Source organism: Bufo gargarizans, chromosome 6, assembly GCF_014858855.1.
Source record: "Bufo gargarizans isolate SCDJY-AF-19 chromosome 6, ASM1485885v1, whole genome shotgun sequence".
In the NCBI taxonomy this organism is placed as follows: Eukaryota; Metazoa; Chordata; class Amphibia; order Anura; family Bufonidae; genus Bufo; species Bufo gargarizans.
Genome location: NC_058085.1, coordinates 153,344,349 through 153,416,437, shown reverse-complemented (window position 1 = coordinate 153,416,437; position 72,089 = coordinate 153,344,349). Strand labels below are relative to the sequence as shown.

The window sequence follows — 72,089 nt, the reverse complement described above, 5'->3', positions numbered from 1 at the left end:
TAGTACTGTTCTATTAGGGGCCAGCTGTTCTGTAAAAAACGGAATGCACATGGACGTCATCCGTATTTTTGCGGACCGCAAAATACTGAAAAACCCATACAGTGAGAAGGCCGCGGCACTACTGCCAGCGCTGCTGCCTTCTCCAACAGCTGATCGGCAGGGGTCCCGGGTGTCGGACCCCTGTCGATCAGATGCTGATGATCTATCCAGAGGATAGATCTTCAGTTTTAAAAAACTGCAGAACCCCTTTAACTGTTCATTTGCATATGAATTTAAAAGTACTTTTCTTTACAGTGATCAAGGGAACTATTTGTCCCTTGTGATAGCCAGGAGCCCTTTGGAGGATCCAAGGCTACCACATATATAAATCCTATGGATAACTGCCTTTCCCCAGTTTAAAAATAACAATAAACAATAAAAAATAAAAATTATAGGTATCACCACGTCCCAAAACACCCATACTATTAAAATATCAAAGTATTTTTCCCATATGGCCAATGGCGTAATGAAAAAATAAAATCAAAATGGCCAACTCTTTTTTAACGATTCACCTCCCTGTAAAAAAATGAATGATCATTGGTGTGATCAAAAAAAGTCATACTCACTCCAAAATGGCATCAATAAAAACTATGAATCAGCCCACAAAAAATTTGCCTTCACAGAGCTCTGTAGACATAAATATATAAAGTTACAGGGGTCAGAATTTGGCAATGCAAAGAGTAGTTTTTATTTTTTTAAGTATTAAAACACACCAAAAAATTGTGAAAATGTGGAGTCACTGTAATCATACTGACCCGCAGAATCAAGAGGACAGGTCATTTTTACCACATAGGGAAAGCCATACAAACAAAACTTATAAAACTATGGCCAAATTTATTTTTTATATTTTTTATTCTCCCATATTTGGTATTCCAGCTTCCCATTACATCATAGGCAACTTTAAATGGTTCCAATATGAATTACAACTAGTCCCTTAAAAAACAAGCCCTCGTATGGGACTTTTCACTCTAAATAGTATTTTCATCGAATACTGCCATTCCTCCTTGGATAGTTTTTTAGGTATATTTGAAGTTTTTTTCTTATCCCCATGCTTGAATCCTACTTCCTGGTTTTTCATGTGTCGGCTATCCCATCAGGCCTTAGGGCAGTGAGAAAAACTAAACATTAAAACAGATTTGCCACAACACAGGGTGCAAATGTAGGCTTATAACCTTAAAAGAAACATTTTTGATAGATGTTGGCATTTGGGAAAAGTGATGTAACAGAGATATCTTTTTATATCTCTATTAGTGGCCAACCCCTTTAAGATATATTTTTTCTGCTAAGGCCAGTCATAGGCTGCATCGGTCATGAGAACAATCAACGACAGCATGATCAATCCTTTTTCTCCAAACATTTGGCATTGAGGGAGACACTGGTTGACCCCCATACACAATTGACCCTCGTCTTCAATGTTCTACATAAGAACTTTAGGCATTATTATCAAAACTTATTAAAATGTTACACTTGGTATCATGCTCCATAACTCTTACATGTCCCACCCAGCAAAAGAATCAAACTCTTAATATCTAGTATTTGATAACATCATGATTAGATCCTCCAGTAGATTTAGACTCACTTTACTTAAACTGCACAATTACATGCAAGAGGTTTTTCTATAGCCCATGGTCCAGGAGAGACCATCTTGGACATGTGGGAGGCTCATTAATACAGAAGTCCATGCACAGCTGGCATACCTGGATTGAGGTATCAAGCATCAGAAATGTACCTGCTGTACACAATGGAAGGAATTTGGTGCTCCTTGTCCCACCTTCAGTTCTGTTATGACCTCTCCTCAGTTTCACATTGTCCAGAGAGAGACATTAAAAATTGAAGGTTCTATTAATGAGAAGCTAATTGTGGCTCTTGGACAAGGAGGGCTTGGGAGGAGGGAAGCCCTCTCTTATTATTTGAAAACAACAACTTAAAAGAAAGATGCAGGAGAAAATGAAGATCTATAAATATTGTAAAAGACGCAGAGGAAACAATGGAGGAGTTAATGATCCTCTGTTTTTGCAACATTAACCTCCTTCTTACTATGACTTGGTAGAGGAGTGGAGAAAATGAAAACACCACCATGAAATCAAGACAAGCTCTTCACTGTAGGATGCTGGGTTGTACGCTCTCAGTGCAAGGTCAACCTCAGAGCATGCTCTGTTATATATTGTCCCTGCAAAAATAAAGAGCAGTAGGTCCATACTATCTCACTTCACTGTGCAAAAATTTGGAATAGGAACATGAAGGGGACAGGAGAAATGTCTTAGTGAACACATTGAATTGGCATTATAAATAAAATGTAGGAATAAAATATAATGCAGAAGCAATGCTTGGTGGTTAAAGGGATTTTCCATGTTTTTTAAGTTTTGCACAGAGCAGAGGACTGCATAAAATAAAGAAATAAACAGCCACTGAAGAAGAGGTGTGTAAACCTCGAAACATGTATGGCAATTCGATTACAGTAACTACGGATGATAACCTGAAAGAAACAGCGCGCTGTAATTCGTAAAGAGGTGACGTATAGAAACCACGTGGGACGCCACGTGAGACGCCACCAGGTACGTGATCACCATCCGAAAATACGGATCACTACTCGAAAGTTCTGCTTGAATCTTAACAGGCTACTGAAGCCTACATCCATATCTAGTGGAAACTAGAACTAGTGGAAAAAGAAACTATCGCTGATTAAGCGTGCGGTCTGTCTTGCTGAATAAAAACCACTGGGAAGCGGTGAACACACGGTAAAGAGACTGCTTATTTCTGTCCATATGTTCGTTCACTCGCTTATACCTAGCTACAAGTGGTTATACATCTTAACAAAGAAAATATAAGAGGTTTCATATGCTACCATTGGGAACAGCACCTGGAAGACTTTTTTTTATAATTCCTTATTATCTTTTTTCCTTTTCATTCCCTGTGGTTTTCTTCAAATAGTCGATGCTCTCAACAATCGATCTTTTTGAGCATCTTAATGGATATTGTTCGACTACTATTCTCAAGAGTCGATTACAACATCGATTTATATTAGAAAATTATAGAATGATTTGATTTGTTTTTAAATGTTATGTTTTAAATGCCAATTTTAATGTTATGGTGATATGTTTATATAAACTTTTTTGATGCAACTCCCTATGACTTGATTGCCCGTTTTCTATATAAAGAAATAAACATAACTCAACATTTAAATGTGCCACTGCTCTGATGCCCACTTAGTTCTGCCATTCATTATTGATGTGACCGCTGCAGCCAGATACTGACCTCAGTGATCACATGTACATGACTGGCATGTAACTGCTGAAGACTGTGACTGCCAGCAGTGGTTATGGGCCATTCATTGTTCACCTGACCCAGCCAGGACCGAAGTGCTGGCAACCCCACCGATCAGCTGACTGAGGGGTTGCAGAGCTCTGGAACAAGCGCATCTCCGTATATTGAAAACAGCAAAGTTAAGTCAGCTCACTAGTCCAAATGTTCTTCAGCACACAAGATTATGATGCAGGGAGGGATCAGTAGCAGCGACAAACATAATTAAAAAATAGATGAAGCACTTAATAAAACTACAATATTTACCGTCACATCTAGAGAGGAGTGAATTTCATATTTTGAAATTCGTTCACGCTTTGTTTGGTGGTAAAACAGAATTGTGTTATGGATTCCGTTACCACAGACCATAATGCAATTCTACAATGGAATGCATAACGGAATGCCTTTAGACGGATCCGTTATGCAGGCCATAGACTTCTATTATAACGGAGGGAATAACGGAATGCCTCTAAAGGCATTCCGTTATGCATTCCGTCGTAGAATTGCGTTATGGTCCGTGGTAACGGAATCCATAAAGCAATTCTGCTTTTACCACCAAACGAAGCGTGAACGAATTTTATAAGCGGAAATTCGCTCATCTCTAGTCACATCTTTAAAAACACACAAGACACATTTGGAGGGAAAAAAATATATACATGTTCTTAGTTATGGCACCGCCACTGATCAGCTGCGGAGCTATTGAGCATGCACAGCTGTGTACATTGATTAGTGGCCGTGAATGATACTGCAGCTCTCGCCCAATCAAGTGACTGGAAGAGTGCATTCACACCCACTACACAATGTACAGAGCTCCATAGCACCGCGGCCCCTTCAATCAGCTGAAGAGTGAGGGTGCCTGGACTTGGACTCCCATCAATCTGATATTGATGATCTATCCTAAGTAGTCCCGGAAAACACCTTTAGCAGGGTCAGTAGAAAGTACTAACCGCTTGGCTACTACTCCTTTAAAGGGATATTCCCATCGAATAATGTTATGTCATGACATTACGATTGGTTGAAGTCCGACCTCTGGGACCCCTGCTAATCTCAAGAATTACGGGACTAGAATTATTCTCTACACAGTAGCACTTCCAGCCGCTCCGCTCCAACTTTGCAGCAAAGCTCTATTCAAGTCAGGGTATACCAGCGCTGCCGCTCCTTCATCCTGAGCATAGTGGATGTTCCACCAGTTGGACGCCCATATTCTGTAAGTTATGGTATATTCTAGCAATATACCATCACATAGAATTGTGAGAAATGTCTCTGAACTGTATGTTATGGAATTAAAAGTACAGGAACTCTCTCACATGTAGTGAACGGAGATGTGAATATCCCTCATCAGCTCACCAGGAACCTACAGGATGTGTTATGGGCATAGGGGCCACATATCAAATCCAGGACTATCTGACACAATAGAAAACGGATCCGTCCCCCATTGACTTTCAATGGAGTTCACGACGGATCCGTCTTGTCTATGTTAAAGATAATACAACTGGATCTGTTCATAACGGATGCAGATGGTTGTATTATCAGTAACAGAAGCGTTTTTGCTGAACCCTGCCGGATCCAGTAAAGACGCTAGTGTGAAAGTAGCCTAAAGCATTACAGACTTTGCTGCTACATTGGGGAAACAGTTAGACCTCCTATTCACCCCAGATTAGTGGATTCAAGGGCTACAACATTTTAGTGAGCAAGGTGATCAACTGCAATGGAGAGATAATCAATTAAGGGTACTTTCACACTTGCGTTGGTGGATTCCGGCAGGCAGTTCCGTCGCCGGAACTGCCTGCCGGATCCGGAAATCCGTATGCAAACAGATAGCATTTATTTCCGGATCCGGATCTGGCTGACAAATGCATTGAAACACCAGATCCGTCTCTCCGGTGTCACCCGTTAAAACGGATCCGGTATTCATTTTTTTCACATTTTTAAAGGTCTGCACACACGCAGAACAAGAAACCGGATCCGGTTTTCCGGAACACTTGGTACCGGATCCGACATTAATACACTTCAATGGAAATTAATGCTGGATCCAGCATTCCGGCAAGTGTTCCGTAATTTTGGCCGGAGAAAATACCGCAGCATGCGACACCCTGCACACTTCATATTATTGAACCCACATGCTGTTGTGCAACTTGCAGACATTGCAACGGATTACAGTTGCTAGTCAGAGATCCCAGTATTAGAGTCTGTAGCAAGAGAAGGAGGGACATTGCTGCAAACTACCTGCTTAGCTCATGCTTGGATATCTGGGTGGAATTTGCACTGTGTACAGATAATTGCTGGATGTACTACAACTCCTATTTGGTGCCAGTACAGATTTTTGCTAAGTTCAGTCTGGCCTAGTTACTGACTCTCCTAACACCACACACTGCCCATTGCACAATTTCAAGCCCTGTCTTGCACCCACATGGACATTTACTATGAAGGGCACCTGCAAACTACAACCAAACACGAGCCCTAGCTACAGGGAGTGCCCCAAGGGAATACTGCACTGAACTGACCCCCAGGAGTGGTGGCCTGAGGGAGTAACATGTCACACATTATGATCAGGACAACTACCACTCCCATCCTCTGCTCTGCCTCTTCAGGGGCCCACTGCACATACATCATTTTGATGCATTGTCCCACAAACCTCATGGTGCTAATATCAGTTACTTTGTTTCTACTGCTGACATCCACCGTCGGCATTAAAAGTCGCAAATGGAAGGACTTGTTAGAAGGCTATATAGCACTCCTTGATAAATGAAATGATAATTCCTACTCACTGGTAAGGGTGCTTTCACATCAGTGCTTTATATTTATGTTATTCTGCTCCGTTATAGGAGCAGAAGAACGAAAAAAAACGGAAGTGGACTTAACTGACAAGAACGAAACCTAACAGATCCAATTGATGATAATGTAAGCTGACCATCCTCTTTTATCCTGGACATGTCTTATTTTTGAGACCTAAAAAGAGGCTGAGGAGCGGTAAGTTAGCGCTGCTAGGGCTGTTATTACTCACCGCTCCCTTCAGCTCCAGGTGAGGAGGTGCGCTGTGTCTTGACAGCGTTCAGCATGAGGATGTAAAGGGATGTTATAGGGGGCCAAGACTTTGGGGTCTGCTCTAAAGTCTGCTTGATGGAGGAGAGGGTGATTGTGTTATAGGGGCCATTATTTTGGAGTCTGATGAGGTCTAATTGATGGAGGGAAGTGTTATAGGGGTCATTACTTTGGGGTCTGATCTTAGGTGTGATTGATAGGGAGGTGTTATAGGGGGCCATGACTTTGAGGTCTGATCTGACGTCTGATGGATGCAGGAAGTAGTGTTATAGGGGCCATGTCTTTGGGGTTTGATCTGAGGTATGATTGACAGAGGGGGGTGTTATATAGGGGCCATGACTTTGGGGTCTGATTTAAGGGATGGAGGTATGGGAATTATAGGAACTATGAATATGGGGTGTGATCTGAGGTCTGATTTAAGGAATGGAGGGGTAACCTAACCATACCTACCCCTACTGGTAGAAGTATTGTCCCAACAACCCCTCCCCCATTGGTAGAGGTATTAATCCCTGACTACCTCTCCCCTACTATTAGCTGTATTGTCCCCTGACTACCCTTCGCCTATGGTAGCTGTATAGTGCCCTGACTACCCCTCTCCCTACTGGTAAAGGTATTGTTCCCTGGCCATCCCTCCCCCACTGGCAGTAGCATTGTTCCTGGGTACTGACCACCCTTCCCCAATTGGCAATAAATCTCACCCCCGACCACTTCTTCTGTGCTGGCAGCAACACATTCTTCAATTACATTTCTTGCCTGTCTTACAGATTGGCAGGGTAGGACACAAGTAGCAAAGCCGGACTTAGAGGGAGATGCTTATTTGCAGTTCCCCTCCATACTTTCAAAGGGTCACAGACCTGTGATGACATCATCACAGGTCCTGCACCGTCCTAACTTTGAACCACACTGATTATCAGTGCAGTTCCTGTACTGTCTTAGGAAGTTCCTGTGATCACAGGTCCCTTCAGCTTTCCCAGTCTCAGAACTGCACTGATACTGCAGGGTTTGCACCATTAGTGCAGTTCCTGTCTTATCATGTCAGGCAACAGCCTGGCTAGAAGGGCTAGTTAAGAAGAGCCATAATCCTGGAAAACCCCTCTAAAACTCTGTTTACAATAGCATCATGATGTCAGTAGGGTTAAAGGGGTTCTCCACTTTATTCATATTGATGACATAGCCTCAGGATTGGTCATCAATATGAGATCGGAGGGGGACCGACTCTATGGGACGCTTAAATAGGAAGGAGCCGTCCGATAGATGAATGGGATGGGTTAGGTGTAATTACACTGCTCACCAATGCAATGTTGACAGTGAGCAGGCAAACAATGAGGAGAAGTTAGCCCTCTTCAAACATCTGATCGGCGGGGGTTCAAGGAGTCGGCCCACCTCCAATCTGATATTGATTACCTATCCTGAGGATAGATCATCAATATGAATAAAGCAGACAACCTCTTTAATGGAGCCATAACACCTTCAACAGATCTGTTCTGAAATGGTACTTAAAGGGAACCTGTCATCAACTTTATGCTGACCTCACTGAGGGCAGCATAAAATAGTGACAGAAATGCTGACTTCAGCGGTGTGTCATGGGCTAAAAGTAAGTGGTTGCCGAGAACCAGCATCATAATCATTGCAGCCCAGGCCTTGAAAAGAGTCAAATCTACCTGAGAAGGGTCATGGTTATTTATAATCTCCTGCACTCTCAGCCACCTGCTGATGATTGGCAGTTCTGTCCTAAAGGGAGAAAACTAGGTAGAAGACAGTCAGTCATCAGCAGGTAGGCAGGGAGAGGGAATTTATGAATAACCATGACTCTTCTCAGGTGGCCATGACTCTTTTCCAGGCCTAGTCTGCAATGAATGTGATGTTGGTTCTCGGCAACCACTTACTTTTAACTTATAAATGACAGACCGCTGAAATGAACTCACCTGTCACTAATTTATGCTGCCGTTAGTTTGGGCAGCATAAAGTTGATGACAGGTTCCCTTTAACCCTTAGACTCCCAGCAACGTACATGTACAGTGTTGGAAGGGTCTTTATATATGGCGCCCGCTCGCAAGTGCAGCGGGCACCATAGATGACAAGTCTCTGCTGTTTCAAACAGCTGAGGCCTGTGGCTAAAATCAGCGACTAGCAATAATGCAGATTGCAGGCATTTAATCCTCTAGATGCCAAGGTCAAGTGTGACCACAGCATCTAAATTCCGAAAAAATTACAATCTGTGAAGCCTGTCCTTCGTTTTATTGTGCTGAGTCTCTCAGAAGTATAGTATAAGCTAAAATAAGTTTTAGTGAATATTGTAGCCTCCTAGAGGGGCTAAAAAAAAAAGTTAAAAAGTTAAAAAGTGCTTTTAAAAAAATATAAAATCACCCTCCTCCTTCCCTAGAATAAAAAATAAATACATGAACAATAAAAAAAAACATCATGGGCATCGCTGCGTACAAAAATTCCTGTACTATTAAAATATTTAAAAAATTAGCATATGCGGCTAATAGCGTAACGGAATTCATCATTTTTTCATCGCTTCACTTACTCCAAAAACATTTAATAAAATGTGATCAAAAAGTCACACACATTCCAAAATGATATCAATAAAAACAACAGATCGCCCCACATAAAATTAGCCCCCGCACAGCTCGTTAAATATAACTACAAAAAAGTAATGGGTTTAGAATACAGCAATGTAAAAAAAATATTTTTTTCAAAGTTTACATTTTTTTTTGTATTAAAGCACAACCTATACATATGTGGTATAGTTGTAATTGTACTGAACCAGAGAATAAAGAGCACAGGTCAGTTTTGTCATATAGGCAACGCCGTAGGGATAAAACCCATAACACTGTGGCGGAATTGGGGTTTATTTTCCAATTCCACCCTATTTTTTCCTGCTTCCCACTACATTGTATGCAATATTAAATGGTGACATTAGAAAGTACAACTTGTCCTAAAAAAAAAAACAAGCCCTCATATGGCTATGCAAAGGGAAAAATAAAAAAGTTATGGCTCTGTGAAGACAGGGAAGTAAAATGAAAACGAAAAAACCTCAGCTGCGTGGTCTGCCTCTATTAGAGGTACGCCACTGACTTTCTGGATCTATTTTTTGAAGGCACTCCATGTATCCTACTTTCTGTCCTGGCTCTTTAACATCTTTGTAAAGACTTTTAACACATTAAACAGGCTTGCTTAAAGGGCATCTGTCAGCAGATGTGTACCTATGAAACTGTCTGACCTGCTGCATGTGCACTTGGCAGCTGAAGGCATCTGGTTTGGACCCATTTTCATATGTACCCGCATTGCTGAGAAAAAGAAGTTTTAATATATGCAAATCAGCCTCTAGAAGCAACAGGGGCATTGCCCTTATTCCTAGAGGCTCTGCTCTCTCTGCAACTGCCGTGCCCTCTGTACTTTGATTGACAAGGCCATGCTGTGTAAACGTGATCATACCTGGCCCTGACTTCTCCTAAAGTCAACCAAAGTGCAGAATAGTACCTGTAAAATTCCTATGCACTGCTCCCTCTAGTGGTGGCACACTTTTTCATGTGTTATATGAAGGGAAACACGAGATGTGGAGCTGTACAGGGGACATTTATCACTGTATATATGAACGTTGTCTGGTACAAATATATTGAGAAAGCTAACCATATTTATAAAACACCCGTTTCACTTTTTCCCATACAGAAGAAGGGTAAAGCGGGGAAAAGCGTAATTTTTATTTATTGAAAAGATTTCTCCACAAATTTGTAAATACCGTATTTAAAAAATTGTAAACGTGTCAATAATCTCACTGGTGGGGGCATATTGGGCTTTTGCTATTGGGCCTTAAGATATCTGTGTACAACACTGCCACTGAACCACCATGGATACAGAAACTAAACTCTTCACTGCCCAAGACCACCTGGGATATAGACAGTAAGTTTCAGTGCACTAATGCTATGTGGAAACGGCTGCTTTATTGCTAACTATTATGGGGTTAATGTTTGATACCGTCATGTATTGCATGTCTTCAGGGAAGCAGTGCTTAAGTTCCTAACTGACCTGCTGACTATCTACAAAAGATAAGAAGTAACATTACCAGGGAGACAGCTAAAAGTTACATGGAAGGTTACGCCCATGAAGGGAGTGGGGCCCAGTCTGAATATTTACACCTGTGCCCATGAGCGTTTAGCTACGATCCAGCCTTAATTCATACCTAAGAAAGAAACTACTATTGTTTGAGATTCTCGACAGCAGATCACAAGTCTGTAACTTGTAATTATGCACTGGCTGCTCATCTTTTTATTTGTCTTTAGTATATTATTGGAGTTCTTTTTTTTCTAATACTTCCGTCCTCTTAAAGATTCAGATTAATGATCCCTCATTCCTAATTGTCAAATTTCTTTTACTTCATCCTGTGTCTAATCACCAGTGACAGAAACCATTACGCAAATGAGAGCAGACGTCTTGCCACAACTGTTCTCTTTTTGGTAAAAACCTTGTAATTTAAAGCTTTGATTTGTAAAAAGAAAGCTGTGTTTCCCCAAGGCGTGTAGGCATCTGTTCCATATACACAACGACACCATGCACTTCCTTTCCTCTTCCTCTCACCCCCGTCACTGCCATTGCCAATTATTCCTCTGTTTGCAACAAATATTTGACTTTGCAAAGCAGTAATTAGAACTAAGTTGGCATGTGTTTATCATGGTAGGATCAGATGTTTTCTTAGTTGTCATCTTCCTTCACCCACATTAAGGTGAAGGGTTCGTTAATCACAAAATTTGATTTCCACTCTATATAAAAGAGTCAGTATCCACTTCTTCCAAAATGATGATTTACTGTATAACGCTTATTGTAGCCACTCATACTACCACCACCAATGGTAACACTGATGGATCAGGTCCTGTAATGGTGGTACACGTACATGATAAATAGGGCATTGATTTGGACTGGACAGATGAAGCAAACAGGCAATTGTCATACATATATTGCAAGTTTTACCCAACAAGGTGACCAATTGGCCAAGTCTAGTTTGCTTTGACAACATAAAGTAGTGACTACTATATATGTACACTCAGAGTTGAAAAAGGTCTGGGTCGAGCACAAAGAATTACAGCCAGTTAAAAAAAAAAATATATGATATATACAGTTGCAAGAAAAAGTATGTGAACCCTTTGGAATGATATGGATTTCCGCACAAATTGGTCATAAAATGTGATCTGATCTTCATCTAAGTCACAACAATAGACAATCACAGTCTGCTTAAACTAATAACACACAAATAATTAAATGTTACCATGTTTTTATTGAACACACTATGTAAACAAACATTCACAGTGCAGGTGGAAAAAGTATGTGAACCCCTAGACTAATGACATCCCCAAGAGCTAATTGGAGTGAGGTGTCAGCCAACTGGAGTCCAATCAATGAGATGAGATTGGAGGTGTTGGTTACAGCTGCCCCACCCTATAAAAAACACACACCAGTTCTGGGTTTGCTTTTCACAAGAAGCATTGCCTGATGTGAATGATGCCTTGCACAAAAGAGCTCTCAGAAGACCTACGATTAAGAATTGTTGACTTGCATAAAGCTGGAAAGGGTTATAAAAGTATCTCCAAAAGCTTTGCTGTTCATCAGTCCACAGTAAGACAAATTGTCTATAAATGGAGAAAGTTCAGCACTGCTGCTTCTCTCACTAGGAGTGGCCGTCCTGTAAAGATAACTGCAAGAGCACAGCGCAGACTGCTTAGTGAGGTGAAGAAGAATCCTAGAGTGTCAGCTAAAGACTTACAAAAGTTTCTGGCATATGCTAACATCCCTGTTAGCGAATCTACGATATACGTAAAACACTAAACAAAAATGGATTTCATGGGAGGATACCACAGAGGAAGCCACTGCTGTCCAAAACAAACATTGCTGCACGTTTACAGTTTGCACAAGAGCACCTGGATGTTCCACAGCAGTACTGGCAAAATACTCTGTGGACAGATGAAACCAAAGTTGAGTTGTTTGGAAGAAACACACAACACTATGTGTGGAGAAAAAGAGGCACAGCACACCAACATCAAAACCTCATCCCAACTGTGAAGTATGGTTTGGGGCTGCTTTCAGCAGCTGCTTGCGTCAGGGCCTGGACGGATTGCTATCAAAGGAAAAATGATTTCCCAAGTTTTTCAAGACATTTTGCAGGAGAACTTAAGGCCCACTCAGAGTCCTGACCTCAACCCAATTGAGATGCTGTGGCATGACCTCAAGAAAGTGATTCACACCAGACATCCCAAGAATATTGCTGAACTGAAACAGTTCTGTAAAGAGGAATGGTCAAGAATTACTCCTGACCGTTGTGCACATCTGGTCTGCAACTACAGGAAACGTTTGGTTAAAGTTATTGCTGTCAAAGGAGGTTCAACCAGTTATTAAATCCAAGGGTTCACATACTTTTTCCACCTGCACTGTGAATGTTTACATGGTGTGTTCAATAAAAACATGGTAACATTTAATTCTGTGTGTGTTATTAGTTTAAGCAGACTGTGATTGTCTATTGTTGTGACTTAGATGAAGATCAGATCACATTTTATGACCAATTTGTGCAGAAATCCATATCATTCCAAAGGGTTCACATACTTTTTCTTGTAACTGTATATACACTCACCTAAATAATTATTAGGAACACCTGTTCTATTTCTCATTAATGCGATTATCTAGTCAACCAATCACATGGCAGTTGCTTCAATGCATGTAGGGTTGTGGTCCTGGTCAAGACAATCTCCTGAACTCCAAACTGAATGTCAGAATGGGAAAGAAAGGTGATTTAAGCAATTTTGAGCGTGGCATGGTTGTTGGTGTCAGACGGGCCGGTCTGAGTATTTCACAATCTGCTTAGTTACTGGGATTTTCACGCACAACCATTTCTAGGGTTTACAAAGAATGGTGTGAAAAGGGAAAAACATCCAGTATGCGGCAGTCCTGTAGGCGAAAATGCCTTGATGCTAGAGGTCAGAGGAGAATGGGCCGACTGATTCAAGCTGATAGAAGAGCAACGTTGACTGAAATAACCACTCGTTACAACCGAGGTATGCAGCAAAGCATTTGTGAAGCCACAACACGCACAACCTTGAGGCGGATGGGGTACAACAGCAGAAGACCCCACCGGGTACCACTCATCTCCACTACAAATAGGAAAAAGAGGCTACAATTTGCACGAGCTCACCAAAATTGGACTGTTGAAGACTGGAAAAATGTTGCCTGGTCTGATGAGTCTCGATTTCTGTTGAGACATTCAAATGGTAGAGTCCGAATTTGGCGTAAACAGAATGAGAACATGTATCCATCATGCCTTGTTACCACTGTGCAGGCTGCTGGTGGTGGTGTAATGGTGTGGGGGATGTTTTCTGGGCACACTTTAGGCCCCTTAGTGCAAATTGGCCATCGTTTAAATGCCACGGGCTACCTGAGCATTGTTTCTGACCATGTCCATCCCTTCATGACCACCATGTACCCATCCTCTGATGGCTACTTCCAGCAGGATAATGCACCATGTCACAAAGCTTGAATCATTTCAAATTGGTTTCTTGAACATGACCATGAGTTCACTGTACTAAAATGGCCCCCACAGTCACCAGATCTCAACCCAATAGAGCATCTTTGGGATGTGGTGGAACGGGAGCTTCGTGCCCTGGATATGCATCCCTCAAATCTCCATCAACTGCAAGATGCTATCCTATCAATATGGGCCAACATTTCTAAAGAATGCTATCAGCACCTTGTTGAATCAATGCCACATAGAATTAAGGCAGTTCTGAAGGCAAAAGGGGGTCCAACACCGTATTAGTATGGTGTTCCTAATAATTCTTTAGGTGAGTGTATGTATATATATATATATATATATATATATATCACATTCCATAGGTGATTAAAAGTAGGGTCTGCTTACGCTTGTGCGTTGCGCTCAAAATACATAAGCAGTACCTGCATTTGGATTGAAATAAAATTGAAGTGTCTTTTATCCTGGGTGCTGGACACAGGCTTTTTTGTTGCTATGCTTTAAACACTAAATGGTTATGGTTTTCCCCTGGCTTAGGACTCTAAAGGAACAACAGTGGGGGTGAGCTGGAGTTTTATTATTATTACTCCTATAGAGTACATGGGGATAGATTTGGCAGCACAAATGTAAAAAGCATTTAAAATACATATAAATCCTTAAGTCCAACATTCTGTGCCGATTCCTTCCTTACTATATATCTTTATAGCGGTCGGAGTTCTATTTCTCTTATACAAAGTTTCAAATCCATAGTGACTGGGTGCCTTCAGTCGTGCACTGCACTTAGAACATTGGTGCAGAATGTTATCCATTGAACAGAATAATAACACAGTATGCAGTGAGCTTCCATGCTCCCCCTAGTGGCAGCTGCAGGCAGCAAGTAGTTTCGCAGTTGTAGCAGAAGGTATAGAGACAGCCAAACCAGCAAGTCTGTAAACTTCTACAGAGACCGGCACGTTCATGGCTACTTCTTTACTTCTCCAGGGAGGGTGCTGGTGAATCCTCTCTAGGTCCCTGGTGAAGATTCCACGGCACATCCTCGCTCTATATTCCTTCCCTGTTCTGCACTTATTACTTAAATTTGTCTTTCAGCAGTCTAAAATTTTGGCTGATAACCGTTGTATTAGCCCTACCATGGCAACAATATTGGTTTTCCCACATACAGAAAGGGCTGATAACACACGCATGGGCCCAGACGCTGAATATTGTAAACTGTGCCCCTTGTGGTAGTACTGCCTGAGTGGTGTTTCTTTTAGGTACCTCCATTCTGTAAAGAGATACAGTTACAATTAGATCCCTCTGCATCTCGTCCTGCCTCTTTGACTTTTGTGTTGCTGTCTTTCAGGGTTCCTCTGCTGAACTAGAGAGATCAGCAGTGACAACCACTGGTGAGGAAGCCTCAGGCTGGAGGAGAACACCTGTGTTATCAATGTTATGGCATGGTGAGATGCTGCAAATCATGACTGCGGCATTAAGCATGGAGCGGTGGAGAGAAACCTACCCCTGATGTGCAGGGGAGCGGGCGCATGGACTGGCAGTCCCATATATAAGAGGAGAAGCCGCTTTGAGAGATATAAAATAGGATGAAGAAGGTGGGCTGAGAGCTACTTGTAGTATTCAATTGTATCTGAGTCCAGATGTTGCAAACACATCTAAAAGCACCAGTGTTCAGCAGAGAGTCTAAAAAATTATTTCACCTTAAAATACTGTAAAATAAAGGCCAATATCAACAGAATCTGAGGATAAAACACAACTTTTATAGGTCATAACAGACAAGTTTCCCAGCCCCTAAAAACCCACACATTTTTAGAAACCTCTGGATCTGTGGACACGTGATTTATTTTGTATAAATTGGATTTGCATAGCAATGCACATCTGTGCTCAAACACAGAAGCAATAGGACAACAGAAGCAGTGAGGCAGAGAAACTGCTGAGTTCTAGTTTTTTCACTCCGGAAAACGAGCAGACATTGATGGCGACTCAAGTACATCTCATCGGCTAAAAAAAGGAGATGTCTTGTCGAAAAAAAGCCCCAGAGTCCAGGAGTTATTTCAATTAGATCCAGGGCTGGTGCGGTATAATATTCATAGAATATATAGACTTGCTTATCCCAGTGCTTATCATTTAGGTTGCTCACCTACACGTATGCTCGGTTCACACAACTAATACATTTGTAAAATTTATATCCTTCAAATATTTTCAGTTACACAGACTTTTAAAGGAAGAAAGTGCCTGATCTCCAAGCTGAATTTTTTTTTTAAATTCTTTCATTTATGGAGTACATTAGTTAGTACCTTAAAGGGCATCAGTCAGTAGTTTTAACCATGCTAAACTGCTGACAGCCTTAGGTTCCATTTTTTGGTGGACCAATTTATTTCAACGGGGCCACACTGTGTACTGTCTGCATCCATACGTGCGTTCTACGGCCTTGCAAAAAAAAAAGGTCTTATTCTTGTCTGTTTTGTGGACAAGAATAGGCTTTTCTAACATAGGGCTGGACATGCTGATCTTCAAAAGCACACATGACCGCTATCCATGTTTTGCAGATCCACAATGTACGGACCACAAGACGCATACCGTCACGTGAATGCCCCCTTAGGCAGAGGCTGGGAAGAGCAGGACAAACATTCCATTTGTTGAATTTTTTTTTATCATCAGGAGTAGTGTGAATATGAAATTTTATTTTGCTAGGCACTGCCCCTGCAGGTGCATTGGAGGCAAGGTTTCACAAAAATTTTCATTGCTCTCTATATTTAGCTGCTTTTGCTCTGAGTGGCAGCGGCAGTGGTCTCCTGGCTGTATGCAGTTCAGGGCAGAGAGCTCCTCACAGTGAAGCCCCACCTACTAGGAACTTAGGGAGCAGAATATGGAAAAATAAACCTTCAAACTCACCCTACTTCTGATCATAAAAACTCCACAAAAGTTAGCTTTGTCTTGTTGTCTCCAGCCTCTACCTAGTGGTGCTATCAGTAGTTGAGTATGGTTAGAACTGCTGACAGATTCCCTTTAACATCTGCAGAACCTACAAAATGTGTTGTCCCAGCTGAACGAATTAATAATAAAGTTATGTACGGATTCTCCATAGGAAGTGTGTGGATGAGATTACTTTTATAGTCTCACTCACTTTGCAGTTACTGATCAACGCTGGGAACATAGCCGTAAAAGAAAGATTTTTCCACTTTGCACTAATGGGAGCCATTTCTGTACTTGACAACAAATATGCAAAAGAGGCCAAAAATCCAACAATATTATTGCTCTCTAACTTCGCCTCATGCACACGGCCGTGTCCATATTTAAGTCTGCAAAAACGGATCCACAAAATACAAATACCTTCCCTGTGTATTCCAGATTTTTCTCACTCCCATCAATAGAAAGGACTATTATCATCCAAAATAAGGACAAGAATAGGACATGCTATTGTAGAACGGCTGCTCGGATCTGCAGAAAATACAGATATGTGCAAGCCCCCGAAGAAATGAACGGGTCAGGGTGCTGACCGCAAAGATGAAAAATACAGTCGTGTGCTTGAAGCCTGATGCCATTTTCCAGATTTGAAATTTTTAAACATACAAGTGATTTTCAAGCGACTCATTATACTACATGAAGGCGAAAAGTCATGCATCTCTCTGAAAAATCCCATCCGACAACCACTGGTCAAAATGTGCCATACATTTTGAGGGAACAGGAGCTAGATACAGAAAATACCGTATAAAGTGCAAGAGGTCTGCAAAAATCAGTTATTAATAATACAGAATATTGTGTAGTCTTAACTTTATGACAGGCTTCACCTTAAGATGCAGGAACGCAGTGTACAAGAAGCTTTGAGAGCTTGCCGATTCTGCCCTCTAGTGGTAAACTTAGGTACTCTACATGTACTGAATATGAAGCTACAGTAATTTTATTTTGAGTTTTAGAATAGAAAAACTATTTTGTAAAGGTCCCAATTATCAGCCAAGATACATTACAGGCAAGGTTTAGTCAAAATAATTATTAAACTGGAGGAAGTGATGAGTAAAATAATGAAATGTTGCTGACCGATCTAAAGCACAATAGTTGCAATATTAAAGAGCGGAAGATTTTATTATTGGGGTGGAGAAGAACGAGTCAGAATTCACATTTCGTTATTTGGTCAGTGATTGTGGGTCAAAAACATAAGAAAAGTGGAAATTTTCCATTATACCTGATCTCTGAGTAGGCTGCACTACTGGTTTTGGCTCACAATAACTGATGGAAATCACTGACTAAACAACTGAAATGTAAACTCGGCCGAATATAGCAGCGCACGTTTTATCATTTCATCCTCAGCTCATCACGTCTCCGCTTTTTGTTATATGTTAAAAGATATTCCAATATCAGCAAATAAATGTTCCTTGTACAATAAACGGTTAAACAATTTTATATGCTTTACAGCAATTCCTGATATAACCTTTAAAGGGGTTGTCCAAGTTATATTTATTGATGACCTATCCTCAGGATAGGCCATCAATATCAGATCGGCTGGGGTCCAACACCCGGCACCCCCGCCGATCAGCTATTTGAAGAGAAGGTGTGCGCCGTGCCAGAGCTGCCTCCTCTTCACGGTTTACCTTCTAGCCGTTGCATCTGCAGAGGTAAGCAGTTGTAATTACACCCAAGCCGTCCTATTCATTTCAATGGTACGGATCGCTCCTATACAGCGATCAGCGGGGGTGCTGGGTGTCGGACCCCAGCCGATCTGATATTGATGACCTATCCTGGGGATAGGTCATCAATAAATATAATTTTGACAACCCCTTTAAGATCTCTGCTTTCAGTCATTCAAGTGAGTGAGAGCTGAAGTAATGGCTCCTCCATGGGGCCTCAGGCATGGCCCCTACATTTTGAATGGAACTGTGCTTCAGGTGGAGGCATTCATATGTCCAGCCCACAAAAAATAGAACATGTCCTATTCTTGTCCATTTTGCAGACAAGAATAGACATTTTGAGAATGGGGCCCAAGGAAATTGCGGCATGAACAAGGCCAGTATTTATATTTTATGGATCCGCAGTTTGGGAACCACAAAATACATACAGTCAGGTGCATAAGGCCTTTGGCCGAATGCACGCGGCCGAGAGCGGTCCGTGGTATGCCTGTCTGGATTCCTGTTGAGAGCAGGAAAACCACGGCAGTGTGCATTCGGCCTTATACTCATTTTTGGACTGACTACCTACCGATTTCCACCTCTAGACCAACCACATATTAATGGAAGATCTATATGGTGGTGATTAAAGGGGTAATCTGAGATTCTAATGATCTATCCTCAGAATAGGTCATTGGTATCTGATCGTTGGACACCTGGGACCCCAGGCGATCAGCTGTTTGTATCGCATTCAGCCCCAATGAAGTGAATGGTGCTGTGCTTGGTAAGCTGCAGAAGGCTGCAGAAGGCCGCAGTGCCTTCTCAAACAGTCGATCGGTAGGGGTCCCAGAGGATAGGTCATAAGTATCAAAATCTCAGAACATTTGTCAGGTGGTCTTAAATCACTTAATCACCACTACTTGTTACTTTTCCTCTCTACAGGAGTCTTGATATGTAAAATTAGCTGCATGATTGATTAAATGCATGTGCTGTATGTAAATTAACCTTCAGGAGTCAAGGTGGTGGAACAGCTTGAGACCATTCTGTGACCAATCCTCAAAGCCCCCAATCTAGCTTGCTTGAAGGACCTCAGGACAAGGTATATAACCTCAGGCCCATCTGGAATTGCGCATATCCCTCTAGGTCTTCTGGCTCTGGAGCATGCCCAGTGATGATGGGTGAGGTTGCCCCGGCTTCATTGATATGCGTGTTAGAAGAGGTTTCCCACTGACTGCGCACAAGACGGAAGATGGAGAATTCGGGGTCAGCCTTGAGTATACCCTGTCCTCGGGGGAAGAACACTTCTCACTAATGCACAGTTGTTCCCGTTTGCAGTTAATTCATTCATTATACTTGAACCCGATGTACGATGGGAAGTAGAGCAATCCTTCATTCTTTTTAACCATTTGGTATGCATAAAGAACTACGTACACCATTCTTTAAAATTGAATGCACTAAAAAAAAAAAAAAAAAAAGTACATTGCAAACATTTTATTATAGGAGGTAGAAATGCATTCCACATGGAGATATAAAAAGGCAACAAAATATTTCCCTCCAGTTACAAAGAGTATGGGTAATTATTTTAATCATTTAATAATTCAAAATACATTAAAAAGCTGCTAACATTGAGGGCTGAAAATCTAACTACCAAACGTACATTAAATAAATGTGCACATTAAATCAACGGAATTGGGAGGTGCGGGTCAATGAGAGCAGGCCCTGACAAGGAGCCGCAGCAATTAGGGCAGGATTCTAGAGCAATCATACACCATATTACAGTTCTTGTACCACACTACATACCTCATAAATGCAATATACCATAGGTATCAGAATGAGTACCTGCCTCAGATTACTGCCAGGAATCCCTTCTAGCAGCAATGGTATTTAGACTTAAAGGGGTTTCTTCCAGAAACAGCACCACAACTGGGCATGGGTTATATCTGGTAATGGTGCTCAGCTCCATTGAGATTAATGGAGAAGGGCTGCAATACTACACATGACCTGTGGACTAGTGTGGTACTGTTTTTAGAAGAAAAAAAAAAAAAAGAAAAAAAACAATCCTGAGAACCCCTAGGATAAAGGGTACAGACTGAATGCCTAGTTATGTAGCTACTCTCCTTCAGGCTTGGGCTATACGGCGCAGCCCAGTGCAAATCGGTCATGTGACTTGTGTTCTTTCCATAGAAGACAAAGAAAAGTTGCCATACTGCTCCACAACTGTCCCAATTCCATAATCTTGGCAGCAATTGTGGCAAGGTCACACGCACCGAGTCATAGGATGAAGCTCCAGTGGTAGGGTTCTCTTGCAAACAATGGAGCAGTTGTTCCCATCGGGAGCCTTTTTGGCAGACCCCAAGGTGGCCGGACCAGCTGAGATAATCCACAGCTGGGTTCCAGATCTTTGGCACCCCTGCAGCTCTCTAGTCTCCCCATGTCAAAATTATGGCTTGACGCTGGTCATGTGGCCTCTGCACCAGTGACCCTAATGCGTCACGTCACTCAGTGAGTTAATGCATGGGGGACGTGTTGCCACTATGGTCAGTCACTGGCTGCAGTGGCCACGTGACCTGTGTCAAAACGGATGTTGGTGTGGTATGGCCACATCAGTGGGTCTGCCTGAAAGGCCCGTGGGGGATGTTCAACTGCAGTTGAAGGGGTTGTGCCATCAGGACATCTACATGTGCTAACTGGGAACGTACACAGTGGATGTCATAGATGAGCATCCTCTCTCCAAGACCTCCATGTATGGTCCAGGGCAGAGAGCCTCTAACAAGTTGTGTCTCTCTATGTATTAAGTGGATGGACCCTCATATGAATGGCCACCACATCATACTGCATGTTCCCTGTGAATTGTTTGGCTGACTGTGGCTACCCCTGACAACTTCAGCTATTTCTGGAGACAAACCTGCATTCATTAGCTGATTGGCACATTGACTCCCATATTAATTAAAGGATAACTGTCAAATTTTTTTGGAGGGATAATTGGATTGTGGTGATTAATATCTCCTTGGTGGCCCTATTTCAACTTTTCACTGTGTATTCAATTACCCCTTAATTCCAGTTTTGTTCCCTGTACTGCCTACTTTTACCTGTGCTTAAAATCAGGTTGCTATGCAGGGTCCGTCTATGTGTTGAAGGACGGAGGACGCAGAAGCAGACTGCGTGCAAGGTCAGATTACTGACGGCCAGCGACTGTAAGTAAATGATTAAAGCCAGGTCCTCCCCAGCAGCTGATAACAGTGCACTTCTCCCTGTCCCTGCGCTTGGCAGACGCTCCCTCACTCAGCAGAGCTGGAGAATGCAGAGTTGAAGCAGCGCAGACCAGGGAAGGGAGATCTGCCATCTGCTCAGTGTATAAATGACAGCAACATATGGTAAGAGGACCCCTTTGTGCTTCAGGAGATTAACCCTTTAGGGGGGAGGGCTCTGGTTACTGACACTTTTGGGGGGCTATTGTTACTGGCTAGTGAGGGCAGGCGGGATTAGCCTCAGGGTGAGGGCAGTGGCGGCCATCTTAACTGAATAGTGAAATTGCAGTTTTTTGCAGACTGGTTGCTAAGGGCTGAATCTTATTAAATATGGGGTAAGTCAGTCTAATAGTAACTGATTCTGGAAGATCATGTTATTAGTAACTACATATATGAAAATTAAAATTAGGGTCTAAGTGTGACAGTTATCCTTTAAAGGGTTCGTCTATGATGGGAAGACTTCTCTAACACTGATCACTCAATATCTTTTAAGGCACACTCAACAGGGTTACAGGAAACAAAGATCTGGTTGAAGGCTGTTAACATTTTACAACTGCTCCATCATTGTTCCGTACACACAAAATCAAAGCTGGCCGAAGCCCGTGGTTTTGGCAGGACTGGCCACCTATCCTATATGTATGCTGTGTTCTGACTTTCATCATCTGTAGGATCAGGCAAGCCGAATTTTAACATGGACAATATTTTGTTCTCACGGTAGATAAGTTTACTTTCACACTCGCATTTTGGCTTTCCGTTTGTGAGATCCGTTCAGGTCTCTCACAAGCGGTCCAAAACGGATCAGTTTTGCCCTAATGCATTCTGAATGGAAAAGGATCCGCTCAGAATGCATCAGTTTGCCTCCGTTCCGTCTCCATTCCGCTTTGGAGGCCGACACCAAAACGCTGCCTGCAGGTTTTAGTGTCCGTCTGACGAAACTGAGCCACACAATGTTAAGTCAATGGGAACGGATCCGTTTTCAATGACACAATATGGCACAATAGAAAATGGTGTTCAAGACGGATCCGTTTTGTATGGATGCATGAGGTTGCGTCTGTGCAGATCCATGACGGATCCGCACCAAATCAGAGTGTGAAAGTAGCCTTACCTGCTGGGTGAGGTGCCTGACAGTGGTTTATCCCCCCACTGAAAACACATGCATGCTCGGCCAAACCAGGCATGCATGTGTATGACAGCTATTGTAAGTGTATGTATGGACGCCTTTATATACATGGTTTATGAGGCAATGGAGAAATTGAAAGAGGAAGTTTGCTTTAACAGGAATCCCATCCATCTGTATCATCATCACCACAAAAGACTACTTTAACGAGGGATTAAGCGCCACCTACATATACTGATCGATTCGGCTGACTGATCTGCTACGATAGCAGATAATGGAGAAGATGATGAAGAATATAATGAAGCATCACTTATTAATGTCACTTTTGACTTTAGCATTGTCACCGAGGTAATCATTTCAGGTTCTAAAATCACCCCTGTATCTTCATGTGGCAGCAAAACTTCAATTAAAAAACATATATACATCGTGAGAAACCAACGATTCGTTAAGCAACTCATTCACAGCATAACTGTTCAATCGCTATAAAATAGAGGGATTTATTTCTGGCGGCTTTTCACACTATACAGAATCACGCACGTTCCTAACCGGGTCGGAGCCAAAAGTCCATCAACATTTACCAAAAAGGACATTTTTGCACGGCAAACTAAAGCCCCCGTTCTTTCACAGTAATGATATCAGTATACCATTCAATATGCACTGTATCCGGAAAAACGAAACCAGGTGAGGTTACCAAAAAATACTAAGAATCGGAAAGTAAAAAACAGCAATGTACAGAAAGCCTAGCACACGGTGCGACTCGGGCACATAGAGATTATTAATTACAAATTGAGTTTACGTTAAAAAGATTTGGCACAGACCTCTGGCGGTACCTTATTTGTTAGAAAAATCTGATTCATTCGCAGCCGTAAATGGCGAGATATGTCTACGGTCAGCCTGCTACAATCCAGTTGTTAGGGAAACACCGCCTGACAACCTCATCCTCTTGTATGAAATTGCATGGAATTGTCAGACAGCATGTCCCTAGCAACCAGTCTCTCTAATTACTCTCTAATGTTCAGCTTAGGGCAGAGTTGCAAGTGAATAGAGGATGCGGAAGGGGCAAGAAAGGTTGGTAGGACACAAACTTACTTTTTCTATCTCTTAGGGTCCATTCACACGTCCGTGGTGTATTGCGGATCTGCAATACACCCGGCCGGCACTCCCCATAGAACTGCCTATTCTTGGACGCAATTGAGGCCAAGAATAGGACATGTTCTATTTTTTGGCGGAGCCACGGCCCGGAAATGCGGATTCGGAGAGCACATAGTTTGCTCTCCGCATCTCTTCCGGCCCCATAGAGAATGAATGGGTCCACACCTGTTCCCGATATTGCGGAACGGATGCGGACCCATTTGCGGACGTGTGAATGGACCCTTACTGCTGAAATAAACTTCAGGCAGTGAGCTTCTTTAGAGGGGGTTATGCCTCAAAATACATTCTACATTTTTCAAACCATCACCTGGATCTGCATACGTTAGTAATTGCAAGTAATTAAACATTTAGAATAGCCACTGAGCTATTCAATTAAATGTATCTGTATAGCGCCACCTGCAGTTTGTTCTTTTCCAATTTTCTTTTCCACCTCACTGAGGTGGTCGCACGAGCTCAGTTCAAATCTTCACCTGGCACCAGCCAATATCCACTGTTGGAAGCTGTGGCAGTTACAGGGAAAGACCTACTGCAGAAAAGACATGCCCCCTTGGCAGCCAGCCTGAAGATAATCTAGGAGAACATCTGGAGCAATGAATGGGGAGATCCCTGGATCCATGTGAGGTACAGGGATGGTTCTAGCTGCATTCAGAAGAGATTGGCATGTACTATATGTTGTTTTTTTGTCATTTTTTACATCAATCATGGCATAACCCCTTTCATTTTAATGAGCAACAGTAGCCTACAGTAGCCTACACAAAGCCATTTTGGAGGATGTACCAACGCTAATGTGATCACAGAGACAATTCCCAACTATCAGGTATAATTTCGGACCAGAATCCACAGTGCCTAACGGTCTCAGATTTGCTCAAGCGACAATATGGTTTTCCAAGCCTACGTAAAAGCCACCAATGTGTTAATGCACTAAGCCATCCCACTGACTGATCGTATAAGTGTACCCAAAAACGTTCACCATCATAACTGCTCAAAGTGTCTGCCCTATCAGCGCTCCTTGGGGGTGGGACTAGGGGCATCTTGACAAGTAATGTGCATCTTGATTGCCTGGAGGATATACTGTTATAGGCACTGGGAGGTTCCTAAATTTGGTTTTATCTACTCATATTCGGATATACAAACTCCTCAAAAGCAGCAATGAGAGGTAAAAAGGAGAATTTCATTAGCATTCTGCAACAGTTTTTATAATTTACAAGCTGATAAAAAAAAAAAAAATGTGAATTCTGAAACACCGATTCCATATTAGACTCAAAGTAATAGGTCCTAGAAATCAGTAGAGTAGCCGCTGCCATGGAACTTTATACGTCTGCTTGCTAAAGGTGACCGTTATCTAGTTGTGTCGCAAGGAAAACATTTGCCCGAGTAGTCCTCTTGCCTTCTTCAAAACAGTTTCCTCTTCGTGACGTCTGTAGGGCGCAAGTTTCGCTCTAAAACCAGGACCATGTTAGTGGACTAGTTAAACAGAACCGGACAAGAGACCAAGAAAGTCCAAGAAAGCTCAGCTTATTAGGTCTTTGTATACTGGACTGGATGCAGTGAATGGATGAAGTAAACAGGTTTTGCAGACAAACCGGGTGGGTGACGGGCCATGGCCCAAATGTTCACTGTCTGTACAGAGTGCAAACAACTAATTTACGTATTGCATTGTTTTGTTGATTATTTTCTTCCTCTTTGCTGACAAAATATTAAAAAAACAGGAGAAAAATTATAGAAACACAGTAGTGAGTGGTGTAAACCAATGTACAAGAGAAGAGTTGGCCAGGTAAGTGCTTTCACTCTGCAGTTTTCTTGTCAGTCGTTTCAGAAGTGACTCAAGACAACGGCAGCAGTCACGTAGACACATTGTCACTCCTCGGTATGCCAGCATTAGTCGTAGCGGCCCTTTATCATCATGTTTAACAAAGGACCAACCTGGAAAAAAGGGACAGATTCTTAAAGTGAAAGGAGGATATTTTGCAGATTGCAACTGTAATACAATATTTTCCGGTCTTTTCTGGGCCATCGTAAGTTGAAACCAGACTCAGGTCCAACCAATCAACATGGTCTGTTTGTCTAGTTTCTCCTCCTTACAATACAGCTCCTGCTCCTTTGGGCATTAGGTGGGGGCGGCTCCATTAAATTTTTCTGGGACACCGTGTACTACAAGAGCGTGAAGAAGCTCCTGTCCTCATCACAGAAAGTTTCCAGCATCTATTACTAATTATATGTAAGTACTTGCAATATCGATCTTAGTTATCTGCTCATTTTTCTTAAAATCTTCATTTTCTCTTATCTTGGGATGACATTTTGGAACAAATTAAAACGTTTTCTATAATATAAATACATTTTCTTTTTCAGAAAATCAGCAGCCTATACGATTTTAATTGTTTCCAGTTACATAGATAAGGCTAGGGTGCTGAATTCCATACAAAGCACCTTTCCCTGTTCTGCCACCAACATACTAATCTAAATCTCTATTGCCTGTTGCCCCCCACTAGGGGGCACAGCTCCATCTGGAGTCACATGGCACATTCCATGGGGAGTCATGGAGTGTATGCTGCATTATGCTTTTCAGAGCTTACAGAACAGGAATTGTCAGCATATTATTAGGCTCAATGGCCAGCGCGAAAACTGCTGAATTTTTGTCATAGTCTTAAGGTATAACTGTCGTATATATTTTTTGGGGAGTATTGGATTGTGGTGATTATTATCACCTTGGTGGCCCTATTTCAACTTTTCACTGTGTATTCAATTACCCCTTAATTCCACAGTTTTGTTCCCTGAACTGCCTAATTTTACCTGTGCTTAAAATAGGGTTGTTCGGCATGGTCCTGAAGGACGGAGGACGCAGAAGCACGCTGCGTGCAAAGTCAGTAAATGATTAAAGCCAGGTCCTCCCCAGCAGCTGATAACAGTGCCTGGGCTGTGTGCACTTCTCCCTGTCCCTGCGCTTGGCAGACGCTCCCTCACTCAGCAGAGCCGGAGAATGCAGAGTTGGAGCAGCGCAGACCAGGGAAGGGAGATCTGCTGTCTGCTCAGTGTATAAATGACAGCAACATGTGGTAAGAGGACCCCTTTGTGCTGCAGGAGATTAACCCTTTAGGGGTGAAGGCTCTGGTTACTAACACTTTTGGGGGGCTATTGTTACTGGCTAGTGAGGGCAGGCGGGATTAGCCTCAGGGGGAGGGCAGTGGCGGCCATCTTAACTGAATAGTGAAATTGCAGTTTTATGCAGACTGGTTGCTAAGGGCTGAATCTTATTAAATATGGGGTAAGTCAGTCTAATAGTAACTGATTCTGGAATATAATGTTATTAGTAACTACATATATGAAAATAGAAATTAGGGTCTAAATGTGACAGTTATCCTTTAAGGTCCCTTTACATGGCCCAACGTAGCAAACGATTGTCGGGACAGAAGTGTTCTTTCCTGACAATCACTTGCTCGTCAGTGGAGGAGAAAGCTGTATTTACATGGAGCGATCTCCTCCACAGTATGGGGAGGAGAGATCGCAAATGCCATCACTCATCCCCATACAGAATCATTGTTTGCCAGCAGCAGACGCTGTTTAGACGGCACAATCTGCTGTCGGCAAACGATGATTTAGGTGTCCACACTGTCCAATTGTGGACAAGAACAGGACATGTTCTATCTTTTTTGTGTGGCCAAGGAACGGATAAGGACACAAATATAGGGTTGTCTGAATAAGCCATTTATTTAATAAATAATGCTAATTTGCATAATCCCTATACAATGTCACTTACCTCCTGTGGGTTTCCAAGGGCTTCTCCTAGCATTTTTTCAATGTTTCTCATTATTGCCACCTTCTGGTGTGCTTTCAGTGGGTATTCTATTCTTTTTGGAGTCGGCGCACCCTATTTACATCGGGATCAAAGTGAAATAAAAGTTTAAAAAGACAAAAAGAATAAATGTGTTGGTTGTTACTTTAAAGTCAGGCCCTGGTAGATGTGAAGCTGGTTTCACACTAGTGTTTACTATCTCTGGCAGGGAGCAGCCTGTTGGAAATGCTTGGATCTGGCACTGCAGGAATCTACCGCATCACCATCTCACCCCTCAGACTATAATGGAGATCCAGCCACAACCTGGCAAATAAGCCAAAAATCTGCCGGACGTTTGTAGTCAATGGGGTCCGGCGAGTCTCAGGTAGCATCCCGACATCTCCGGCAGGCTGCTCCCTGCAGCAACAGCCTTCCGGAGATGGTAAACTCTAGTGTGAAATCAGCCTTAGGCAGGTCTGGAAACCAGCAGCTATATGGCAAAGCTCATGTCATTTGCAGATTTTAACACTATATTATACTTAAAAGGGTTTGTATGATCTCGTTGTTACTAAGGCGAGATGAAAGACAGTGCCGATCACCAGCCGGCCGGGAAACAGCAGTGCTCAGGCACCTGCTGCTTCACTAGCTCCCATTGCAGTGCATGAGAGCTACTGAAACAGAGTGGCACAACAAGTAAAAGTGTTCCCCTAACTCGGACACTGCACAGATTGCTGTGCTACGCTGTTTGTAACGTAGCCAAATGGAAAGGAAAGCCTTCTGGTGCACTCCGTTCAGTTTTGTCCCCGTTGACAATAAATGGGGACAAGACTGAAGCGTTTTTCTCCGGTATTGAGATCCTCTGCTGGATCTCAATACCGGAAAGGAAAAACACAGATGTGAAAATAGCCTTATAGAGGCGAGTCATGAGCTCAGTTGTTTCTGTAATCCTCTGCCTGAGACGTACAAATGGAAAGGGGTTGGGAAAGCCCCATTCTAGACACAGGTCTAGGCCCTAGGCATTTATAGCACATTCTGGGCATAGGTTGTGGACAAGCCCTTAAATAAACACTGTCCAACAACAACTAATGAATTGTCAGCTAAGTGTAGATGAGTACATAAAATATCCACAAAACATACCTTGTACCAAAAATTGACTGTAATTGTTGTCCCTCCGTCCATGAGTGACTCTATATGGTGCCACCTGTAATAGTAACCGTATTTCACAACTCAACATAAAAAAGGAATGCTTTAACTTTAATTACATAAGCTAAGTGAGCTAAAATCTGGACATCGTAGTGTACAGGAGCAACCCTGGTCAAAATGACTGTTACTGTGAACAGTTAAGCAAATTGAAGGAAAAACTATTATTTTTTTCATCATTTTACATTTTCAAAATAACAAAAAAGGAAAAGGGGCCTGAAGTAAAAAGCCATCTTACATGCATTGCTCTTTCGAGGTTTATCCACAAATTTTTCAACAATGGTCAGATCAGAGGACGGTGAGGGCCAGGGGTGCCCAAACTTTTGCATGACACTGTATCTATGAAGGTCCTTGATATTGATCATTGACATTATTTGCCATTTCTGATGGGGTGGGATGGATAAAAAAACATAATTCCAACATTGTTGTTTGAATATCATCAGTTACCCTTTTTTTTTTTTTTATACATAGCATTGACTGTAGTCACATTATTTGAGCCCTCTGGCGAAGGTATGTGGGAATACTCTTGACTTGAATGCCTTTCATCCTGGTCCCTGACAGGGTGCTCAGCCATGACAGAGGATTGCATCACTACTATCTATTGTAGAGCAGAGTTCCTACTCTAGAATAGGTAGTACTGCAGCAACCGTAAATGAGATTGTACGTTGGCAGGATGGATTTCTGGAGGCCATTTTGATACATTCCGAGCAGATCCCTTTAAAACACATGCTAAAATCTACCTAATGAAACTAAAATGAAATACATTGAGATATTCCCTTTAACGGAAACCTCTTACCAATACATTGGGATATACAGAACATCGCCAGGCCCCACAACAATCTCGTAGCCATGCACATTTCTGAAGTTAGGAAACCGCTCTAGATCAGGGTTCTCAAAGTCCACCTATCATGTAGAGAAAAGAAACGCAGGTACATATTAAAGGCTGGAATGTGCACCTATCCCTCCAACAGCCACAAATGGTACAAAATGGCATAGCAAGTGCACTGCTATAAAAGCAGGAGACTGGTGGAACAGACACTTTAGATATGACGGCAGGCTTGATCACAGTACCCTTGATGATGATGTTACTGTGACTTTCAGACCCCAGTGACAATATTAGTTGAAGAAGTAAAAGACTATGTGGAGCCTATAGCAGATGGCAGTACAGAATAAATAAGTGATGTCCCTGACAAGCACCTACCCCTTCACAGCATTATGAAGCAGTGGGCCACACAAATATGAAATAAAGGCAAGGCGAATACGGAAAAAAATTAACCCCAGCTGCTTTTAGTTTTTGTACTAGGAATAATTTTTAGGAAATGGCATAGAGCGGAACAAAAAAATAAAGAGTCTCGAGTTGCCCATCCTGTTCCAATGCTTACTGGGTACCCGCTAGTCTCTATTATCTACTACCTCTACTACCCATCTCAATATAAAGGAAATGCCAAGGAATGGGTCGCCGCTATGGCCAATGGCTGGCTGACAAGCATCTCATGCCTGTTGAAACGGGACCAGGAAGCAGGGGAACGTTGAGGTGAGTAGTCTCACATTTTTAACCCACTATGAGGCCTATCCTAAAAAATGATTCCTCACTGGTCAACACTTTAACACTACAGGAATGACAGCAACCTGTCCTAGACTGTGAGGAGGACTGGTTGCCACCGCTCGCAGGGCTACCTGGGGGCGTGAGATGGCAGGACCTCCCTACACTCTACACTGCTGCACAACAAATGGTAATGAAGTAATCCTGCCTACGATATGCCATCAAAGCTGAGCAGCCTGACAGGAAAAGTCACCAATATGTATTATATGCAAGTGCCAGAGAGTAATATGTAGACGGGTCCCGTCCCCTCACCCCCATAGGCAGCTCTGCAAGTGGAGGCAACCAGTCCTTTACACATTGTAGGAGAGTTTGTTGGCGGTCATCTTAAATAATTCCCAAAGAACTCCTTTAATAAAGGCATCTATGTGATGCCTATGAGCCAGAGTTAAGGGTGCTGTTCGCAGCTCCCATCCATAGTCCCTGTAAGGGTAAAGCCACACGGTAGAGCCCTGCACAGTCACTGCGTGGCATGAACCACAGTCCTACTGCTATTCAAGTAACTCATTTTTCATAATGCATTGTTAATGGTCGCACAGATACTACACGGCTAGTAACAAAGCACAGTGAAAAAGCTATCAGTTTAAAGTGTTTCTGTCATCAGAAAAATCGTTATGTATCTGTCTGACATTAGCGATGTGCTAATGTCAGCAGTACATAACTGTATGATTGTTAACTCCCTGCCTGCCGCCGTTCCCTCAAAATAAAGACTTTTATAATATGCTAATGAGCCTCTAGGTGCTACTGGGGTGTTGCTGCAGCACCTAGAGGTTCAGTCTTCTCACCCGTCTTCTCACCCTTTGGCACGCCCAGGTCCAGTTGATTGATGTCCTAGTCCTCCTCTGTGCCTGTAAAATTTTGCGCCTTCGCCGTCCAGTTTAGTATTCAGTGCAGTGAGTGAAGCCGGCAGCAGGAGAGCGCCCGTCACTCACTGCGCTGAATACTAAACGCAATGACGCAGGCGCGGGATTTACGGGGCACAGAGGAGAACTAAGATGTCAATCAACTGGACATGGGCGTGCCAAAGGTTGAGAAGACGGAGCCTCTAGGTGCTACAGCAACACCCCAGTAGCACCTAGAGGCTCATTAGCATATTATAAAAGTCTTTATTTTGAGGGAACCGCGTCAGGCAGGGAGTTATAAATCATACAGTTATGTACTGCCTAATTTCAGCCAGATCAGATACATAACGAATTTTTCTGATGACAGAAACCCTTTAATGAGTAAGGCTACTTTCACATCTGTGTTTTTGCTGGATCCGTCATGGATCAGCAAAAACGCTTCCATCATGATAATACAACCGTCTGCATCCGTTCTGAACGGATCCGGTTGTTTTCTCTCTCAAATAGCCATGACGGATCTGTCTCTAAACCCACTGAAAGACAATGGGTGACGGATCAGTTTTCTTTTGCGTCAGAGAAAACGGATCTCTCCCCACAGACTTACATTGTGTGTCATGACGGATCGTCTTGCTCCACATTCCAGGACGCACTTTTGTGTGCGTCATGGGAACGCAACGACACGGAACGGAATGCATTCTGATGCACACCGTTCCCTTCAGTTCAGTTTTGTTCCCATTGACAATAAATGGGGACAAAACAGAAGCGTTTTCCCCCGCTATTGAGATCCTATGATGGATCTCAATAGCGGAAAGGGAAAGTGCAATACTGGTACAGCTTGCAGGGTTGTATGGTTCTCATGGCATCACAGCCACTATTCAGGTGCACTGTGTGACTGTACCCTAAAACACAGTGTATATATATATATATATATCTCACTGAAAACAAGAATAAAAAATTCATTAACCCCTTAGTGACCGGCCTGTTTTGGGCCTTGTGACCAAGTATTTTTTTATTTTTTTTAACACCACTGCATTTCAAGAGCTATAACTTTTTTTTTTTTTTTTTTTTTATTCATGTAGCTGCACAAGTACATGTTTTCTGTAGATTTTACTGGCACCATTTTGGGGTACATACACAGTAACTCACTGATTAACTTATATTAACTTTCTGTGGATGGAATAAAACAAAAAGAAGGCTCTTCTGTCATTGACTTTTTACATTTTGCGATGTTCACTTTGCAGCATAAATAACATAACTTTACTGAGTACAGTTAGTGTGATACTATAGTTTTTTTTTACATTTTGCTACTTTTGCCCAATAAAAGCCCTTTAAAAAAAAAAAAAAAAAAAAAAAAAAAAGGGGGGGGGGGAGAGAAAAGAAAATGCTTCTGCATTGCTGCATTATTTTTGTGGGATGACTGGTAGTATTCATTGGGATACATAAGACATTTTTATTGCATTCAAATCCATTTTTGTTCTGGCATATAAGCAAAAAATGGCAAGTCTGTAATTTGCTTTGTTTTATGGCGTTTACTGTGTGGGATAAATCACATGATCATTGTATAGTTCGGGTCGTTACAGATGCTGTGATACCAAATATTTTTATTTTTACATTTTAAAACATTTTCAGGGAAAAAGGTGGATTTTTTTATAATGAAGAGTACTTTGACATGCAATTGCTTCCATAATATACTGTACTACTTACAGAAAAAGGTGAAGTCCAGCTTCTAAAACGAATTTTATTTCATGCGGTTAAAACTTTCCATAAACAAGATGGGGTATACGTTCTACGCGTTTCGGACCACATCTTGTTTACGGAAAGTTTTAACTGCATGAAATAAAATTTAACATTTTATAAGCTGGACTTCACCTTTTTCTTCAAGTTTTCCCATCCGAGTCCAGGATGAGTCCGTGCTTCTCAAGTTGTCTATGCAGGTGAGCGCTGCTCTGTTGTAACTACTGTACTACTTATGTTATGTACAGCTACAAACCCGGTACGGAATGTATGGGACACCCGTGTCCGGCCTGACTCGTACCGCCGTAAAAAGGCAATTGTTTAGGTGTGCACCATATAAAAGTTATGGCTTTCCAAGATGCATGTTCTAAAGAAATGGAAAATGCCTCTGCTCAGGGAGGGGAGTAAGTGTCTCGCTCTTGAAAAGCCCAGATTTGCTTTTTGTGGACAAACCATAACTAGCAGTGCCAGAATGCATATCATTAAACCCACTCATGAGAGGGAGAAATTCCATCCAGCCATCAGCTGTAGAAGTGACTCCATACAATACACGCCTGAGGTTACCTTTAACTTACCAACATTGAAAACGAATATGGAGGGAAAAAACGGTTTTACAAGATTGACACCTAGCATTCTCCGTTTTATGATCTTAGATGTAAAGTTGGTTAACACGCTGTCACTTCAGAACAAAAATGCCAGGCAGCTCTTCACTCCTGTCACTATAACAGGATGCCACAGTCGTAGGCTATGTAAACATTGGCATTCTGAAACATTAGATAAGATGAGTGCTAGCTACATGTAGCCTGCAGGTACCATATACTTACACTGCCTGCCAAGTGACGCCAACCAGCCCAGATTGTCCATTCAAGGTGTCACATACGTTAAGTATGCCGATCATTTTTTAAAACTTGCCAGTTCAAGACCAGGTTATTTAGCCTCCTCCCTGACTAGACACCTTTTCCGTATATCTAATATATAAAGCTGAGTGTGTGTATGTCCGCTAAAGGAATCCGCACAGTCGCATTTACAATCACGAAATTTGGCACACAGGTACATCAGGTGTCCTGGAAGGTTTTAGACCAGGTCTCAGCTCTCTAGCACGTACCGTTCCTGAGATATTCCCAAAAAAATGCATTAGCCAATAGAAGCTTGGGCACATGTCCCTTATCAGCCAATAGAAGCTCGCAGGTCCTCCAGCCTCCAAATACACAGTTTTACACCAGGTTTCCATAACAACCCAGCCATTTTTCTTCACTGCTGTAGGAGAGCTTTAAATGAAATCTGTCACCAGGATAATCACTATTGAAGTAAAGCCATGGCCTAATAGCACTTAGTACCTTGTTTCCAGATGTGCCTTTGTTCCAACAATAGATGTTTTATCTCCTCTGAAAATCCAGTTTATTTGTTATGCAAATGAGCCAGTAAGGTGCCCAGACTGGCATCGCTCTTGCAGGAAGGAGCCCAGGCACGCCTCCTGCCACAATGTGTCCACCCAACCCTCCTACATCACATTCAAGCCATAACTCTGCCCCCTTTTCCCTGCTCCCAGCAGGAGGGTGGGCTTGGGCACTAGCAGGAAGTGTACCTGGGCTCCGTCCTGCCAGAGTGACGCCCCTCTGGGCACCTTACGGACTCATTTGCATTCCAAATAAACTGGATTTACAGAAGATAGAAAGAAATCTATTGCTGAAACAAAGGCACATCTGCGATTATCCTGGTGACAGATTTCCTTTAAGGGGCAGGGCACTGTGTGGGTGACACTGTTAAGGGAGCGGAGTGCTGTGAAGGTCACAGTTCAGGGGGCAGGTAGGGTGGCCATTCAGGCCACCCTCAAAAGACAGACTTAAAAACCCCACCCCCAGGTCCCACTAAGACACACCCGCGACCTGGTTAGGCACCCCCTTCCGCAGTCAATTGGGGCTGAAAAAATGAAGGTAAAAATCAACTTCTGATAGCTGGAGGGGAGGAAGGGAGGGTGACTTTCTCCCTGCAGCACAGTGCTGCTGTCTGAGAGTGAGCTGTTAAAAAAGACATCCCTGTGTCCGTCCAGGCCCTGCGCCAGACGGAGGACAGGGAGTCTGAAAGCCGGACTGTCCTGCCCAAAACCAGACCTCTGGCCACCCTAGGTGCAGGCTGCTGTGGAGGTCACAATTAAGGGGACAGTCCGCTATGGAGGTCAGTGTTAAGGTGCAGATTGCTGCAGAGGCCACTGTTAAACGGAACCTGTCACCTCCCAAAACCATCCGAAGCCGCCAGCAGTGTGTTTCTGATGATACCTTTCTTCCTGAAGGCAGATGCAGCAAAAGTACTGAAAACATTGTTTTATCCCCTGCCTGGCGCGCTTCTCCATTTAAGGGGGCGGGTTATTCTGGAAATCATTGTTAACGAGACGGGGTACTGTTGAGGTCACTAATAAAGGGGCGATCGCTGTGGAGGTCACTGTTAAAGGGGTTTTGCCATCTCGGACAATGGGGGCATATTGCTAGGATATGCCCCCATTGTCTGATAGGTGCGGGTCCCACCTCTGGGACCTGCACCTACAATATGAACGGAGCGGTAAAATGAAGGGTGGGCGAACTGCGCATGTGCAGCCGCCTGGCTCGGCTATTTCCGCCTGCCCCGTAGAAATGAATAGAGGATGGCTGCAAATGCGCAGTTCGTCCACCCTTCATTTCTTTCATTTGAAAATCGATGAAAAAAAAATATATATATTTTTTTTTACATCCGTTTTTGAAAGCCATGCTTTTTTGTTCGGTTAGCTAAATAATTTGTGTTTTTTTGGGTGATACATCAGGCTTTATTTTTATGAAATTTTTATTTTAATATTTTTTGTTTCTATTTGTCATACCTGGTAAATTTTAAAAAGGAGGTAAAATATAGTCTGTTTCATGTTTTTCATTACAAAGTACAAGAACACTTTTTATATTACCTTTTCATTGCAGTTATTTTTATATAAAAGAAATATAGTTTACATTGCAGAAACAAGGCTAGAAGCTGCTGTGTGGGCTAGTGGTGGCTTTTTTTTGGTCATAACTTTTTTTTTTCTTTTATTGCCGATTTCTCTTGAAACTAGGGCTGAAGTAGCCCCAGTTACAGGAGGAATTAACAAGGCTGTTGAGCACAGCTCACAGCACAGCTGATCTGGGTCTGCTAAGACCTAGCAACTGGGCAGTCACATAGAACCCAATGATCACATCAATCGGAGCAGTAAATGGCAAATACACAGCGGCCATTGAATGTTGTGTACATAGTGATGGGGAAGGTAGGGAGAGTAAAATGAAAAATCTGTGCCTTCTCTGTGGAGAACTTTCATTGGCAACTGGCTCCCAGCTCCCACAGCTGTACAATCTGTGCAGCTTCTAACTTTGGAAGGATGTTTAGAAACGACCTTGCAGAGTTAAATGCGCATTTATAGTCATGGGGTGGTCCACAGTGTCATGGTGTCTGAGCTGCAGGAATCACGTTATAGAGATGGGGGAGCAAAGTAGACTGATTGAGCAGAATTCCCTGAAACTTGTCTTTCTTGGCTTTTAAATCAAGGAGGTGGTCCTAGGTTATTGACAGCCTCCTTAATAGGACTGTCTCCTTAACTTCAAAGTCCAGAATGTGCAGGAACATGAATAAATGAATACAGGTTATATTAAATCATTTCCCAGAAAACTATACATCAATCTGCTCAGCTCCTCCTGCCCTATAACATGATGATTGCAGACTGCACAACATCTTTTCTGCCACGGCCAGTGGGTGACTGCCGTGTTAAACCCCTCAGATGCCAAAGTCAATAGGGACCAAAGCATCTGAGCATTTAGTGAGAAGGAGGGGGTTCTCTCTGACCCATGATTAGCCCCTCTGTCCCTGTGGCCTTTTGAAGGTTTCCAGACCGGCCATTGTCACCTTCCTATTAACCCCTTGGTCACCATCCATACGCCTTTTTACCGCGGTCACTAATGGGCCTTAGGCTTTTTTACGTCGGCCCAGTCTAAGCGCTTCACAGGTCTCCCGTGCAGTGGGGAACCGGCTCTCACATGAGAGCTGCGGACCTACTCCAACAGCCCGGACCAGCAGGAGTGCCAATCCTGGCTGTTTAAGGCTGTTTAAGGCTACTTAAGGCCACCGTTTGAAGGGGCTCACGAGCGGACCCGAACGCTTCCGTCCAGCACTGATGCAGTCTGAATGGATGCGGATCCGCTCAGACTGCATCAGTCTGGCGGCGTTCAGCCTCCGCTCCGCTCGCCTCCGCACGGACAGGCGGACAGCTGAACTCTGCTTGCAGCGTTCGGGTGTCCGCCTCGCCGTGCGGAGGCGTGCGGATCCGTCCAGACTTACAATGTAAGTCAATGGGGACGGATCCGTTTGAAGATGCCACAATATGGCTCAATCTTCAAGCGGATCCGTCCCCCATTGACTTTACATTGAAAGTCTGGACGGATCCGTCCGAGGCTATTTTCACACTTAGCTTTTATATGCCAATATAATGCAGACGGATCCGTTCTGAACGGAGCCTCCGTCTGCATTATTATGATCGGACCCGTTCAGAACGGATCCGATCGAACGCTAGTGTGAAAGTAGCCTAACACTTTAGATGCTGCGGGCAATGGCGCCCGCGGCATGTAAAGTGCTGACAGAGGGAGCGGACTCACTCTGTCTCCCACCGGCATCCTGCAAATGCGATCGCCGATGTGTGTGAAGGCTGGCAGGGGTCTGATGTAGGCCCCAGACCAGCCTTCAGTTATTTCCAGCAGGCTGCGCCTCTCTGGCGCCATTAAAATGCAATGCACTATAGGGATAGTGCATTGCAATTTCAAAGCAATCAAAATACTGTCTGTTATAGTCCCCTTGTGGGACTATTAAGTGGTTAAAAAAAAAAGCACATTAAATAAAAAAAAATTATGCTTTTTTCCATTGAAAATACGCTTTTCAATGAGAATAATTGCAAAAAAAATAATCTCCCCCATATGTTTGGTATCGTCTAGACTACATAAATATCACATAAATTTATCCCCTACTGTGAACGCCGGAAATGGAAAAAAATAAAATAAAAAATGAATTGCAAATTTATTCTTAGTTGCCACCGAAAAAAATTAATAACAAGCGATCAAAAAGCGCCATTTACTCCAAAATGATATCAATGAAAAATACCAGTCGTCCAGCAAAAATCACCCTCACGCAACTCCATAGAAAGAAAAATAAAAAATAAAAAAAGTTATGGGTATTGGGAAGCGGCAATGCAAAAACATTTTTTTCTTTTAAAAGAAAAAGCGTTTTATTGGAAAAAAAAGCTGTAAAACTTAAAAAAAACTATATGTATTCGGTATCATTGTAATCATACTGACCAAAAGAATAAAGATGATATGTTATTTATACACCGAAAAATGAACGCCGTAAAATTTATAACATAAAAACGCAGTGGCAGTATTGCTGTTTACTCCATTTTCACCCAGGCTGCCCCCTGACTTGAGCATCGAAGCAGTGCTCTCCTTTGCCCTGCACTAAATCACAAAGGCAGATTTAGATTTTTTGGAGATCCAGTAAAACGGCTAGGGCTTCCCAGTGTGTTATGATAAACAAAAGAGCCCGTGCCGTGCGCGATTTAGCGCAGGGCAAGGGAGTGCATGAGAGCAGGAGATGCTCCGATGCTAGCCTCAGGGGGGCAGCCTGGGTGAAAATAAGGGTATGTCTGGGTTCAGCTCTGAACCCGGACAACCCCTTTAATAAAAGTTAATCAGAAAGTTATGTGTACCACAAAATGGCGCCAACTTGTCCCGCAAAAAACAAGCCCTCATAAAGCTGTATAGACTGAAAAATAAAAAAAAGTTATAGCTCTTGGAAAGTGACTATGAAAAAAGGAAGAAAAACACTTGGTCAGTAAGGCAAAAAACAGGCTGGACACTAAGGGGTTAGGTACTGCTTGTTACAGGGCTTAACAGGAAAAAGTCACAAGCAACAAACACTGCAGTACTATAGTATTAAAAGCTACCGAATTACATGTTCGAGTCCCCTAAGGGGACAACTAAAAAAGTAAACAACTGTTTAAACTGTTAAAAATTCAAATCACCCCCTTTCCCAATTATACATAAAAAACAATATAGAAATAAACATAATTGGTACTGTAGTATCTGAAAATGTCTAAACTACTAAAACATAAAAATGTTTATACTGCAAGTTGAATGCCATAGCAGAGAAAAAAAAAAAAAAAAAAAAAGACGCCTGAACTGCTATTTTTTTTTATTGTTGTCATGTTTTCACTGAAATAAAATCATATGTACTCCAATGGTACCAATAAAAACTACAGCCCCTGTGCAGAAACAAGCCCTCACAAAGCTCTGCAGATGGAAATATATAAAAGCTAGGAGTGTCAGAATATGGCAACACAAGCCAAATAGTTTTTGTAAAGTTTTTATATATTTTTTTTTTTAAAGTAGCAAAGCATAAGAAATTTGGTATCGCTGTAATCGTACAATAAAGGCAACAGTGAACACTATAAAACAAGACCATTTTTTTCAATATCACACCACTAAGAGTTTTTTTGCATTTTTTTAATTTCACTTCAGCAAATAGCATTTATCATGTAAAGAAAGTTAATACAAGGCACTTACTAATGTATTGTGGTTGTTCATATTACCTCCTTTGCTGGCTGGATTCATTTTCCATCACATTATACACTGCTCGTTTCCATGGTTATGACCACCCTGCAATCCAGCAGTGGTGGTCGTGCTTGCACACCTTATGAAAAAGTGCAGCTCTCCCTGGTGGTTGGGACCATGAGAGTACGCATAGGTCAGCACTTTTTCCTATAGCCACCACTGATAGATTGCAGGGTGGTCATAACCATAGAAATGAGCAGCATATAATCTGATGGAAAATGAATCTAGGAAGGAAGCAATGTGGATAACAACAACACATTAGTAAGTGCCTTGTAATAACTTTTGTCTACATGATAAAATGTCATTTGCTGAAGTGAGACAACCGCTTTAAGGCTACGGCTTCAGAGCGACAAGTCACAGAAAACAAGCGACTATTTTAGGGCGGAGATTTCCAACAGTTGTTCAACAGGTGGCCTAAATGGTGCAATTAAATAATACAAGGGGTTTTCCGAGAGTTTTAAACTGATGACCTATCCTCTGAATAGGTCATCAGTATCTGCTCAGTGGGACACCCGGGACCCCTGCCGATCAGCTGTTTGAGAAGGCAGCGGCGCTCGCAGTAGTGCAGTGGCCTTCTCATTGCCTAGGCCATGTGACGTCATGTTCATCGATCACGGGGCCTAGGTGCAACTCAAGGAAAGAATAGGGGTTGAGCACGAAACCAAGCACAAAGCTGGCGATGGTGGGCAGGGAGAAGGCCACGGTGCGCCTGCGAGCACCGGTTCATTCTCAAGCAGCTAATCAGTGGGGGGCCCGGGTGTCAGACCCCTACTGATCATATATAAAACTCCCAGAAAACCCGGGTGTAGATGTGATGTCATCGGCGCAGGCGCATTGAGGATGGAGCGGCCGCCTCTCAGTGCGCCTGCGCCGATTAAAGACAGGTACGGCGCAGGCGCGATATTTTGAATTCAAAACAGGGCCAGCAGAGAACGATCCCGTTCCCTGGCCCTGTCAATCACACAGCGGAGGGGGCGTCATTATGAGAGGAGGATGCGGCTGCTACCAGCAAGTAGCCGCCCTACTTGCTGGTAGCAAGGTAATTTACATATTATAAAAATAGCTTTTTAACTAAATCTACAGAACCAAAATGAATATTTGGCTTATGTACAGGGAGCTCGCAGTGTAGGGATTATTATTAACCCAAAAAAAAAAAAAACGGTTTAGTGGGCTGACAGAAGCCCTTTAACCCCTTAAGGACCAGGCTCATTTTCACCTTAAGGACCAGGCTCATTTTCACCTTAAGGACCAGGCCATTTTTTGCAAATCTGACCAGTGTCACTTTAAGTGCTGATAACTTTAAAACGCTTTTACTTATACAGGCCATTCTGAGATTGTTTTTTCGTCACATATTGTACTTCATGACACTGGTAAAATAAAGTCAAAAAAATTAATTTTTTTGCATAATAAAATACCTAATTTACCAAAAATTTGGAAAAATTAGCAAATATCAAAGTTTCAGTTTCTCTACTTCTGTAATACATAGTAATACCCCCAAAAATTGTGATGACTTTACATTCCCCATATGTCTACTTCATGTTTATAGCATTTTGGGAATGATATTTTATTTTTTGGGGATGTTACAAGGGTTAGAAGTTTAGAAGCAAATTTTGAAATTTTTCAGAAATCTTCAAAATCCCACTTTTTATGGACCAGTTCAGGTTTGAAGTCACTTTGTGAGGCTTAGATAATAGAAACCTTCCAAAAATGACCCCATTCTAGAAACTACACCCCTCAAGGTATTCAAAACTGTTTTTACAAACTTTTTTAACCCTTTAGGTCTTCCACAAGACTTCATGGCAAAAAGACATACATTTTAAGAATTTAGATTTTTGGGAAAATTTTCCAATATAATCAATTTTTTCCTGGAAAAAAACAAGGGTTAACTGCCAAACAAAACTCAAAATGGGTTGCCCTGCTTCTGTAGTTTGCAGAAATACCCCATATGTGGTCGTAAACTACTGTTTGGCCGAACGGGAGGACATAGAAGGAGGGGAATACCATATGGGTTTTGCAAGGCAGATTTTGCAGGACTGGTTTTGTTTATACCATGTCCCATTTCAAGCCCCCCCTTGTACCCCTAGAATAGAAATTGCAAAAAAGTGACTCCATCTAAGAAAGTACACCCCTCAAGGTATTCAAAACTGGGTTTACAAACTTTGTTAACCCTGTAGGTGTTCCACAAGAGTTAATGGCAGATGGAGAAACAATTTAGAAATTTCTATTTTTTGGAAAATTTTCAATTTTAACCAATTTTTTACAGCAATAAAGTAAGGGTTAACAGCCAAACAAAACTCAAAATGGGTTGCCCTGCTTCTGTAGTTTGCAGAAATACCCCATATGTGGTCGTAAACTACTGTTTGGCCAAACGGGAGGACATAGAAGGAGGGGAATACCATATGGGTTTTGCAAGGCAGATTTTGCAGGACTGGTTTTGTTTATACCATGTCCCATTTCAAGCCCCCCCTTGTACCCCTAGAATAGAAATTGCAAAAAAGTGACTCCATCTAAGAAAGTACACCCCTCAAGGTATTCAAAACTGGGTTTACAAACTTTGTTAACCCTGTAGGTGTTCCACAAGAGTTAATGGCAGATGGAGAAACAATTTAGAAATTTCTATTTTTTGGAAAATTTTCAATTTTAACCCATTTTTTACAGCAATAAAGTAAGGGTTAACAGCCAAACAAAACTCAATATGGGTTGCCCTGATTCTGTAGTTTGCAGAAACACCCCACATGTGGCCGTAAACTACTGTACGGACACACGGTAGGGCGTAGAGGGAAAGGTGCGGCGTGTGGTTTTTGGAAAGCAGATTTTGCTGGACTAATTTATTTACACCATGTCCCATTTTAAGCCCCCCTGATGCACCCCTAGAGTAGAAACTCCATAAAAGTGACCCCATCTAAGAAACTACACCCCTCAAGGCATTCAAAACTGGTTTTACAAACTTTGTTAACCCTTTAGGTGTTCCACAAGAGTTATTGGCAAATGGAGATGAAATTCGAGAATTTACATTTTTTGCCAAATTTATTATTTGCTCCATTTTTTCCAGTAACAAAGCAAGGGTTAACAGCCAAACAAAAGTCTATATTTATTGCCCAGATTCTGTAGTTTGCAGAAAAACCCCCCATATGTGGCCGTAAACTACTGTACGGGCACACGGTAGGGCGTAGAGGGAAAGGTGCGGCGTGTGGCTTTTAGAAGGCAGATTTTGCTGGACTGGTTTATTTACACCATGTCCCATTTGAAGCCCCCGTAGAGTAGAAACTCCATAAAAGTGACCCCATCTAAGAAACTACACCCCTCCAGGTATTCAAAACTGGTTTTCCAAACTTTGTTAACCCTTTAGGTGTTCCACAAGAGTTATTGGCAAATGGAGATGAAATTCGAGAATTTAAATTTTTTGCCAAATTTTTTATTTACTCCATTTTTTCCAGTAACAAAGCAAGGGTTAACAGCCAAACAAAAGTCTATATTTATTGCCCAGATTCTGTCGTTTGCAGAAACACCCCATATGTGGCCGTAAACTACTGTACGGGCACACAGTAGGGCGTAGAGGGAAAGGTGCGGCGTGTGGCTTTTAGAAGGCACATTTTGCTGGACTGGTTTATTTACACTATGTCCCATTTGAAGCCCCCCTGATGCACCCCTAGAGTAGAAACTCCAAAAAAGTGACCCCATTTTAGAAACTACGGGATAGGGTGGCAGTATTGTTGGTACTATTTTAGGGTACATATGATTTTTGGTTGCTCTATATTACACTTTTTGTGAGGCAAAGTAACAAAAAATTGCTGTGTTGGCACCATTTTTATTTTTTGTTATTTACAACATTCATCTGACAGGTTGGATCATGTGGTACTTTTATAGAGCAGGTTGTCACGGACGCGACAATACCAAATATGACAACTTTTTTTGGTTGTTTGTTTCAGTTTTACATAACAAAGCATTTGAAAAAAAAAACTGATTCTTTAGTGTCTCCACATTCTGAAAGCCATAGTTTTATTTATTTTTTGGGCGACTGTCTTGTGTAGGGGCTCATTTTTTTCGGGATGAGATGACTGTTTGATTGGCACTATTTTGGGGTGCATATGACTTTTTGATCGCTTGCTATTACACTTTTTGTGATCTAAGGTGACAAAAAAATGGCTTTTTTTACACCGTTTTTATTTTTTATATTTTACGGTATTCACCTGAGGGGTTAGATCATGTGATATTTTTATAGAGCAGGTTATTACGGACGCAGTGATACCTAATATATATACTTTTTTTTTATTTATGTCAGTTTTACACAATGATTTCATTTTTGAAACAAAAAAAATCATGTTTTAGTGTCTCCATAGACTGAGAGCCATTGTTTTTTCAGTTTTTGGGCGATTATCTTAGGTAGGGTCTCATTTTTTGCGGGATAAGATTACGGTTTGATTGGCACTATTTTGGGGTGCGTATGACTTTTTGATCGCTTGCTATTACACTTTTTGTGATCTAAGGTGACAAAAAATGGCTTTTTTTACACAGTTTATATTTTTTATTTTTTACGGTATTCACCTGAGGGGTTAGATCATGTGATATTGTTATAGAGCAGGTTATTACGGACGCAGTGATACCTAATATATATACTTTTTTTTTATTTGTCAGTTTTACACAATGATTTCATTTTTGAAACAAAAAAAATCATGTTTTAGTGTCTCCATAGTCTGAGAGCCATAGTTTTTTCAGTTTTTGGGCGATTATCTTGGGTAGGGTATGATTTTTGCGGGATGAGATGGCGGTTTGATTGGCACTATTTTGGGGTGCGTATGACTTTTTGATCGCTTGCTACTACACTTTTTGTGATGTAAGATGACAAAAAATGGCTTTTTTTACACCGTTTTTTTTATTTTTTTTTTACGGTATTCACCTGAGGGATTAGGTCATGTGATATTTTTATAGAGAAGGTTAATACGGACGCGTCAATACCCAATATATAAATATTTTTTTTATTTATTTAAGTTTTACACAATGATTTCATTTTTGAAAAAAAAAAAAAATGTTTTAGTGTCTTCATAGTCTGAGAGCCATAGTTTTTTCAGTTTTTGGGCGATTGTACTATGTAGGGGCTCATTTTTTGTGGGATGAGGTGACGGTTAGATTGGTACTATTTTGGGGGGCATACGCCGTTTTGATCGCTTGGTGTTGCACTTTTAGTGATGTAAGTTGACAAAAATGGCTTTTTTATACACAGTTTTTATTTTTTATTTTTTATGGTGCCTATCGGATGGGGTGGATCATGTAATATATTTATAGAGCCGTTCGTTACGGACGCAGCGATACCTAATATGTGTGTTTTTTCTTTTTTTTTCAATTTTTTATTAGAAAATCAGGGGAATGGGGCTTTTTTTTTTTTTTTTTTTACTTGAAACTTTATTTTTTTATTCCAAACACTTTTTTTTTTTACTTTTTTTAAAACTTTATTTCTATCCCACTCTGATCCCCTCTGCAATGCATTACAATACATCTGTATTGTAATGCATTGCCTGTTAGTGTATGACATTGAGTCATACACTAACTGGTTGCCTAGGAGACCCAGCCTGAGGCTGGATCTCCTCGGCTCCCGTAGAAGGCAGTTCCCGATGCCGTGCAGGGCATTGGGCAGCCTCTGCACGGCATCGGGCTGCCTTGTCACGCATCGGGTCCCCGCCACAGCAGCGCGGGGACTCGATGCGATCACTCACCTGCCGCAAACAACTTCTATGTCGCGGTCCGCGCGGACCGCGGCATAGAAAGGGTTAATCCGCCGGCATCGCTGTAAACAGCGATGCCGGCGGATACAGCAGGGGCCCGGCTACCAGGGACTGCCGGACCCCTGCAGTGATCGGGTGCGCACCGCTCCGGTGCCCGCCCGATCATCCTGCCGTACATGTAAGGCGGAATGCATTCTGGCAATGCATCCCCCGCCGTACATGTACGGCGTTCTGCGCTAAGGGGTTAAGGGAAAAGTTACAGCTCTTGGAAGACAGGGAATAAAAAACGAAAGTGAAAAAATGAAAATTATTTATGGTGGACCCTAAAGGAACACCCACAGCAAGCACCCGTAGTGGTAAGAAACGTTGAGAGGGACATTGGCATACAGAACAGCTATTTAGCCCTGCCTGTCCCAGCTGAAGATAAAAGGGGCATTTAATGCATGCGAGTGCACCACCAAGAGCAAAACACCAAATTAAAACCTGGGATAATATAAACAGCACAGACCTTTCAAGAAGGTTGACATCACCCATTAACACTAGCAGCAGCCTTGGAAAAATCTGCTCATGGTTCCCAGAACATCCGACACGTTCAGGCATCTGAGTGGGACAGTATGCTGGCAGCGCGGACAAAATATGACTCTCACCTGGCTCTGTCTGTCACAGGGATGGTGAACCGGGTAAGGATAGAGGCATTCAAACTGCTTGGGTGGAAAGAGGATACAGCGCTTGTAGCCCTTAATCTGGGCAAAGAAGTTCTGCTGCTCGTCATAGTGCGCCGGAGTCACGTTCCCTGCACACAAACAGCAACGTGAGTTCAGACACGTACACAGACAAGTCAGACATCCTGATAACATACCCCAATGAACCACTTCCCAACTAGTGACGTCACAACTTTAATGATGTACGTTTTTATTTTTGTGTAAGGGTATGATCAGTTTTACATGCTGAGGATCTAGTAGTGGATTTAGCCCCATCTTATAAAACCAAGAAAGAACATGCTCATCCTTTTTTTTTCCCCCACAATGTTGATTCCAAATATGAACTACAGCGTGGATTTCTAAAAGGACTAATAGGCTCTAAAATCTGCAGCAAAAAAAACCTGTGTATTGTATTTTTGGCATCTGTCCCTCATCTGCCTTCTCTCAGCTACCCATCTATCAGCATCAAGTGCATTGCTGTATGAAGTACATATTTCCCATGATGTCACTCCTTCCCAAGCCCAGGGGAGCATCTACTTCCAAGCAGGGAGAGAGAATACGAACACGTGTCCATTCTCGATCAGTCTCCTGGTTAACCCATTGGTATCTGTACACTGACATCACATGGGGGAAAAGAACTGCAGCATGCTGCTCGATCTAAAGAGACTGCGGTCTAGGAAATGAATGGGTGCAGACGACAATAACCGCCCGGATTTTATTCTCATTCTTCTAAACTTCATTTATTTTTTATTTTTTAACTAAACATAAGCATGAGGAATTTTGGCTTTCCGAGATTTTACAACTGATCAGTATCTGATCACTGGGGGTCCGACATTCGGGGCCCCCACCAATAAGCCGTTAGGGATGGCACCAGCACTCCTGTGAGCTACGAAGCCTCATCACAGTTCACCAGCCCCTATGGGGCTGAGCTATGCCTAGGCCACGTCACACATGAACATGTCGTCACATGGCCTAGGGAAAGCTGAGAGAAGGCCATGGCTCTACTGCGAGCACCGCTGCCTTCTCTAATAGTTGATCGCCAGGGGTCCCAGGTTTCAGACCCCCACCGATAAGATACTGAAGACCTATCCTGAGGATAGGCAATCAGTATAAAAATCTCGGAAAATCTAATTAAAGGGGTTCTCCAGGAATTAAGAAAACGAAAATACGTAAATATTACTTTATTATAAATATATTCCCAAATACTTTTCATTAGCTTGTTGTCTGGGGAGCAATCCTCATGGGATATAAAATGGCCGTCGTCCTATTAGTACACACAAAACCTGTCCTAATCACACAGGAGGACTTCAGAAGTCACTTCAATACACTAAGCTAAAGAGCTGCCTAATCCTCCTTTATGATCCTGAATACAGTTGATAAGATCTTCAGCTGAATCTCTGTAGGAATATGGAGTTCACGAGGAGACATGAAGTAGAGAGAGGAGAGTGAGAGGGATGTGACTAATTAGCAGCAGCCCTTGTATGCAGTCTCAATTACCACAGTCTGTCCAGTTCGTCTTCTCTGCACTTCATGTCTCCTCATGAACTCCATTCCTACAGAGATTCAGCTGAAGATCCTATGAGCTGTATACTGACAAGCATAGTAGAGAGGAGGATGAGGCAGCTCTTTAGCTCAGTGTTGTGAAGTAACTTGTCCTCCTGTGTGATTAGGGCAGGTTTTGTGTGTCCTAATAGGACGGCAGCCATTTTCTTTCTCCTAATAATTGCTTCCTAAACAAAATGAGCCATTATAATTAATGAAAGGTATATAGGAATATATTTATAATAAAGTAATATTTAAGTATTTTCATTATCTAAATTCCCAGAGAACCCCTTTAAGTTTAGACTAGGGCTACAGATGTGTCTACTGTGATTGCCCATATTGCCTTCTTTGCTGGCTAGACTCATTTTTTGATTACATTATACACTGCTCGTATACAGGTGTTACGACCACCCTGTAATCTAGCATAGGTGGTCATGCTTGCAGACTATAAGAAAAAGTGCTGGCCTCTCTAGTGGAACGCTCACAGGCACGCGTGACAGCAGCTCCCATCCGCCTTGTATCTGCGCTGCAGAGGTGGTCATAATCCCTGGAAACGATCAGCGTATACTGTGATGGAAAAATAAATCAAGCCAACAAAGGAAGCAATATGGACAATCACAATACATAAGTGGCTTGTAATAACTTTCTCTACATGATAAATGCCACTTACTGAAGTGACACAACCCCTTTAAGTGGCCCTGAAGTTCAAGAACAAAATTCATAAACTGGCGAACAAACAGAACACTTTTTTAGTGACCACTGTGTTATTTTTTTTTTTTTTTTTTTCACTTTTCAATGACTGGACAACCCCTTAGGGTCACCTGGATTTTGTGTATAGAGCTGAGGACATGGGTTGCTAGATGACCACTAGCACATCTGCAATACCCAGTCGCCATAGCTCTGTGTGCTTTTATTGTCTCAAACAAATGATTTTATACATATGCAAATTAACCTGAGAGGAGTCCAGCGTGAAGGAGCCCAGCACCGCCCTGCATCCTCCGAATCTCCTCCTTGCTCCCCGTCGTCAGAAAACTAGAGCACCGTAAACTCGCGATGCGGGAGCAAGCGAATGCGCAGTGTCGGCATTGTGTTCGTTCCCTGTGCTGGTATCAGCCTCAGGGAACGAACTGTGCATGCGCTAGTTCTCGCATCGCGAGATTACGGCGCTCTAGCGGAGACAGGACTCATCTCAGATTAATTTGCATATGTATCAAATCGTTTTTTTGAGACAATAAAAGCACACAGAGCTATGGGGACTGGATATTGCGGATGTGCTAGCGGCGATCTAGCAACCCATGTCCTCAGCTCTATTCCCAAAATCCAGGTTCCCTTTAACCCAGAAGGCCTCCAGGTGACACCTCGTATAAGTTCTTCATCTAGTAACTGTCTGAAGTTGTAATGTCAGTAACTATTCTCCACTGTGTCCGAGACAAAAGCATATGGAAAAGTCACTTTTATGGCTCACAATTCACACACTGCTTTAGGCAATGAATAACTAGGTGCCACCCGTAGACATTCCATAGATATCATATCCAGATTTATACATGGTGCTACTTCAGAAGATTGCTAAGGCTTTACCTTCCATGCCGATCAGCAGAAGGTTGGAGGTGAGCTGGCCCCAGCCATGCTTCGTTTGCTGTTTGTTAATCCAGTTCCAGTTAAAACCCAAGAAATCGACCACAATTTTACGGCCTACGGTATCATTGAGCGTCTGCTGCAGATACAACCTAATCGAGGGAAACAGCAAAACAGATTAACTGGAATACAATTTAAAATGTGTGTCAATGTAATCGAGTCATTAGATCCAATTTAGAGATAAGCGAATTTCATATTTTGAAATTCGTTCACGCTTCGCTTACTGGTATAAGGGGAATTGCGTCATCTCTAATCCAAATGGCACAGATGTCAACAGATCCCAAATAGTCAAACTGAGATGGAGCTAGCGAAATCCGAGTCATCTAGCACCTCGGACATCAGGTCATCACAACTGGTTTAAAGGGGCTTTCCAGGCCTTCCATAGTGATGAGATATCCTCACAACAGGTTATTACCATCTGATCGGTGGGGGTCCAGCTCCCAGCACACCCACCAATCAGCTGTGTGAAGAGGCCGCAGTGCTCGGGTGAGTCCATCAGTCACGTGACCTAGGCGCAGCACAAGCCCATCCAAGTGAATGGGACTGAGCTGCAATACCAAGCACAGCCACTATATAAAGGACAGCACTGTGCTTGGTATACTGTGAAAAAGCCCTTAGAAACAGCGGGTTGGTGGGGACACAGGGAGCTGAAATACCCTGAGGATGGGTCATCAAGATTTAATTCACAGAAAACCCTTATAATTGTATTCAGTCTAGCAAGCTGCATATGCTAGAATAAGGCCCCATGCACACAACTGTATTTATGGTGCGGATCGGATTTGGACCCATTTATTTCAATGAGGCCATGGTAAGTCCGTTCTGCCGCCCCACAAAAAAGATAGAACATGCCCTATTCTTGTCCGTTTGAGGACAATAAATTTTTTTAACATAGGACAGTACGGCATAACAGGAAAACGCGGGACGCACACAGCTGGTATCCATGTTCTGGGGATCCGCAAAACGTATATGGTCGTGTGCATGAGGCCTAATAGAAATCTTGACCATTTAGATTTCAGCCCTTATTGCTCTGTGTAAGCAGTTGTGTGGTAAATACCAGTACGCCGCAAGAAGTGACAGTCCTGGAGCGTTCCTCTGTAATCCATACTGGATATTAAAGAATAAATCAGCAACTTGGCATCCACAGAGAATGTCCCCACACGGTAGGACACTGTCATCGGTGTCACACTGTGAAGAGGACATGCCGAAGTGACAAGGGAAATGAGAACGTCCAGTTGTCAATTTATTCATACATGTCCAGGGGGATACAAGAGGAACAGCGCAACACGGAGTTAACATTGGACATCCACGGAGAATGTCTTTTCTAGAACACGCCTCAAGAGATCTGAGCAACACTGTAATCCTATCCAAGTTCAACGGGTTTCTTAGAAAGCATAACTATGAATATGTAAGAGAATCCTCTGCTGATGGCTGACTGACCTGTTATGTGACCCTCAAGGGGTTATTACAGCTAAAGGTAATCTGCTGTGGGGCTGGTAAAATAATAAGATAACCCTCCGATCCAGCGCTGCTGCGCCTTCCTCTTTCCAGGCCGCAGCCAGTGACATCCTGTATACCGCTACAGCAAATCACTGGCCTCAGCAGTCTAGGGCGGAATGGTATACGGGACGTCACTATGTTCTATGTACCACCCCTTCTGGGTCTGTATTACACGCAATACATAGTAACCCTCCACTGAGAAGACAGATTGAACTTAAAGTGTCCACAAAATAATATTATTAGCATATTATTAACACATTGGGCCGATTATAGCAAAATAACGTGTAACCGGCCTCTCACCAAGAAAACATGCGACAAAGTAATTCCTAAAAGGGTTGCCATATCATTAAGGGTTCCAGCGCCATAGCCGCCTCCACAAGTCCCGGGTCGCTCAGAATCAATATCCTGTTGACAGAGGTTATGTGACAGCTGCTGCCAATCACTGGCCGCAGCAGTGAGTCTCTGGAACACGTTCCGCATGGGTGACAAGTCACCGCTGCGGCCAGCGATTGGCTGTAGTGTTCACGTGCCCTTGTCAACAGGATGCTGATTCCAAGAGACCCGGGACCTGCAGAGGCAGCTGTGGAGCGATGAAGCCAGAACCCAACAGCGGGAACCAGGTAAGGCTACTTTCACACTCGCGTTTTGGGCGGATCCGTCATGGATCTGCATAAACGGATCCGTTCCAATAATACAACCGCATGCATCTGTCATGAACGGATCAGTTTGTATTATCTGTAACATAGCCAAGAGTCATGAACTCCATTGAATGTCAATGGGGGACGGATCCGTTTTCTATTGCGCCAGAGAAAACAGATTTGTCCCCATTGACTTACATTGTGTGTCAGAACGGATCTGTTTAGCACCGCTTCGTCAGACGGACAACAAAACGCTGCAGGCAAACTGATGCATTCTGAGCGGATCCTTTTCCATTCAAAATGCATTGGGGAAAAGCTGATCCGTTTTGGACCGCTTGTGAGAGACCATGACGGATCTCACAAATGGAAAGCCAAAACGCCAGTGTGAAAGTAGCCTTAGTATGATCACCACCGCGAGTCTAGCCACTCTGAAGAGGTCTGAAGTTGCACAACCCCTTTAAGGACAAGGCCTAAATATCTGAAAGATCCCGCTTCTGTCACCATGGAGGGATAGCTGCACACATGCGGCTCTCTATATTCACTTCTATGGGACGTTCGCTTACTTGGCTATTTTCTGAACTCCCACAGAAGTGAATGGAGAGAGCAGTGAACACGCAGCTACCGCTCAATTCACGAGACGCGAGACAGGGCCCCGTTCCCGAGATAGGACCAGGTCCCAGAGGTGTAACCCGGAACCATCAGACATTCATGGCACATCCTGAGCATATGTCATAAATGCCCAGATGAGAATACCACAAGTTGGCACCCATAATGAAGACATGTACATCGCCCCCTTGTGGCTGAACTTTAAAGCATCTCCTGCAGTTATACCAATTTGTAGATAGACTAGAGCAGTAATGGCTAACCTCCGGCACTCCAGCTGTTCTGAAACGACAACTCCCAGCATGCTCCATTCATTTCTGTGAAGTTCTGAGAACAGCCAAGCAAGTGTGCATCTTGGGAGTTGTAGTTTTGCCACAGCTGAAGTGACAGAGGTTAGCCATCACTGGACTAGAGAAATCACTGAGATACATGGGGCCACATAATGCCGTCTGCTTCATGTCAATCCTAGACACTACTGCGCTATTAGATGGCCAGCGCACAGTCACAAAAAAAAAAAAAAACACAGACAGTAGACGCAAGTACTGGAAGTAATTAGAGATATATATATATATATATATATATATATATATATATATATATATATATATATATATATATATATATATATCCCCTTACATAGTTGCGTTTCCTGATAATGTTAAAAAAAATATATAAATAATCACTAAGCCAGAAAATTAGGGAAGGTGATCACTACTAAAATTATGAATAGATGTCCACTGCAAAAGTCTATGAAGCAGGTCTGGACATTTCTACGTTAATGAACCAGGTCACTTGGGGCGCCTTCACACACGGCAGAAATTTTCCAGTTCCATCCACCTGAATAGAGTTGTTTTGGCAGCAAGTACACCGATTTCTGCAAGACTCATTCAGATGAACGGGACAAAATCTGTCGGTCCTCTAAAATGTCAGTTTCGATTCCGTAACTGACTGGTCACGTCAGCTTCTTAAAGGGGTATTCACGCACAATGAAATGGAAGGCGCCATGAACAGGCGGTGGCTTGTAACACACAAAGTCTCAGACACCTAGAAATATACACACAAATAGCTGCACACACACTTCAATAACCGAGTTGGGAAAAAGTAACATTTGGGTTTTGAGGATTTTTTGCATTTTTTCCCCCCTCAAACTGCTGATGAATATTGGGAGGACACTTCCAGGAATTTTTAAAAGTTACCTTACCTTTCATCGCCACCTCTTTGCTCTATGTCTCTGAGCTTCTCTACAAACTCCGGAAACTTCATCTCTTGCCTAACAGACTTGGGCTTGAAAGTCTTAAAGTTAGCCATTTTCTTCTCATCGTAATAGAGAAATTTGTGGCTGTTGGCACTGTACACAGAAAAGTCCCCGTTCCCAATGTTTTCTTTCAGATAATCCAAATCCCATTTTAGTGCTGGGTGCACAAGATTTGTATCCGTCAGAACCACCGGCTCCTGGTCCGATAGAGAAGAAAAAGGTTTGTTAGTTGTAGTAAAGCATTATCGTCTAGTACACATAGGAGGGGATTTATCCAACTGGTGTAAAGTAGGACTGGCTTAGTTGCCCACAGCAACCAATCAGATTCCACCTTTCATAGCTCCTTTGGAATCAGATTGGTTGCTATGGGCAACTAAGCCAGTCCTACTTTACAGCAGTTGGATAAACCTCCCCCATAACGTGTATATTTAGGCCGAGTCCACACATCTCACTCTGTACGTGATAGGATATGGCCACACAGAGCGGGTTTGTCGTGGATTTTGCTGCAGATTTAACACAGATTTCACCCCATGCACTGAAAGGGTTATATCCACTTTAAATGTAGGCCTCATGCACATGACTATAAGCATTTTGTCGGTGTGCCGCCTGCATTATTTTCATTTAACGGTTCCATGTTTTGCGGACAAGCTCTATCTTTTGCTCTATCTGTGGAAAGCCCACAGATTACTTGTGTTTTTTCCGCATCTGTATGTTCGTTACACAAAAGATGGAGCATGTCCTATGCTTGTCTGCAAAATGTGGACAGCCGACCCACTAAAGAAAATTGGTCCACAACAAAAACGTGGAAGGCACATGGACTGCTTCCATATTTTGCCGACCTGCGGTTTGCGGTCGTGTGCATGGGGCCTTAATTGAATTTTTGGACCGCACTTTGATGGTGACATGAAACACTGCCGATTTTCACACATGCAAATCCACTGCTGGAAATCCGGTGGCAAAAAGTGGAAGGTCTGCCCGCAGCTTCAGCCTCATGCAAGTGGACAAGCGCTATGGTTTCCAGCGGTGTTCCTGCCAAGAAAGGACATGTCCTTTCCTGGCCCAGTCTGGAAATCCACGTGGAACCAATCCGCTGTTATAGACAGCAACACAGCTTCTCACTGAGAACAATGGGAGGTGGATTCCTTGCAACAACAAAAATAAAAAAAACGGATAAAAATCTGCTGTGTAAGGCTCCATTCACACGTCCGCAAAATGGGTCCGCATCCTTTCCGCAATTTTGCGGAAAGGGTGCGGACCCATTCATTCGGAATGTGCTGTCCGCATCCACATTTTCACATATTCTATTATGTCGGCAATGTGCGGTCCGCAAAATGCGGAACGCACATTGCCGCTTTCCGTGTTTTGCGGATCCGTGTCTCCGTGTATCCGCAAAACACATTGCGGACGTGTGAATGGAGCCTAAGGCCGCGTTCACATCCAGCAGAGGAACAGACTGTTGGAGTTCAGCGTATCCAGCATGTCCAGATACCACTGTGCAGCGCCGAATCCCGATTCACTATAACGCCGGCTTTTAGAATTTTTTGTTCAGCCTATACCAGATCAGAGTGCCAGAGTTCGCAACGCACATGGTAACACGGTCTAAACGAGGCCTTACAAGGCATTTCCACAACAGAATGAGCATGCGGTGGGTTTAAACTTACTGCGCTGCTAATATGCTGTACAGTATTTATTCAGAAGTTTTGTACAAAGCGACTTCGGATGAAGCTGCCGAAGCTCGTCTCGTTCAACACTAGTGATTGGCAAAGAGTCATGTTTTTCATCGAACGAATGAAAATTGGTGTGTCAGGCGAGGAACATCAGAGAACAAAGACCCTGCAACCATTGGTGGAAGAACACAAGCTGGTGGTGGCAGCGTTATAGTCTGGGGCAGAGGTCGCAATAACGCCTGTACAAGCGTCATAGACACCTGTTCAGGCTGTATTACTCTCTGAAAAAAGTCTAAGGCGTACCAATAAGCCTTAGATTTTTTTCCCCTACATTCAGCAGCACAGGGAACGGCACGGGCAGTGCAGCGATGCTGCCTGTGCCTGAAATAACCAATAGCAAAGCTCCATACAGCAAGGAGCTTTGCTATTGGTTAGTTTGAGCGGGCGCCGAAGCGATACAGCGCCCTGCAGCAGGGGAACCGACGGGAACAGAAAGGAGGAGGGTCCGGCTCCCAAGTCCCGTTGTATGAGCAAAGCAGGGCCAACGCTGTGTCGGCAAACATGACGTGGAGCTGAAGAGGAATGGAGTGCTGGACCACTGCAGGGTGAAAGTGCAGCAATGTATCCATGTGTGTAATCTACACACTGCACTCAATACATCACGCACTGCACCCCATACATCACACTGATGTATGTAGTGCAGTGTCGAGTGAATGCAGACAGGCTATTATAGCCAAGTGATAAAGTACAGGGAAGATCTGCCATATTGGACTGGACTTTATCACTTCGCCATAATTGCTTCATGTTATTTAGGCTACTTTCACACTAGCGTTATTCTTTTCCGGCATTGAGTTCCGTCCTAGGGGCTCTATACGGGAAAAGAACTGATCAGTTTTATCCCCATGCTTTCTGAATGGAGAGAAATCCGTTCAGGATGTCTTCAGTTCAGTCTTTTTGAATGATCCGGACGGAGATAATACCGCACCATGTTACGGTTTTATCTTCAGCCAAAAAAACGGAACACTTGCAGGAATGCCTGACCCGGCATTTTTTCCATAGGAAAGTATTAGTTCCGGATAAGGCATTAAAAAATACCGGAATGCCGGATCCATCCTTCCATACCGTGCATGTGCAGACCGGTAAAAATGTGAAAAAAAAAAAATAGAAATGCAATGCATTTGTGAGACAGATCCGCATTCAGATCATTCTACAAATGCTGTCCGTTTGCATGCAGATTGCCGGATCACTCTGCCGCAAGTGTGAAAGTACCCCAAGACCAGTAATGGTTCCCTGCATAAATACCCACCTCTTATGCCACGTTCACACCACCATCCGTTAGATGAGCAGAACAATAAAAATAATTGAAGTGTTGGATTTTTGTCACATGTTTAAAGTATACAAAAAAAACTATGTTAATGGATGCCTCAGACAGATGACAGTGTTCGGGCCATTTTACTCACTGACAAAAGGCTAAGGCGTACCAATACGCCTTAGACTTTTCCCCACGTTCATCAGAGCAGTGAGCGCTGTGAACGGCACGGACAACGCAGAGATGCTGCCTGTGCCTTAAAGGGAACCTGTCACCGGGATTTTGTGTATAGGGTTGAGGACATGGGTTGCTAGATGGCCGCTAGCACATCCGCAATATCTAGTCCCCATGGCTCTGTGTGCTTTTATTGTGTAAAAAAAACGATTTGATACATATGCAAATTAACCTGAGATGAGTCCTGTCCCTGAGATGAGTCACGCACAGGTTCATCTCAGGTTAATTTGCATATGTATCAAATCGTGTTTTTTACACAATAAAAGCACACAGAGCTATGGGGACTGGGTATTGCGGATGTGCTAGTGGCCATCTAGCAACCCATGTCCTCAGCTCTATACACAAAATCCCGGTGACAGGTTCCCTTTAAATAACCAATAGCAAAGCTCCTTACAGCAAGGAGCTTTGTTATTAGTTGGTATAGGTGCGCGCCGGAGCTATACAGGTCCTGCAGAAGGGGAAACCGGCGGGAGCTAAAAGGAGGAGGGGGCGGCTCCGGGGTTGGATGTTGTAAGGAAAGCGTTTCCTCAGAACCCAGGGAAACATCACAGGGCCGCTGGAGAGGTAAGGAGCCGCGGACTCATGTGACTGGTCCCCAGTTTGAGAGAAGAGCTGCTCGCAGGCATGTGTTCTCCCCGGCCACCGGGTAGAGCGGGCTGGTGGGTGGGAGAGTTGTTGTTCTGTCCACCTTGCTATCACCCCATAACTAGCACCCCCTTCCGGCTGCAGGATATCGAGGAGTGTAGTCTCTAGGTGTGCAGAATAGTTATGATGAGGACATGACCTTCAGAAATACAAGAAGGGGAGATACAAAATCTAATAGGATCCCCTCACTAGTGACCCTGCTCCCCCCTAATCCTGTCACCCCACTAGTGACCCTGTTCCACCCTCATCCTGTCATCCCGCAGGGAAGAAGCTGAACAGACTCCACTGAGGGCTCTTTCACACCTGCGTTATTGTCTTTCGGCATAGAGTTCCGTCGTCGGGGCTCTATGCCGGAAGAATCCTGATCAGTTTTATCCTAATGCATTCTGAATGGAGTGAAATCCGTTCAGGACCGGAACTTTTTTGGCCGGAAAAAATACCGCAGCATGCTGCGCTTTTTGCTCCGGCCCAAAAAACTGAAGACTTGCCGCAAGGCCGGATCCGGAATGAATGCCCATTGAAAGGCATTGATCCGGATCCGGCCTTAAGCTAAACGTCGTTTCGGCGCATTGCCGGATCCGACGTTTAGCTTTTTTAGTGGTTACCATGGCTGCCGGGACGCTAAAGTCCTGGCAACCATGGTAAAGTGTAGTGGGGAGCGGGGGAGCAGCATACTTACCATCCGTGCGGCTCCCGGGGCGCTCCAGAGTGACGTCAGGGCGCCCCAGGCGCATGGATGACGTGATCGCATGGCACGTCATCCATGCGCATGGGGCGCTCTGACGTCACTCTGGAGCCGCGCGGACTGTAAGTATACCGCTCCCCACTACTACTATGGCAACCAGGACTTTAATAGTGTCCTGGGTGCCATAGTAACACTGAACGCATTTAAGACGGATCCGTCTTCAAATGCTTTCAGTACACTTGCGTTTTTCCGGATCCGACGTGTAATTCCGGCAAGTGGAGTACACGCCGGATCCGGACAACGCAAGTGTGAAAGAGGCCTGACTATGATGGTATCCGTTCAGTATCTGTTCAGGATCTGTATTTTTACCGGACAAAAAAGTGCTGCATATAAGGCTTTTTTGTCTGGTCTTTCGACAGAATCTGCAACAGAGCCTCCAACGCAGATTTGAACAATTGTAGGCCTATGTATTATGTATTTGAATTACTGAAACTTTCATACTCCTCCTCGGGTAAAAATACTCCTCAAAAATGGTCAACGGAGTATGTTTACTCTTCTGCAAAAAACATAGTGTGACCTCTGGTCTGGGGGATGTTTATGTGGCATTCTCTGGGCCTGCTCATCCATGTGAAAGTCTCGAGTTATTTAGGTATGAATCCATCCTTGTATACAACCATACATGCTGACTGACCTCCCTGGTGCAGAGGGGTCTTCCAGCAAGACAATGTTGGGCTAGAAATGCCCAACATTAATTGGAAGACCTCCAAGTACTACTCTGGAACTCTCTGATCATCTCTGGAACCACCTTGATTGTCGTATTCACTCTATGGATCCTCTCACACACGCCCTCCAGCAGCTGTGGGATACACTGCAGTCAGCATGGTTCCAGATACCTGTGACGACCTACCAGGAGCTTACTGAGTCACTATGAGCCCATCTAGCTGCTGTCCATGCTGCACACAGAGGTTACTCTTGACATTGGCTGGTGGCCATAATAATGTGACTCACTCGACTGTGTATATTTCACATACACTACATACATATGACCACAATACGTTTTAAAACCGATCACAGCCAACACTCCATTCCCCAGTGATGAGGAAGTGTCAATCACTTCACAGTTACGTGACCGAGAGCAGCGCTCACACTTACTTCAGTCACGTTCTGGATTCAGACAACATCCTTTTTCTACCTCAGCTTCCTGGCTGGCTGCAGCTGCTATACACATCTAATATATATGGTAACTTTTTGGCAGACGCATGAATGTCCTTCTGCATATGAGAGATGAAAGAGTTTATGCTTGGCGGTCTACCAATGCTTTGTATGGTTGTTAGGAGTCTCGTTTTCTCTATAGACTCCATTCTTTTCACTAGTATATGTAAAGCTGGTTGCTTCTGTTGGATTTTCTGATAAACATAGGCTTCCACACTTGAACAACCTGCACGGCCATTGTGAGAGGAAATAGACTAGGCGGCAGGATGGTCTCTGACTTTGGTGCAGTACCCAGTCTGAACATGGTTGCATACACTTATACAGTAAATTAGGCCCAGACCAGACCCAGGGCTTGCCTACAAGTGAGGCCCCAATCTATGTGCTGTGAATGATCATGGAAACACACACGGCGCTGCCTGAGCTCAGGTATCGCACAACACCCACATTAACCTGGGAGCTGAGCTACGTGAATGAGGCAGGTAGTGGTTCATTAACCAGGATCCAAGAATGCACCTTATCTGATAAGTGTGGCCTACAGAGAGGAGACTCGTGATCTCCACACAGGGAGCGCCACTCGCCTGTTACACATTTACCACACGTCCAGGAGGATCAAAGCCAACATGTGAATTCCGGGGTAATGTTTTGCTCTACCTACACTAAGTGCACCGTGTTATTTCAAAGCTATCCGCCAGTGTAAACATTACTCCATTACGTCATTCCTAATCACCAAAATCCGGGGGAATTTTAAGGAGTTTTATGGTCCCATGCAATTTAACCCCTGTCTGGGTTTGCTCACTTGAAAGCAGTAACTTTTTTTTAAATACAATAGATTTTTCTAATGATTACTTGGGGACATTTTATTTCTTAGACATTTGAGGGGTTATTAAAAGGGGGTTTCTGAGAATCGAAAAATTAAACTAATGGGAGGTATGTACCCGATAATGTCCTGCTGATTCAGCACAGTCTCTAACCGTCTATGGGGATGACATGTCGTACACACACGTGACCACTACTGCCGGTGATTGGCTGCAGCAGTCACATGAATGTACGGCATGTGACCACTGCAGGAAAATTAAAGGGCTTCTGTCACCCCACTAAACTGTTTTTTTTTTTTTTTTGTTTACTTATAATCCCTATACTGTGATTTATGCCTACATAATCTAATTAATCATTTTGGTTCAGTAGATTTTGTTAAAAACGTGCTTTTAAAATATGCAAATTACCTTGCTACCAGCAAGTAGGGCGGCTACTTGCTGGTAGCAGCCGCATCCTCCGATCCTAAAGACGCCCCCTCCTCATGTTGATTGACAGGGCCAGGGAACGGAATCGTTCTCTGCTGGCCCTGTTTGCATTCAAAATCTCGCGCCTGCGCTGTAACGATCCCGTTCACTGGCCTGTCAATCAACATGCGGAGGGGGCGTCTTTAGGATCGGAGGATGCGGCTGCTACCAGCAAGTAGCCGCCCTACTTGCTGGTAGCAAGGTAATTTGCATATTTTAAAAGCACGTTTTTAACACAATCTACTGAACCAAAATGATTAATTAGATTATGTATGACTAAATCGCAGTATAGGGATTATAAGTAATCAAAAAAACAACAACAAAAAAGTTTTGTGGGGTGACAGAAGCCCTTTAACAAAGTCACTTAAAGGCTGGACAACACCTTACAATTACCAGCATCTCAGTTATCTCCATCCCTGGTTATTGGGGCAAGGTGTCAGATGTACTACACATCCTTTAGGCTACTTTCACACTAGCATTTTTTTGCGGATCTGAAAAAAGCTTCTGTTACAGTAATACAACCGCATGCATCTGTCATGAACGAATCTGGTTGTATTGTGTCTTCTATAGCCATGACGGATCCTTCTTGAACGCCATCAATGGGGGACAGATCCGTTTTCTATTGTGTCAGAGAAAACTGATCCGTCCCCATTGACTTACATTATGTGCCAGGTCCGCTTCATCAGGTGGACAGCATAATGCTGCAGGCAGCGTTTTGGTGCCCGCCTCCAAAGCGGAATGGAGATGGAACGGAGGCTCATACAGGCAACTATGGCGCATTTATCATCGATCGGCCCTTGTACATAAGGCTGTGTAACAGACCCTTAATGTGCCATGTCTGATCGCTATGAAAAGAGCGACGTGGCACAAACAAAATGACTTCTGTCCTCAGTACTGACAACACGGGGCACAAAAACTGTGCATTTCCTATTTGACAGTAGCAGCAGCAGAGGGGATGAGGTTTCAATTTCCTTCACAACCTCCTAAAAATAAACTGATAAATTGATGTGCGGTGCAAATTTTAAATCTGCAGCAAGTAAATTTATACTGCGGCTTCCCCCCGTTTACAATACACAATGTGAAATCCATGGCAAAGAAACTAATTAGGACAGGGGAATGAGAATTCAAATATAACTTGTATTTCATTATATTAAAAATATAGCACTCGGTGCTGAACAAAGCCCGGCAATTTAAATTTACGTCAGTGCGATATGCGGACCGTGGCACTCACAGACGCTTTACAACGTAGGACCAGGGGTCGCAGTTAGCAACGAGAGGCTGATAATGCTAGTCCCTAAGACACAGTGAGTGGAGCAGTCGCCCTGAAAGGGGCGACCCCTGGATCCGGAGCAGGACCCGACCCTAGGCGTCATGCACTGGATCGGTGGGGAGAGACCTGGCAGCAGGGCTAGCGATGTAATGGAGAAATGGCGGTGGCAACGTGCTGGCTTTCAAAGCACAAGCGCCGCCTTCAAACATAGATGGTCCCACCTACCAGCCAATCAGAGAGGAGGTAAGCGTGAGAAACAAGGTACGTGATAGGCTATATTGGGGGAGATCCTCCGGTAATCACTATGTCGCATCCCCGACACGCAGCCAACCCGTCGCGTTATGCATTCAAGATAATGAGAGTTGTGTTTTAGGGTCTTGGACATGAAGAACGTATGGGTACGAGGGGACAAGATAGACTAAAATATATTACATAAGAGAGCAGGTAATTTGTAGGGAGCGACTGATGTAAGATAATTTGGGCATATTACCGTAGCATGCCCTCCCATACTGAGATTATATACAGATACATCACAGAGGAGGCAGTAGCACGCCCCCAGGTCCTGGCTATCTATCAAGTATGGACATGGGGACAAAAGATAAATTCCATGAAGAGTTATACCCCCTACAGTATTCCTTCTAGAGGCTCGCCCCCAATATAGCCTAACAGTCGGAGCCAGCACCATTTCTCCATTACATCGCTAGCCCTGCTGCCAGGTCTCTCCCTGACAATCCAGCGCATGACGCTGGTAAAATGCGTTGGAGACCAGGCATTAGCTTATAGGGCACTTTGGCCAAGTCAGGGATAGATTCCTGCTCCAGATCCAGGGGGCCACACTTTTCAGGCTATACGACTCAGGGATTATCAGCCTCTCTAGCCAGCATTAAAGGGGTATTCCCATCACAGACAATGGTGGCATATGGCGAGCGATATGCCCTCATTGTCTGACATGTGCAGGTCCCACCTCTGGGACCCGCACCTACATTGAGAACAGAGCAGGGAAACGAATGGAGGGCGCACTGTGCACGCGCAGCCGCCCTCCATTCATTTCTATGGGGCCGCTGAAAACAGCCGACTATTTCCGTCTGCCCCATAGAAATGAATGGGAGCAGGGGCCACGCGTGCGTGGTGTGCTCCCATTCGCTTTTATGGGAGCAGCGCTTGGTGGTGGACGGACCCCGGGAAATCCGGGGTCCTCCAGCCACAGCTCTCCCCGCTCCGTGAGGTGGGACCCGCACGTTTTAGACAATGGGGGCATACCCTAGCGATATGCCCCCATTGTCTGAGATGGGAATACCCCTTTAAGGGGTTGAGTTAGGAGTAGTATATTTTTAATATAATGAAATAAAAGTTATATTTGAAATACCAAAATCTTCATGCCACTCTTTTCACATCCTTTGTGGATGCACCCTAAAGAAGCAAACTGATAGACCGTGTAATACGTCATTCAGGGTGCAAGTCATGCATTGCTCCATTAGACCCTGCATTAGGCATAACACAAGGAGTCAAATTTATCAAAACTAGTTCAAAAGAAACATGTTCCCTCCTTGCTATTATCACTGGTTACATTCCATATTTCACGTATGCTACGACGCAGCGTGTCATTATTTGGACACCTCGCTCACTATCGGCTCTATATATGCCTAGGAGGCCGGGCTCATCACATGAGAGTGGCGAGCGTCAGGCCTCCTCTCCTGGCCAGCTCTGCGAGCATTGTGTTGGCTACGAATTACTGACTGCCATAAGACACCCAGTGCAGACACACTTGTCCCCAACTCACCGCCACCCCAGACTGCACATGGGCCGCTCAGAAAGTTATCCCACTTTGCCTCTCTATCCCTGTATTGTAATTCTGGCTTGTATTCCATATATACGTCAGTGCGGGCGTGTCCTCCTCTCAGCTATATACTGGCTTGACATACCCATGGATATGTCATAGATAAAGACACATCTAATTCCCCCTCCTGCATGTCTGTAGACTCCTTCCATATCATTTCTCATGTAGGACTAACGTACTTACCATGCTGGAATACTATACTGTGGATTTATAGTTATCGTGGACGTCCAGTTTATCACATGGACACTGTTTAGGTTTTTACAATTATCTACACCATAGTAACATCACTTATTATATTCTTGTTTGTCTATCACAATGACATTCTCCCATTAGAGGCCAATAGCTGCAGAAGGTCTAACTCGGCATATTATGGAGGGTGCCCAGTATACATGAGTATTGTAAGCCTCTGGGTTTCTGGGAAAAATATCTGGCATCACATAGGGTTAGCTGTCTTTTCCTTTTTGAAGAACACTAATTTGAATATTTTTCCCAGAAACCCAGAGGCTTACAATACTCCTCATGTATACTGGGCACCCTCCATAATATGCCGAGTTAGACCTTCCGCAGCTATTGGCCTCTAATGGGAGAAGGTCATTGTGATAGACAAACAAGAATATAATAAGTGATGTTACTATGGTGTAGATAATTGTAAAAACCTACAATACAATACATACATACAGCGCATACCAGGCGCTCTAATAAGAAACAGTACCCCCGCCCCAGACAATAAATAAATAAATAATATATATAGCTCAGAAACCCAAAGTAGCATATAGAGTTTCTCTCTGACTCTCAATCATAAAGAGGAAACCAGTAATTAACGCCACCACTGCTCTACACCACCAGGGAAGCAGGCATTACCACCACAAAAACCACTGTGCATCCCACAGCAGAAACCACTGTGCTGTGGCTTCTAACGTGGTTTCTAGGAGCTAAACTGTGAGCAGTTTGCAGCTGAGGCTTTGCGATTGGTCCACACAATAACCATACCAAGAACGAGCCTGTATATTCTTGGCACTTGGCAGAGCACCCACCTGGGGGACCCCGATGTGGCAGAGCACCCACCTGGGGGACCCCGATGTGGCAGAGCACCCACCTGGGGGACCCCGATGTGGCAGAGCACCCACCTGGGGGACCCCGATGTGGCAGAGCACCCACCTGGGGGACCCCGATGTGGCAGAGCACCCACCTGGGGGACCCCGATGTGGCAGAGCATCCACCTGGGGTACCCCGATGTGGCAGAGCAGAGCATCCACCTGGGGTACCCCGATGTGGCAGAGCATCCACCTGGGGTACCCCGATGTGGCAGAGCATCCACCTGGGGTACCCCGATGTGGCAGAGCATCCACCTGGGGTACCCCGATGTGGCAGAGCATCCACCTGGGGTACCCCGATGTGGCAGAGCATCCACCTGGGGTACCCCGATGTGGCAGAGCATCCACCTGGGGTACCCGGATGTGGCAGAGCATCCACCTGGGGTACCCGGATGTGGCAGAGCATCCACCTGAGTGACCCGGATGTGGCAGAGCATCCACCTGGGGTACCCGGATGTGGCAGAGCATCCACCTGGGGTACCCGGATGTGGCAGAGCATCCACCTGGGGTACCCGGATGTGGCAGAGCATCCACCTGGGGTACCCGGATGTGGCAGAGCATCCACCTGGGGTACCCGGATGTGGCAGAGCATCCACCTGGGGTACTCGGGGCATGGCAGAGCATCCACCTGAGTGATCGGGGCATGGCAGAGCATCCACCTGAGTGATCGGGGCATGGCAGAGCATCCACCTGAGTGACCCGGATGTGGCAGAGCATCCACCTGAGTGATCGGGGCATGGCAGAGCATCCACCTGAGTGATCGGGGCATGGCAGAGCATCCACCTGAGTGACCCGGATGTGGCAGAGCATCCACCTGAGTGACCCGGATGTGGCAGAGCATCCACCTGAGTGACCCGGATGTGGCAGAGCATCCACCTGAGTGACCCGGATGTGGCAGAGCATCCACCTGGGGTACCCGGATGTGGCAGAGCATCCACCTGGGGTACCCGGATGTGGCAGAGCATCCACCTGGGGTACCCGGATGTGGCAGAGCATCCACCTGGGGTACCCGGATGTGGCAGAGCATCCACCTGGGGTACCCGGATGTGGCAGAGCATCCACCTGAGTGACCCGGATGTGGCAGAGCATCCACCTGAGTGACCCGGATGTGGCAGAGCATCCACCTGAGTGACCCGGATGTGGCAGAGCATCCACCTGAGTGACCCGGATGTGGCAGAGCATCCACCTGAGTGACCCGGATGTGGCAGAGCATCCACCTGAGTGATCGGGGGATGGCAGAGCTTCCACCTGGGTGATCAGGCATGGCAGAGCATCCACCTGGGTGTCCCTCGATGTGGCAGAGCATCCACCTGGGTGACCCTCGATGTGGCAGAGCATCCACCTGGGTGACCCTCGATGTGGCAGAGCATCCACCTGGGTGACCCTCGATGTGGCAGAGCATCCACCTGGGTGACCCTCGATGTGGCAGAGCATCCACCTGGGGTACCCGGATGTGGCAGAGCATCCACCTGGGGTACCCGGATGTGGCAGAGCATCCACCTGGGTGATCGGGCATGGCAGAGCATCCACCTGGGAGACCCTCGATGTGGCAGAGCATCCACCTGGGTGATCCTCGATGTGGCAGAGCATCCACCTGGGGTACCCGGATGTGGCAGAGCATCCACCTGGGTGATCGGGCATGGCAGAGCATCCACCTGGGTGACCCTCGATGTGGCAGAGCATCCACCTGGGTGATCCTCGATGTGGCAGAGCATCCACCTGGGGTACCCGGATGTGGCAGAGCATCCACCTGGGGTACCCGGATGTGGCAGAGCATCCACCTGGGGTACCCGGATGTGGCAGAGCATCCACCTGGGGTACCCGGATGTGGCAGAGCATCCACCTGGGGTACCCGGATGTGGCAGAGCATCCACCTGGGGTACCCGGATGTGGCAGAGCATCCACCTGGGGTACCCGGATGTGGCAGAGCATCCACCTGGGGTACCCGGATGTGGCAGAGCATCCACCTGGGGTACCCGGATGTGGCAGAGCATCCACCTGGGGTACCCGGATGTGGCAGAGCATCCACCTGGGGTACCCGGATGTGGCAGAGCATCCACCTGGGGTACCCGGATGTGGCAGAGCATCCACCTGGGGTACCCGCATGTGGCAGAGCATCCACCTGGGGTACCCCGATGTGGCAGAGCATCCACCTGGTCGCCCTAGCCTCCCAATGGCCATTCCACTCAATATGAAACCAACAATCCAGAAGTCTTGCATGACTGGCAGCGGCTCCCTGTGCTTCCTCCCTTCACAGCCACTGTCCTCACCTCATTATCTATGAGCTCTTCCGCCCTGGGATCTGAATGGTGCAGTCGTGGGATCTGACGGGTCTGAAACTGATACGAACGTAACTGAGACTCGCTCCAGCCGGGGGGCAGAAGCTTGGCCTCTTCTTCGCCTGCTCTCCTTGTTTCAGTCACCACCTCAGCCGCCGACACCCCGGCCTCCGCCATCCCCGGGCGGCGTAACAACGCGACCCGCAACAACAAACACCGACCTAAACAACAGCCCGGCCAGGAACGGAGCACAGAGACTAGCGCCGGCGGCCTAGAGCGGCAAGGTCCTGACACACACCACAGCGACACCTAGCGGTAGTCTGGGATATTGCGCGTAGCGCCATCTGTCAAAAGTAACCTTGTACAGATGGCAGAGAATAAAGTTTGTGGGGCACAAAGTCAGACGTGCCTGGAGTAGAAAGCAATGTCTGAGGGGGCAAGAGAGGCTAGAGGCTGATTCATTAATTGGGTCCCTATTTGGAAATATCTGCGATTTCAGAATGGGAATAGGGTTATTCTTATGTTCTTCAGTTGGATTAGGCTCTGTTCACACTAACGTTATGGCTTCATGTCATGTAACACTGCAGTAGATCCCAACCAGTAGATCCCAACCAGGGATCAGAAACCTCCGGCACTCCAGCTGTTCTGAAACTACATCTCCCAGAATCCTCCTTTCACTTCTATGGGAGCCAAGCAAGTGTGCATGCTGGGAGTTGTAGTTTCACACCAGCTAGCGTGCCGAAGGGTGCTGACCACTGGTCTACTACATACGTGTCAGCCACATGTGCCGTATACACAGGGAAGTCATAAGCTCCCATGATCCACCCATGTGCTTGACCCAGCCTCATGCACGGCACCTACCACATATGGTACCCCAATAAATGTCAGCCACATGCCCCTCTATACAGTGCAGTGCGCCATAGGAATGAAACGGGGTGAATTCAGATGTACTCTGTTCAAGTTCTTTCACTTTTGTCCCTATTGAAAATGAATGGGGAGAAAACTGAAGCTTTTTGCTGTGGTTTTGAGATCCTGTGACGGATCTCAAAACGGTATAACAAAGCGCAGATGTGAAAGTAGCCTTAGTGATACATATGGACAACAGAAGGTTATTTATTTTACTCATTTATATGGCACTGACATACTGCACAGCGCTTTACAGACATTATCGTTGCTTGCTGTCTCCAATGGAGCTCCCAATCTAAGGGCTCATGCACATGACCGTAGCCTGTTTTGGGATCCTCAAATTGCGATTCCGCAAAACATGGATACTTGGGTGTGTGCGTTCTGCATTTTGCAGAACAGAATGTCCAGCCCATAACAGAACAATCCTATCCCTGTCTGTAATGCAGAAAAAAATAGGACACCTTCTATATTTTTGCGGTTGCCACGGAATGGACATATGGATGTAGGCAGCACACCGCATCTTTTGAGGCCCCTTTGAAGTGAATGGGTCTGCATCCGACCAGCAAAAAATACTTTTGTGTGCATGAGCCCTAAGTTCTCTATCAGTATGTGTTTGGAGTGTGCGAGGAAACGGGAGTACCCAGAGGAAACCTGCGCAAACACGGGGACAACATACAAACTCCATGCAGATGTTGTCCATGGTTGGTTTAAAACCTAGGACCCCAGTGCTGCCCACTGAGCGACCATACTATGACTGATTTATTTCTGTACATCACTGTATTATCATACTCTTGTGATATCATGGTGAGTCTTACAGCTGTACTATGACATCAGTGTGCACATTATGCTTACGCTGTATCCTCATTATGCACAGTATCCCAGTACTGTGACATCACTGTGGGCATTATCCCTGTGCTTTAGGCGCCATAACAAGCTTTGCTATGGGCCCCATGAGTCGTTGCTAAGCCCCTGTCCACCAATAAATGAAAAACACTTCCTAACATAAAATAATCACTTCCTACCGGCTCCTATCTCCCAATGTGTCTCTTTGTGAGAAGGAGGTGATGCTGCTATCCAATGACAGCACTGATTATTTATCCCATTTCACACAAACATGTCCGGTCTTGGAAATACCAATAAAACAAAAAAAAACTAAAAATGGGGAATCAGGTGCTAGTTGATAAAAGTGGCCTTTTATTTAAAAAAATAAATGCAAATGGGGCATGGCCTGGACATGGCTCTGAGCAGACACATGCAGTGAGCTCTCCCATCTACTGATCTAGCGATCTAAAGCTTTAACACCCAGCCTCCATGAGGAAGAAACCCTGTCTGAGACCTCAGACCTCCCATATACCCACTTCAACTAGATCCAGAGGTGCCATTATTCCTTTTTTGATGGACCAGTTCTCAAAAAGCGCTTGGTCTACGAGGCCTGTAATGGTGTCCTCACACGCTGCTCACCCGCAGCTTGCTTTCTTCTCCAAGTCCTTCACTGTGGTCTCCCTCTCCACTGATGACTTCCTATCCTACGATCTACGTTCAACGCCCTCCTAAACAATCCTCCGGATTCTCCTGTGGTGATCGACCGGGCTGACTGAACACTGGGCCATCGCAGCATGGACTCAACGAAACCCAGGGGAATAGTTTGCCGCATTCTTTATTACCTCATCAAGGAGGTCATAATGCGTCAGGCCAGGATTAAAAATGACATTGAGTTTAATGGTTTTAAAATCCAACTCCTAACAGATCTCTCCAGCACTATCCTGGCCAAAAGGAGAGTCTTCCGTCCTTTGTTGGAATTGCTCAATGAGCGCCACCTTTCTTATTCTTGGGTATACCCATTCCAGCTGCATGTGCGCACCCTAGCAGGTTCCGCTACCTACAGTTGGAGAACGCTAACTGACCTGCTGTATTTACAGACCTCTTTGGAGCTCCCATCTATAGTTCTCCCGAAATGGCCATTTGTGCTCCCTCTCCTATGGAGAGGTGCCTGCAGAGGCAGGCGTCTGATGCCTCCGACAGAGGAAGACCCCCATAGAGAGCTTCCACCATCTTCTGTCATAGACTCTAACACATAAGAAGCATACGCTCCAATAGGCACATGGACTGCTTTCTAGATGGCTGCTCGTCAAGCTGTAAAGACTGTAATGACTGTTCAATATAGGACTGAGTAGTATGTTTTAATTTAGTCATCACCTGCTATGTTATGGCTCAGATATCTTATCTTGGTTTCTCTGTGATTGCTTAATGCCTGTGCACTTCTGTATATTGTGTATATTGGTCGTGGTTCTTCTATGGCTGAGGAGCATACCCGCACCTTGTAGCACAGTTATTATTACTTCACAATATTGGCTGTTCCATCTCCATGGTAGGGTTCTGAATTTTCCTCTGGCACTGCTGAGGCACCAGGGACGTCCGCAGTGATGTATTTTCTATTTTGCTTATATTGGGTTTGCTTTGTTCAGTTCTGGAGTTCTTTGTTTTCTTTGTTCAGTGGTTTATTGGAGGATATAGGCCCCCTGTTGCATCCTGTCTATACTCTACACCCTCTGTCCCACACCTTCTGCTGACTGTATCCTCCTTTGGAATGGCTTGGATCAGTTTGGTCAACTACTCTGTACCCTTAACTGCGGCCTGCGCCTGCGCGAGTTTTCTGACCGCAGACAGGAAGAAGGACGGGGCATTTCTATAAGGTAGACTATGACATGGGGAGGGGCGGAACTGTTTGCCGGGCTGTGGGAGGTTATTTGAGGATCAGGAGGCGTTCTTGGGCACTGCAGGGGGGCGTCACTGGGCACCGGAGAGTGAAAAAAAAGCCCCTCTGGGCACCTTGGAGCCTCAGTAGCATAACATAAAAAGCGCTATTATATCAAAACTACAAAATGAAATAAAGTAAAAAGAAGATTGCTGGAAATAAGGTACTTTAGTGAACATAGCGATGGTGCCAGCTTAAAATGGTAAAAGCAGGTGACAGATTCCCGTTAAGAGCTAGTTCCAGAACCTACTATGATATACCCTGGCAGGTTCTGATTAGTTGTTTGTGTTAGCTCTCTAGCACCTTCCAGGTAGTTTCTGGCATGACCGATGGAAGAAACTAGAACGTGATGTTTCTAGCAGTTTCCACCTGAATGTTTAAGACTTTATTGACTAAGAGACAGTTGTAGTTGTTGTTACCTTTGATATGTTAATGGTGTTTGACCCTATCTTGATATCACTGACTTGCCCTAACTGGTTTGGAGAGGAATGTACAGTATCTTTATAACTAGAGGTCAAAAGCTGAGACATTACAATAGATGTGAATATATACAAAGTAAAAAAAATAACACAAATACAAAATAATTAAAAATCTTACACCTACTCCGTTCCACACTCTTTGACATGAAGCTAGTTGATGTATGGAGAACTATGCATCCTAGAGATCACAACTACACGTGTTATTCCACTGTACACAATACATATAGCCACATTGATTTCTTTCTATTTAGTCATTCTTTACTGTCTTGGTACCTGACTTCGGACATAGGCCAACTGGTTTGGTCAGGCAATGCACCTGTCTTTGCTTTTATAGATATTTTTTACTTAGCTGCTAGAGATTGCACATGATCCCTAATCTCCAACCTTCTACTCGACTCGGTTAGCATAGCAGCTTATTAAATGGTCCATTCAGGATTTTGTGCTTCATCACTGTATTGTTCTTACTCCCTTGCCCATTTAGTGGGAGGCCTTAAAATGTGCCCTTGGGGGGAAGGGGGGTGTTCATCCAACAAGGTACTTGCTTTAAAAAAGAGTGTTCTCACGCTATTGAGAAGCTCTTAGCCCAGATTAAAGAACCAGAGGTGCTACATAAGTGACTACCCGATCCAGAGACCTTAGCACAGCTATGGGAGGCCAGAAACTTATTTAAAGGTGTATTCCCATCTCAGACAATGGGGGCATATCACTAGGATAGCTAAATCTCTGTGCTTAGTCATGCAGAATTGGGACTGCCCATGTGACTGCTCAGCATAGAAGTAGCAGAGGTTTAACCCCTTAGTGACCAAGCCTGTTTGGGCCTTTATGACCAAGCATTTTTCTTCCTTTTTTCATGATCTCGTTCCAAGAGCTATAACTTTTTTATTTTTCCGTCTATATAGCTTTATGAGGGCTTGTTTTTTACAGGACAAGTTGTAGTTTTTAATGGCACCATTTTGGGGTACACATAACTTTCTGATTAACTTTTATTAACTCTTTATGGGAGGGAGATGGGGAAAAATAGCAATACTGCCACAGCGTTTTTACATTATAA

General features: G+C 44.1%; 1 protein-coding gene across 1 annotated transcript; it reads right to left on the bottom strand.

The window, feature by feature from the left end:
- Positions 1-25,156: 25,156 nt before the first annotated feature.
- On the bottom strand, positions 25,157-67,163 carry HIF1AN (hypoxia inducible factor 1 subunit alpha inhibitor). The gene is made up of 8 exons (XM_044299013.1): positions 66,890-67,163; positions 53,333-53,583; positions 49,337-49,485; positions 46,163-46,308; positions 29,772-29,878; positions 28,913-28,976; positions 27,761-27,871; positions 25,157-25,929 (listed from the first exon to the last, which is right to left on the bottom strand). The coding sequence occupies exons 1-8, from the start codon at positions 67,073-67,075 to the stop codon at positions 25,885-25,887; spliced, it is 1,059 nt and encodes a 352-aa protein (XP_044154948.1). The 5' UTR covers positions 67,076-67,163; the 3' UTR covers positions 25,157-25,884.
- Positions 67,164-72,089: the final 4,926 nt, after the last annotated feature.

What these genes read in the sequence shown, in the direction of transcription:
- HIF1AN (XM_044299013.1), bottom strand. Translation starts at nt 67,075, where the DNA reads ATGGCGGAGGCCGGGGTGTCGGCGGCTGAGGTGGTGACTGAAACAAGG. An exon ending in CAAAGAGGTGGCGATGAAAG is followed by an intron (nt 49,486 to 53,332) that starts GTAAGGTAACTT and finishes TCCCTCGATTAG; the next exon opens with GTTGTATCTGCAGCAGACGC. An exon ending in CCCTTGGAAACCCACAGGAG is followed by an intron (nt 25,930 to 27,760) that starts GTAAGTGACATT and finishes CCTTTTTTCCAG; the next exon opens with GTTGGTCCTTTGTTAAACAT.